The sequence below is a fragment of the Phoca vitulina genome, unplaced genomic scaffold (genome assembly GCF_004348235.1).
Source record: "Phoca vitulina isolate PV1807 unplaced genomic scaffold, GSC_HSeal_1.0 scaffold16, whole genome shotgun sequence".
Lineage (NCBI taxonomy): Eukaryota > Metazoa > Chordata > Mammalia > Carnivora > Phocidae > Phoca > Phoca vitulina.
The window spans coordinates 35,224,202-35,293,241 of NW_022589719.1; the positions used below are offsets into that span (position 1 = coordinate 35,224,202).

General features: G+C 55.4%; 2 protein-coding genes and 1 pseudogene across 5 annotated transcripts in view; 1 reads left to right on the plus strand and 2 right to left on the minus strand.

Moving 5' to 3' along the window:
• Window positions 1-7,386: 7,386 nt before the first annotated feature.
• Window positions 7,387-38,825, plus strand: CTTN (cortactin). 4 transcript variants are annotated; one of them, XM_032414566.1, is made up of 17 exons: window positions 7,387-7,487; window positions 11,492-11,589; window positions 13,540-13,626; window positions 13,733-13,806; window positions 15,551-15,680; window positions 19,099-19,209; window positions 20,164-20,218; window positions 20,975-21,085; window positions 23,658-23,768; window positions 24,270-24,380; window positions 26,565-26,620; window positions 29,049-29,118; window positions 30,983-31,131; window positions 33,509-33,598; window positions 35,608-35,764; window positions 36,513-36,584; window positions 37,670-38,825. In XM_032414566.1, the coding sequence occupies exons 3-17, from the start codon at window positions 13,540-13,542 to the stop codon at window positions 37,804-37,806; spliced, it is 1,521 nt and encodes a 506-aa protein (XP_032270457.1). In that variant the 5' UTR covers window positions 7,387-7,487; window positions 11,492-11,589; the 3' UTR covers window positions 37,807-38,825. The 4 variants fall into 4 exon arrangements, with proteins under 4 accessions (XP_032270457.1, XP_032270459.1, XP_032270460.1 ...); XM_032414568.1 differs by having other exon boundaries at window positions 11,492-11,555; XM_032414569.1 differs by having other exon boundaries at window positions 7,400-7,487; window positions 11,496-11,555.
• Window positions 38,826-46,234: 7,409 nt separating this feature from the next.
• On the minus strand, window positions 46,235-46,713 carry LOC116638113 (annotated as a pseudogene).
• Window positions 46,714-58,194: 11,481 nt separating this feature from the next.
• SHANK2 (SH3 and multiple ankyrin repeat domains 2) overlaps window positions 58,195-69,040 on the minus strand; it is a 477,134-nt gene continuing 466,288 nt past the window's right edge. The window contains 1 exon segment of the mRNA XM_032414570.1: window positions 58,195-61,355. Coding sequence (XP_032270461.1) covers window positions 60,785-61,355 — 571 coding nt within the window. The 3' untranslated portion in view covers window positions 58,195-60,784.

Here is a 69,040-nt window from a genome sequence, read left to right on the forward strand (position 1 = left end):
CCCGGGGAATCCAGGACGGTCTCAAGCTCCCTGGCGCAGTTGCATCTACAAAGTCCCCTTTTCCAAATGAAGCCCCATTCACAGGTTCCCGAGGTCTGGACAGAGAGGTATCTGCCGGGGGGCCGCTGGTCAGCCTGCCTCAGCCCGGACATTTCTTCTGGTGACATCAGGGTGGGGAGGACGGGCCCCACCCTCCCAGGGATCGGGACCCGTCACACAAAGGGCAGGGCGAGCGGAGATTCGGGGAGGGAGTGGCTCAGAGACTGGCCGGGGAGAGAGCGGAGGACTAAGATAATCGAGGGACTTCTGCGTGCGGACAGGTTTACTCGTGGTTGATCTTTGAACCCGAGCGTGCCGAGCACCGCCCCGCCACGAACTGGTGGTGGTGAGCGGGGAGGCTGTCTCTGCTCTATTTAAAAGCAGTTTCAATAACCACCTGGAGGTTGTTGTGGAGGACCTGCTCTGGGCAGCCACTTGGACGTGCAGGGGAGACCCTGACGCCCCCGCTAACGGTCCCGCCCGCTGGTGGGAGGAAGCAGCGCCCGCCGGATGCCGCTGTGCCGGGGTGCGGGAGGCCTGCGTCCCGTAGAGCCCTGCGCACACATGCAGGCACGTGGGGGCCCCCGGACGGGTTTCGGGGCGCACCATGCAGATGCAGCTGTGCGAGGGCGCCCGGACTGCCCCCACGTGGCCGCTGTCCCGAGGCCGGGCCGAGGTGGGGCTCATCTTGAATACTTTAAACGGGTCTCACCGGCCCTGTTCCGAGGCAGCCAACAGAACACGGTTCTCTGCTCGCGATGAGGGGCAGCCACCAGCCGGGGCTTCCTGGCTTCCGCTCCACGGCCCAGAATGCTCTCCTAAAATTAAACAAAAGCAATTTTTATAATGTTTAATTAAGATAAAAGTAATGTAAATTAATTTGAAATTTTTTTAATTAAACAAAAGCAGTGTCACCGAGGAATTGTGACATTACACAACCTATAGGGCTGAAGAGATTTGAGTCCTCAGTTCTCCATCACCCGATTTTCTTTTTAATTTTTAATTTTTATTTTTTTTAAGATTTTAAGCAATCTCTACACCCAACGTGGGGCTTGAATTCACGACCCCCGAGATGGACGAGTCGTGTGCTCCACCGATGGAGCCAGCCAGGTGCCCCTCTTTTTTTAATGTTTTGTTTTTTTTTTTAAGATTTTACTTATTGAGAGAGAGCACAAGCAGGGGGAGCGGCAGGCAGAGGGAGAGGGAGAAGCAGGCTCCCTGCTGAGCAGGGAGCCCGATGCGGGGCTCGATCCCAGGACCCTGGGATCATGACCTGAGCCGAAGGCAGACGCCCAACGACTGAGCCACCCAGGCGCCCCTTTAATGTTTTAAGCAAAGTAACAGCAGGCTCATCATTTCAAGAACAGCAGCGGCCGCTGTCCTTGCTCCCGCTCCTCCCCTCCTGCCTTCCTCCTACGTAACGTGTGCTTAGTGTGGGCTCCTGGCTCATCAGTCTTAGGATTTACCTACTGGCATCTCTTTAAGGGCAATGAGAATTTTAGCATTACTTACTGCCAGCCAAGTGGATTGCTGGGATTACAACACAAAGGGCACGTGGTACCACTGTATTCCCCGGGATTTATGGATGAAATAATACAGTGCCTGGGACTTGCTTTAAAATAATATTGGGGAAGGGGCGCCTGGGTTGATACGTGTGAAGGCAGGATGGGTCCTGGAAGCAGTGATGTGTTAGACTTGGTGGAAAGTGTCCCAGTTATGATGGACCACAGGTCCTTTGTGACAACTCCCATCTGGAGGTGGAGTCTAAGCCCGCCCCTTAAGCCTGGGCCGGCCTCACTGGCGTGGCTGACCATGGGATCGTGCAGAGGTGATGCTCAGGGACCACTGAAGTGAGGCCATCAGAAGCCTTACAGAAACCAGCCCCCAAGTAGGAAGTCCAACCACCCAGAGACCAACCACCCTGCTGTAAGGGAGCCCAAGCGAGCCGCATGGAGGGGCCATGGACGGTGAGACCCCAGAGGTTCCTCCCATCCCGTTGTATGTGCCCGGCTCATAAGTGAGGGAGCCACACTGGACATCCCGGTCCCCGAAGACAGGCCAGGGAGAAAGAGCGAGAATCTCCCCCAACAGTGAGAACCAAGGCCTCAGACATACGGCCAAGCGTCTGAGCCAGCCCGGCCGAGGCTCCACTGGGAACAGAAATGAGCCGCTGCCCTGTGCCCTGTCCAAACTTGCCATCCCCAACGTCCCAGCACGGTACGCTGGTTGGTTTTTCTCGTGAACTTTTGGGGTGCTTTCTTGCATGGCAGCAGATGATTGGAACTCTGTGTCCCACACGCACTGTTACATGTTCTATTCTGCTGCCTTCTATTTTGTATGCTGTCTTTGCCCCCAGAAAATTGATTTCGTAATCCACCGAAAGATCACCATCTGCTGTGGTTTCTTATCTGCTGCGATGTAAAAATCCACCCCAAAACTTCATGGTAAAAAAACAACGATTTATCGTTTCTCTTGACTTGGTGGCTCGCCAACCCGGGTGGACCCTGGGCCGCTCTTTCCCGGACTCCCCCCCCTGCTGCAGGCTGGGGGGGGGGGCGTCCCCACTCACGTGGCTCGCTCACACCCCACCGTCCGCTTCACAGCAGCGCAGCCTCCGGCTCCAGGAGCACAAGATCAGAAACAAAGGGGACCCCAGGGCCAGACCCCTTGACATTGTCCACAGAACTCACACCACGTCATCTCCTGCCACATCATACTGACAAGAACAAGTCACGAGCCCGGCCAGGACGCGAGAGGCTGGAGAGACAGACTCCAACCGTCTCTGGATGGGAAGCACAGCTAGGCTGCCCTTGCGGAGGGTGCGCCTGTGTCGCCCCCAAACTCATATACTGAACCTAATGCGCGATGTGATGGTGTTTGGTGGTGGGACCTTTGGGAGGCACTCAGGTCCTGCAGGGGGGAAACCTCACACCACTGCTCTTGTAAAAGGGACCCCAGAGAGCTCACTTGCCCCTTCTGTCATGGGAGGACCCACCGAAAGGTGGCCGTCTGTGAACGAGGAAGCTGGCTCTCCCGATACCAATTCTGTAGACGCCTTGATCTTGGACTTCCAGCCTCTAGAGCTCTGGGAAGTAAAGCTTCTATTGTTTGTAAGCCACCCCTTCTGCGCTTTTCTGGGACCCAGACACCAGGACAGTCCCCTTGCAAAGAGGGGTGGACACAGGAGCATGGTTCCTGGAGACTTCCCATTTTCCCCATGAGGTTCCTCAAAAAGTTAAAAATAGAACTATCCTATGACCCAGCAATCACACTACTGCGTATTTAACCAAAGGATACAAAAATACAGATTTGAAGGGGCACACGCACCCCAATGTTTATAGCAGCATTATCAACAATCGCCAAACTATGCAGAGAGCCCAAATGTCCACTGACTGATGAATGGATTAAGATGGCATGTATGTACAATGGAATATTACTCAGCCATCAAAAAGAATGAGATTGGGGCGCCTGGGTGGGTCAGGCGGTTAAGTGCCTGCCTTCAGCTCAGGCCATGATCCTGGGAGCCTGGGATTGAGCCCGGGGTCAGGCTCCCTGCTCAGCAGGGTGTCTGCTTCTCCCTCTCCCTCTGCTGCTTCCCTGACTTGTGCTCTCTCTCTCTCAAATAAATAATCTTTTTAAAAAAATGAGATCTTGCCATTTGCAACGACGTGGATGGAACTGGAGGGTATTATGCTGAGCGAAATAAGTCAAACAGAGAAAGACATGTATCATATGACCTCACTGATATGAGGCATTCTTAATCTCAGGAAACAAACTGAGGGTTGCTGGAGTGGGGGCTGGGGTGGGAGGGATGGGGTGACTGGGTGATAGACACTGGGGAGGGTATGTGTTCTGGTAAGCGCTGTGAACTGTGCAAGACTGTTGAATCTCAGATCTGTACCTCTGAAACAAATAATGCAATATATGTTAAGAAAAAAAAAAGCAGGAGGGGAAGAATGAAGGGGGGCAAATCAGAGGGGGAGACGAACCACGACAGACATGGACTCTGAAAAACAAACTGAGGGTTCTAGAGGGGAGGGGGGTGGGAGGATGGGTTAGCCTGGTGATGGGTATTGAGGAGGGCACGTACTGCATGGAGCACTGGGTGTTATGCACAATGAATCATGGAACACTACATCAAAAACTAATGATGTAATGTATGGGGATTAACATAACAATAAAAGATTTAAAAAAAAAAGAGTGGGGCAGCGGGATTTCGGGGACAGACACAGAGGTCACGTGCAGACGGTCGGAGGCAAATGGTGTGATGCAGCCAGGAGGCGGGAAGGCGCAAGAAGGGTTTGTCCTCCAGCGCAGCCAGGAGGGGTGCGGGCGGGTTCACGCCCCGACTTCCCTCGTGGCCGAGACTAAGAGCCAGTCTCCGGGTCCCGGTCCCAGCCCACGCTGAGGGCGCCGCAGCCCCAGCAGGTGCGCGCTGGCTCGGGGCGTCCCGCGCCTCCCAGGGAGGGCCCTCGGCCCCGCTCGGACTCTGGTGGGGACCGGGAGCGTGCGGGCTCGCAGCGCCGCGGGACAAGGACGGCGCACCAGCCAGGGCACAGACGCGAAGCCTCCCAGGCGCCACGCTGCCCGCGTCTGACTCTCACTTCCGGAGGAACGGCACTGCTGGGGCGCTCCCGCATTCCTAGGTGAAGTCCCATTGGGCCGGGTTGGAGCACGTGCCCACGCCCGAGCCAATCAGAGCCAGAGCATTGCGGGGTGCTGATTGGCTGAGGCCTGGGTCGTGGGCGGTTCCCCGGACCTAGGTGAGGAGCCTCCCGCTAGTTGCACGAGAGGAAGGTGCGCGGGAAATGTATAGGAAACCCAGGCGCAGAATCTACGACTTTCCTAGTGAACGAGGGTGCTCTGGATCATTGTCCAGGCCCCGCAGCCGCCCACCTGCTGTGTGGCTTCAGGAGGCGGGGTGCTTGGCCAGCCTCTCGGATCTCCATCTCCTCTGCCTCACCAACTTTCTCCCCCTGTTACTGTCAACTGAGGGCCCACACTTATGGGGCACTCCCTGCATGCCCGGCCTGGGGCCGATAAAATGACCTTCGGTCTCCAGAGTACAACTCCAGGATGCAGGTGCTAGGTGCACAGCTGGGGAGACTGCGGCACGGAAACGCGCAGTGACTGTCCACTGTCATGCAGCTAGTAGGTGGGGAAGCCAGGATTGTAGTCAGGTCCTCAACCTCCACAACCTTTGTGCCAGAGTACCCGTTCTTGTCCTCAGGGAGTAAAATCCTCTATGGAAGACACCACCAAAAGGGAGTCTTCCCTTTAGTCCACGGAGCAACCCACACACCGCTGCACCGTGTGTAGTAATGATGGACGGGAAAACCCTTGAGTTCTTTCTCTCTGACCCCCGCTGTTCCCCGTGCATATCTGGTTCTTTCCCACCTCTGTGCCTCTGCTTGAATTTCTCCCTGTTCCTGGGACCCCTTTCCCACCTTCTTTTACATCCTTCTCCTGCTTACTTTTAAAGCCCCCGCTGAAGAGCCATCTCGCTGACGTCACCTCAACTTGATGGTGCCTCAAATGTACCAAGTCAGGATACTGACTGACCCCTCCAGCTGGGTGCCTCTGTCTTCCCCCTCCTCACCTCCCTCCATTTTCCTTGTCTGAGCATCTATGCAGGGGCTAGGGCCGTCCTTTTGTAAGGAGAGCTTTCAGATTTTGAATGACAAAAGTGATTATTGGATATTCTTTCAACAGAACTCAGAGCCTCTGATAATCATTTGATTCCATGGGCTGTGTGCCTTTGTTTTTGCCTGCGCTATATCATAGTTCGGAAGGAAACAGACAGCAATGCAAATAATTCTTGTCTGTAGATACACAAATTAGCTGAGTGTAGTGAAATACAGTTGACTGTTGCCCTATGGATAGACTGGTTTTTGCAAATTCATTTCAGCAGTCCCTTGGCTTCTCCTTCGATAAGCTGCAACATCTTATTGCTTCGTTCATTATTAGGTTACATAAAATCTTTGACATGCGTTCACTTTACCAGTATATGTGTATGAAAATCACTTTATTTTTTTAAATTATCCTTTGACACCTGACATCTCCTTCCCCACCCCTAATCCATCCTCAGACCTGACGATTTAACTTTCTAAATGTCTCTTGTATCTACTCGCTTCTCTCCGTCTTACCTGCTACCACAGGTTTGCCTGAACTGGCTGTCCTAGGCTCCTACCTGGCTGTCTTCCCATCTATTCCCCACACAGCAGCCAGAGGGATCTCATTATAATTCAAACTTTATGATGTCTCTTCTCTGCTTAACTTCCTCTAAGGACTTCCCATTTATTTTAGAATAAAGATCAAGGTCCTTGCTGTGCCCTGCCAACCTCTACATGACCTGGCCCCATCTTCCCCCACTGCCCTGCTTCATCACCCTACTTCTGCTACCCAACTTTCTTCAGTTCCTCTGCCTCAGGGCCTTTGCACATGCTGTTTTCTCTGCCTGGAGAATTCTTCCCTCCTGACCTCCTTACTCCTACTTGGCCTTCAGATCTTGGTGCAAATTTTAATTGCCCATAGAATCCTTCTCTGGTGAGTTAAGATCCCACATTCTCCCCAGTACAATTTCACAACACTTTTTACTTCTTTACAGCATTCATCTTGTTTCCTAATTACATTATCTGTGTGATTATGCCTGACTTCCCTTCTAGGCTGGAAGGTCCCTGAGAACAAGGTCCATATTTATTTTGCTGACCATCTATTCTTAATACATAGATGGCCTTCTCTGGATGGATAGATGGGTGGATGGATGGATGAGAGATGTCTGCTGGATGGGTAGATGCATGAAGAGCGGATGGATGGATGGAGACGGATGGATGATGCACCGATCGGTGGATGGATGGAGGATGTGGGTGATGGATGAAGGTTGGGCAGATGGATGGATGGATGGATGGATGATGCGTGGATGGGTGGGTGGAAGAATGGAGCGTGGGTGGACGGATGGTCGGATGGGGGGATGATGAAGAGCTAGTCCCCTAGCTGATGACCATTACAGTCACCTCTTGCGAGTGCACCTTGCCTAGCTCACGTTCCCTTTCTCACCCGGGGCAGTTCTAGGAATCCTAGAGCACCCCTGGGAGCATCTGCCCTTGAGCACAGGCCGAGCGGGCGCCCCCCGCACCTAACTCCGTAAGGAGCTGACTTCATCTTCAGGTCGGCTCCGCAGCCCGCACACTGGCGGAGCTCGCGCCTGCGCCACCGGAGGGCGCAGCCCGTGCCACGTGGGCGGTGGGGGCGGCTCCGGCCGGAGGGGCCCGCCGGCCGAGCTCCCAGGGCGCCCGCGGCCAGCCGCCCACCCGGAGGGCCTGGGGCGGGGCCTCGCCGGGACCCGGATGCGGCCCCGCCCCCCGCCGCGGAACCGGAAGTGGAGCCGGGCGCCCGGGAGCAGCGGGCGCGGCGGAGCTAGGGCCGGGCGGGACCGACCCCAGGCTGCGGTGAGCGAGCGCGGCTTCCTCTGGGGGGGGCTGGGAGGGGGGGCGCGCTCCTCTGCCGGCTGCCCTGGGCGCCGCCAGCCCCGGAACGGGAAGGAAGCGGCGGTCGCTGCGGTCTCGCCGCTCTTCCGCTCGCGGTTTAGGGCGCGGGCGGGGGGGGCGCGCGCGGGCCGGTCGCTGGGCTCCGGGAGGAGGGCTCCGGGCCCTGAGGGGGAGAGGCTGGGGCTGCGGGGAGGAAGGGGGACCGGAAGGTCAGACGGGGGTAGGGGTCCTCCGTCTGAGTGCAGGGTGCCTGGGTCCCTAGGGGGGAGCCGGTGAGAGCCGAGGGAGAAAGACCGGGGGTCTGCGCGGGGCGGGGTCGGCTGGGGTCCGAGGGGCCGGGGAAAGGCCGAGGTCGGGCGGGGTGGGGCCGGGGTCCGAGGGGCCGGGGTCTGGCAGGGAGAGGCCTGGGGGCGGGGAAGGGTCAGGGTCGGGCGGGGAGGGGCCGGGAGTCTACGCCTGGGGGGATCCGCCGGTGTCCTAGGGGCCGGGGGTCCGGGGAAGGGCCGGGGTCGGGCGGGGAGGGGCCGGGGGCCGGGGTTTTCCGGTGGCCCGCACCTACCGGGAGCTCCTGCAATCAGGTCAGTTGGAATGCAGCGACACGCGCAACTGCGGCGGGTTGAGAGGCTCTAAATTTGGAGCAGCCCCTCCTCTGGGTGTGTTGGAAGTCACCAGAAAGGTTCTTTTGGGCTGTTTGTTGTGTTTCCATCTCTTGAATATTACGGGAGCTCGATCGCCCTACTGGAGGGTCGGGAGAAGAGGGGACAGGGCTTCCTCGGACTGGAATCTGTGGACGAGTGGGGCCTCTGGGGGAGGAATCCCATTTTCCGCTGACCGCAGCTCTGGAGGCATCCCGAGTGGGCGCTCCCCTCCCTGGGACCGCCCCGCCAGCGCCCCATTTGGGTTGCGTCGACTTGGCCCCGCTGTGCTCTGTCAGGGGTTAACCCCCTGGGTTCTGGCCGCCTGGTCCGGCCCAGCGGGCCCAGGGCTGGCAAGGGCTGTGCGTTGGGCAGGCCCCTGCTGTCCCTGCCCCCCTCTGACCGTGGGGTGAATCACTGCCCCAGTGCGTGGAGGCAGCCCTGTCTCTCAGAAGAGCACTCCCATATCCCCGAGGAGCAGGAAGAGCCCTAAAGGCCACTTTCCGGTTCTCCAGAATAAGAATAAAGAGGGACGGGGTGCAGGGTTGTTTTTGATACTTCGTCTCCCAGTGCGCACCTCTGACTTCTGGGTGGATCATTTTGATGGGCTTATCTTTCAAGCACTTCTAAGTGGTTCTGATTGGTGATTCATCTTTGTTGGGTGCGGGGCAGCCCAGGTAGGTGCTCGGAAAGGGTGTGGTCGAGGGCCTGAGTCATGGGGAGCACCGGGACTGCCTGGTGTGTTCCCCGGGCCCCCGCCCGACATGGCCTCCAGCACTGGCCTGGTCTTTCAGGTTTGCAGGTGCTCTGAGCAGACCCAGGGGAAGCATGCCCAGGCGCCAGGGGGCTTTTCTCAGCGGAAGTGCGGCATGGAGGAGTGGGTCTCCGGGCAGCTGTTTTGGCTCCTCTGGGCCTTGTTCTCTCTGCTTCTCTGCTGCCCTGGCCATTATGACCTTAATGGGAAACTAATTCTGTCCCATCATCTAGAACCTTGTCCTGTAGAGTTTTCCACTCGGTTTATATGGCAGCGTCCAGTGACGTCACACTTGTGCGGTCTTGATGAGTGAGTACGTGTGACGTTTGCAAGGAAGGTCTGTTAATGGTGAGGGGTGTTTTCTGTTAACATTTTATTTGAGATGCAATTCACATACCGTATAATTCACCCATTTAAAGGGTACAATTCAGTCGTTTTGTCGTATAGTCACACAGTTGTGCAATCATCATCACAATCCATTTGATAATTTTATCACCTCAAAAAGGATCCCTGTTACCTCCTTCCAATACTAGGTAACCACAAATCTACTTTTTGTCTCTCTAGATTTGCCAATTCTGGACATTTCATGTAAATGGGACTGTATGATACCTGGGGTTTGGTGTCTGGCTTCTTTCCCTTAGCGTGTTTTCGGGAGTCACTCGTGCTGTAGCGTGCCGTCAGGCCTTCCCTCCTGGGTGTTGCCAAATAACAGTCCTCTGCGTGAAGGGATCACATGTACCTGCTGCCTCATGTGGGCATCTGCGTTGTTTCTGCTTTCTGGCCATAATGAATAATACTGCTGGGAGCGTTCCTGTGTGAGGTTTTGTGCAGACATAAATTTTCCTTTCTCTTGGGTCTGTCTCTGTGGGTGGGGATCGCTGGGCCACGTGGTAACTGTGTTTAACTTTTTGACGACCTGCCACACTGTTACTCATTTTACTTCACACCAGCTCTGTGAGGCGGTTCTGGTTTCTCCACACCCTCCTCAAACTTGTTATTGTCTGATTTTTTATTTTAGCCATCCTAGAATGAGTGTTGTGGTAGCTCACTGTGGTTTTGATTTGCATTCCCTTCATGGTTAATGATACCTAGTATCTTTTTGTGAGCTTAGTAGCCATTTAATCGTCTTTGGGGAAATGTCTGTTCAGATCCTTTCCACCTGGTTTTACAATGTGGTTAATTGTCCGGTGGTTAATTGTCCTGTTTATTGTTGAGTTGTCAGAGTTCTTTCTTTATTTTGGGTATATGATCTGAAAACATTGTTTCTCTCATTCTGGGAATTGTCCCGGGTCTCTTGCCGGTGTCTTTTGAAGCACAATGTTTCAGATTTTGTCCAGTTTATCTGTTATTTCCTCTTCGTGCTTGTGCTTTTGGTGTCACATCTAAGAGCTGTTGCCAAATTGAAGGTGATGAAAATCTGTGCTTATGTTTTCTTGTGAGAGTTTAATAGTTTAAGCTTAGATTTGAGATCTTTGACCTGCTTTGGGGTTAATTTTTGTATATGGTGTGAGGTAGGGAGCCAAAGGCATTATCCTTGGGTCCAAAAACATACCCAAGCTTTTACATTTTCAGTTATCCTTGTGATTTTTTTTTTTAATTTAAAAATTTGAGGGGGTAATAAATTGTTGTAGATTTGAGGCTCTCACTAGCTGCCCTTGGGTAGATTTTTATAGATGCTTGCTGATTACAGTAATAACCTCAGTCCCTAGCATATACTAAGCAGCCTACAGAAGTTAGGGTTTCCAGAGGGGACTGAGGAGAGAGAAGGAGTGAATAGTAGGGTCAGGAACTCAGTAGGAAGCTGAGTGTAGGGAAGGCTAGCAAAGCCCCATCCCTCCAGTTCCTAATGTGTGACAAGGCTGCAGGCTGACACAAGCGGCTCGTGCTTGTGACTGGCTTGTTCCTAGGGAGCGAGGGGACCGGATTCCTCCGCTCTGTAATGTTTAGCAGTACAGTGCCGGTAGAAGTTGTTGTCTCGTCCTCGGGAGAAGGTGGTGCGTTGGTGGCCCAAGGAAGTGGAGTCTTGATCTCTGTGCTGTAACCATATCCGCTCATTAGAAGCACCGCCCATTCTGCACTGCTCCCCGCGTCACCCCGCTTCTCATCCAGGTAGCCGTCACTGTGCGGCTTTTGTCTCCCAGCCACATCGTGATCCCTTCAGAGTTTTCCTTATGTTATTTTTTTAAACTCACAGTAATAGAATTTTATTATTTTTAGCAAAGTCATAATTTAGAATGAGCAAAGAACGGAGACGCGTCAGGATGATAGCCAACAGAAGATGTCTGCTAGTGATTGCAGCAGTAATTTCTGTTTGCACGAAGAAGAAACTTTATACAGCTATAAGCCTTTTGAAACTTGCTCTTTTCTGTATTTTCTCAATGTGTCTGAAAATCGATTGAGCTTTTAGGTTAGTAAGATGCAAATCTTGCCATCCTCCTTTCAGATTTCTTTACAAAGCCTCGTGAACCGTGGGAGGATGTCAGAGTTTCCTGAAAGGACCTGTGCGTACAGGGATTTGCCCAGACTGCTTGTCAGTAGACATCCTTCTGAGCTTTCTACTCTTCATCTTTTTGCAGACAGAATCCACTCCCAAATGCCTGGAAATTCCTCACTGGATCACTGGGCTTTCCACAGAGATTGGTGAGCAGCCTTTCATCTTCAGCCAGAAAGAAAGGTTTGTGCATCGTGAGCATTCTAATCTTCTTTCCCCTCGGACTGTCAGGGTGGATCCCTGAGCAAGGAAAGGGGTGGGTGTTCTCCCTTTGGGTGTGCAGAGATAGGGACAATATTTTTCTGGGAGGAAATTGCGTTGTTTAAAAAGTAAAGTCAAGGGGCGCCTGGCTGGCTCCATCAGAAGAGCATGTGACCCTTGATCGTGGGGTCTTGCGAGCCCCACGTTGGGTGTAGAGATTACTTAGAAGTAAGTAAGTTAAGTAAGTCAGTCAGTCCAGTTTCCAGTGTTGCCTGCGGTTTAGAAATAGCAACGGGTTCCAGAAAACTCTGGAGTGGAGGAACAGGAAACATCTCTGTCTTGGGAGGAGCCATCTGGCATCTTGCACCCGTGCTGTGGAAGGTGGAGGGGCTGCCAGGCAGGATGGTAGGAAGCAGGTGCCAGTGCTCACCTTGCCCTCGAAGGAGGCTGGCTTCCAGAAGGACCACTGGAGATGGGCTCTGCTGTGTTCTCCGGATGAGTCTACAAAAGCAACGGGCAAGACCTCTTTCACCTTTGCCTGAGGGGGAAACGTAGCCTCACGGTCCTCCCCAGAGACCCTGTCCTTCTGTGTGACCGTGTCCTCAGTGGTTGGAACCTCAGTGGCTTGAACTATGGGCAGCTGAAGTCCCACAGTTGGGTGGCCCCTTTCTAGTGTGGTGACATACGGGGCACACTTGACTGAGAGTGGCAGACTGGGCGAATCAACTTTCGGGCAGCTGTCCCTGCATTTGTAAGTGGGCGCACGGGGACGGAGCGTATCTGGTTGCTCCTCCCAGGGCCGAGGGTTTAGTCTGTTTGTTCTCTAAAATCGTGTCAAAAGCAGATTACATCTGGGAAATGCTTGCCGTGCCTGGGACAGCCAGACAGAGGAGAGCAAGGTTTGCGGTGGCCTTGGGGACAGTGTTGATTCTGCCTTACCCAGGATCAGGTGACTGCTCAGGTGACAGCGACAGCAGTCCCATCTGGGAACTTGAGAGCGCTGTGAGGCGCCCCTCACTACCACCTTGAATTTGGACTCGAGGCCCAGCAGAGCTGGGGAGGGGGTGGTGCGGATCTAGATGGGAGGTTTTCGGGCTTGTGAGGGCCTTCTGTCCTGTCTGAGTTCAAGCCACAGAAGCTTTCGGTTGATCGAGTTAAAGTAATCTTCCAGGTGCTTCCTGGCCTAGGTGAAATTTTATTAATACTTCTGGGGAAAAGCAGTCCGTTCTTCTCAGACATCGTTTTCTCTTGAAACTCTTAAAGATTAGATTTTACCTTTGCGGTTAGGAAGAGCCTTGAGCTGGGCAGCTGTGAAGCTGTCGTCCTCTGTGCCAGGTGAAACCGTCCGCTGGCGCGGAAAGGCGACAGGCCGCGCTCGGGGCTGCTCGGTGCGGGGAAGCGTCGCAGTCCACGTCCCGGGTACTTCCCCAGGTAGACAGTGAAGCGACCCTCTCGTTAATCACTTGAAGCATTTGTTCACTTGTCGGAGTCTGAGTTAAGGAAATCACTGTTAAATGTCCAGTAAGTACTAGAAATCAAAATGGGTACTTTTTTTTTTAAACTGTGGTAACGTAGGCTTTACGCTCGCGGTGTGGGGTGCTCTCCTGTTCGGTCAGCGCTGTTGTCACGACTCAGTGCAGGAGGGATGTATTCTTAAGGAAGTAAGCGCACGCGAGACTTTTTTATTTTCCAGAAGGTGTTCTCATTTGAATTGAAACAGTATTTCCGACCGGTGTTTCGGATCCACTGGAGAGCAGTGCTAGAAATGCAGTGTTCTGTTTCTTTCCTTTGTGGTGTTGTGGTCCGCGCGCGGGGCTGGTGGACGCTCCCTCGCCGGCGTGGCTGCGCCTCCCCAAGCCGGGGCGGAGTTGGGGGGCCGGGGGCCTGGAGCCGCCCGCTCGGCCTCCGTGACCCCAAACACTGCTCTTTCAGATGTGGAAGGCTTCGGCGGGCCATGCCGTGTCCATCACCCAGGACGACGGGGGCGCCGACGACTGGGAGACCGACCCTGACTTCGTGGTACGAGTCACCAGCCCACCTTGGCTGTACTTCTCCCGAAAGGGGCTTTCCTCTGCTGTGCCTCTGGGTCGTGTGAAGTCTGCTGATCGTTTCTTCTTCTTTTCAGAACGATGTGAGCGAGAAAGAGCAGAGATGGGGGGCGAAAACCGTGCAGGGCTCTGGGCACCAGGAACACATCAAGTAAGAGACTTTCTTCCTGTTGGCGTGAAAATGGCCCCCTGAAAAGCGGACAGCAGATGGGGCGGGGGCCCTGGCCTCTGTCCCTCACGCGGTCCCTCCGTCCGCTGTGCGAGAAGAGTGAGGACACAGTGACGTACTTCTGCACATGTGTGCAAGTGCACGTGCGTGTGCGCTCACATGCGCAGGGACTTCAAGTTCCCGCTGCGGACGAGTATTGTATTTACTATTCCAGAGTCCACTCTTCCAGTAGCCGAAGCCTGCTCGCAGGATGCGGTCCCCTGCGCTCCCTCTGCAAGTGGCCGGTCTCTAACACGCACCGTGTCTTTGAATGCCTTAGACCTGAAACACCCTCCCCCCGTGATTTTCTTACAACTTCACTACTTTATCACTGGCCTTTGGGTCCTGGGAGCTGGATTCTAGGCACTGTATTCTCGCGAAAAGCCCAAAATAGAACTGATGGTCGCCATTGTAGGAGAACATGGCCTTGTTCCCGACTTGGCCCTGCCTTGACCTGTCACCTCTCTGGGTGGTGTTTCCTTGTCAAGAAGTGTAGATAAAAGCAACTTTTAAAACGCACTCAGACTTTAGTGTAGGCCGCGCTGGCTTCAGAACGTATCCGCCCTTTCCCTGTCGTGAAGGGCCGTCCCTGACCCCGTGACCTGTGGTGGCCATTTGCACCATTTGTCTTACTTGGCCCCACTATCTCTCAGGAAGATGAAGCCGTTCTTGGCTGAGAAAGAGGCGGAAAATCGTCCATAAGAGAGGATGAAGTCTGTAGTGTGGGCGTTTTAGACCGAGTGTCCGTTCCTCCCTGACCTGCTGCGCCCACACCCACCGCAGAAGCCCGTGGAGGGCGTCGAGGGAGGGCCCCGGGCCTGCCTGGAGGCGAGCCGGCACCGTCGTGGGTTAGGCCGCCTCTCGAATGGGTTAAGTCACCCATTTCTCTCCTTGTTTTCTCTGTTCCCGTGGCTTTGAGACGTGTTGGCCTTCATAGGAGCTCCTGGTAGAGCAGCCCCTGGGACGGTTCTGGGTGCCCTGGGGTCCTTCGGGGGTGAGGAGCCGTGTTCTTGCTCCTTCTCCTGAGGGGCTTGGGGTGGGGGGCAGTGTGCCACTTCATGGTCTCCTGATGGTGACAGCTCCCTGACCTGCCAGATGTTGACCACATCCTGTGATCTGTTTGACGATCCCCAGCGTTTCAAGTAAAAAGTGGCTTTGGATGATAAATTCTGAAAGTCTTTCATTTCAGCTTTGGATATTTACAAAGCTGGAGTATTTCAAGTAAAGGGATGCTGTCTAAATGTTCTGTCTCACTGTCTTGGACCAGTGTCCTCAGGGTGTCTGGGGTAAGGGACTGCTGACTTTGTTTCCCCTTCTGCCTTGGGTTGGGGGGCGCTCACAGAACTGGTTCTCCTGGTCCTGTTACCTGATGAAACAGAGAACTTTTCTGCGTTTGAGAAAAAGTCCACGTTTCAGGATAGGTACTCCGGGGGCTTGGGATGCCTCCCTTTAGGTGCCCAGGTTGGTTTCTTTTTCCCCTTAAACTTGACTTGGAGAACTGATGGAGCAGGTGGGCCAGCAAGCAGAGGAGTCAAGAAAGCACAATGAAGGTGGGGATTTGGGGGCCTGGAATCACAGGATCGCAGGTTTGCGAAGATGACATCCCCTGTCCTCGCGTGTCCTCCTCGGAGGTGAGGATGCGCTTCCGTTCTATCAGTTTGTTTTTATTTTCTCTCTTTCCTTCAAGCATACACAAGCTGAGAGAGAATGTTTTTCAAGAACACCAGACCCTCAAGGAGAAGGAGCTTGAAACAGGACCGAAAGCCTCGCACGGTTATGGAGGGAAGTTCGGCGTGGAACAGGACAGGATGGACAAGGTGAGGCGTGGCAGCTGTGTGATGCTTCTCGAGGAGCCCGTGGTCGGCAGAGCGGGGGCTCCGGCCTCCTTGGATTAAATGTTTTGAGTCAGTTTCTGGGAGCTGAGTAGTAGTCCTCTGTTGATTGACCTGACTCGTAAACTGCTGCTGTTGAGAAGCTCTTTTAGGATTCTCGTGGTTGCTGGGTGTGGGTGACATGTAGGGAGGCCCAGGGCTGCTCCGGGCTTTGGGAGGCCCGCCCTGTGACCCGGACAGAAGCCCAGAGGCATCTTGACTGCAGGTGTGGACCACTGCGCGCAGCTCAGCCTGCAGCCGGAATCAAATCCGGGGGCTCCCTCGTTTCCCGCCACAGGTGAGCGTTGGGCCAGCAGGTGTGCTGACGTCCTTCGTGCACGAATGACCTTCACGCGGCAGTCTGGCGCTCCGTGTAACACGGAGTCCCTGCCCACAGGCCAGGAGAGAACGCTCCCTCTGAGAACAGTGGGCGAGCCTCCCCTGAGCCCTCACCGGGCGAGCGTAGGCATCCGGGGACGCAGTGTCAGCGTTGTCGACTGAACATCAGCCTCTGACAGCACTCTGCATCTTCTCTGTCCTGAGAGGGAGCAGAGGAGCTCTGGAGGGCTGATCCTGCAGGAGAAGGCAGAGCAGGGGCCAGCGTATCCCAGGCTTCGCCACTGAGGCAGTTCTTTACGTTCTCCAGACGTCCCTGTAGACGCGAATTTCCCAGTCTGAACACCGTGAGATTGTTCTGACCTGACAGATGTCTGCCTTCATTCTGCGTAGAAGGGAAACCATCAGCTGATAGCGAGTTCTGGTCTGTAATTCCAGACCTGTCTCCCCCACCCTCCCCCCCCCCCCCCCCCCCCCCCCCCCACCGCCGCCGCCGCCGCACGCATGGATCAGATTCAGTGTTGGAGCTGACGTGGAATGACACTGCGGGGTCACGGTGTACCTGTGGGCCCCACACCAGGTCCGAAATTTGCCTAAGCTGGAGTTGGACAAAGTGCGAGCTGCAGGAAAGACACAGGGACGTTTCTTGGTGTGACTGTCATTCCCGGAGATGTCTCAACAGGGAAAGCGGGGAGCAGAATAATCTTTGGATTCTAAAAAAAAGCCTGGTAGCTTTTTGCAGTGCAAACAGACAAAACCTTCATGTGCTTGGGACAGTGAAAGAATCAAGTAGGTGGAAGCTTTTCCCACCCCAAACAAAGCCTGTGAGCATGGGATTATGGGCAGTTAGAAATGCATGATCAATTTGGGCCCCCAGGTCTGGGTTGGAAAAATGACACATTGGGGACAATAAAGTATCAAGGAAGCACTCCATGGCAGGAGCGACACGGTGTTCACTTCTGGCCTCTGCTGCTGGTGGGACTGCCCCTCCTGCCCTCCCAGCACCGGCCTTTCTAGTCAAGAAGCTTCCCTGAGGAGTCCCCCCTCCCGCCAGCCCGCAGCGGCCCTTCCCCTGTGCCTTCTCCCTGTTGTCCTCTGCTCCCCCTCCACGTTGCCACCTTTCCGTGGAGGCTCTTTGGGGCTGAGACCTGTCCTCACCTGGTGCCTGGCCGGGTACCGTGAACGTGCTCAGGGACGTCTTATGAGTGCCCATGCTGCACGTCTCTGGCCGATACGTTAGCGGTCCCCAGACGGCTCAGGGAAACACCCTCGCGCCTCTGGGGCCGGTGGAGTGGGTGGCGCCCCTTAAAGAGGAACCTGGTAGGGATGCTGATGTGGCTCGTGGTTCCTCCCTCCGTGTCTCACTGCACACTTAGGCGAGGCTAGCTTGCAGCTCCTGGGGGCATGATTGGACCGGTTGTCAGAAATAATGAAGATTCCCAAACCAAATAACTCTTACTTGTAACCTGTTCTCCAGAAATTGGAAAAAGCCCTAAGATCTCTGTGTTAAGAGTTGAGGACAGCGCAGTAGAGACTTTCAGAGTAAGACCCATCCCGGGCAGGCACGGATTTGCCAGAGGTGTGTGGTCTGGGCAGGTGAGGCAGCCGCTGGCCCCTGTCTGCGAGGCTTTCAGGCCCCCTGCCCTTCAGTCAGGATCGAGCTGGCCGCGGCCTAGGTGGCAGGCCTCATTCCTGGTCCCAGCCACACCCCGGAGCTGGAGTGTGCATCCAGAGGGTGCCCTGCCCAGGGCTGACCTCTAGTTACAGACATGACTTTGGTCAGTGGCGTAAATCCGTGTTGATAAACCAGTTTAGAATAATTGCCAAGCTGTCACTCTGGCTACATTTTTAGAAAAGTTTTCTTAAAACTTCTTTCCCCTCTTTCTGCTGAGATTGGTGCTGGGGGGCCCCTTTGGCAGGCTGCACCTCGCGGTTGCCCTATCAGCGCCTTCTGGGGGGACTTGAGGCTGCGGGTGGCCGGTGCATCTCGGAGCTCGTCGGTCAGTCCCGACGTTGAGCAGCCTCGGGGCGAGGAGACTGGAATCCAAAGGTTATTCTGCTTCCAGGAAAACTGCACTGCTCCTTCCCCTGGGATACGACAGAACGGACTCCTGAGTTCCCTCGGAGGGTCAGCAATGGGGCTGACCCTGTTTTAGTTCAGCCTGAACCCGGGTATCCTGTGGATCTCCGGAGACAAGCAGCGGGCATTTGAGGGGTGCTTCCCGGGCGGTGTGACTGTCGGAGCTGGAAGGAGGGTTCAGATATGCCGTCCCCGTGCTGTGTCACAGGGCCCCGCCATCCGTGGTCACTGTCCACTCTGGGGGCGGAGCCGGGTGCCGGGAGGCTGGGCAGGGCTGGGGGCTGCTCAGGGTTCGGTAGTAAGTGTGTTCAGCTTTGCGGGCCATGGGGTCTCTGGCAGTTTCCTGAATTTGGTGGCTGAATCTCAGAAGCGGCCTCAGTATGCAAATGAGCAGATGTGGCTGTGCGCCAGAGACTTTATTTACAACGAGCTGGGTGCCTGGTGTGGCCCAGAGGCCGTGGTGATGGGGTCTGCACGGCGGCGGCTGAGTTCGCCTCCTTCGCCGAGGGCCGTGTGGGGACGTGGTGGTGCCCGCTCCTCGCCTGCATGGGGCGCTCGCTCAGTAGACTAGTGGCCGGAAGTGTGTCGTAACGGAAGCACACTGTCCGCAGCTCTGTCCGTTAGCAAGGTATTTCTGGTCCCCGTCCCTGCATCACGCGGTACGAACGTGCTTCGCTTCAGCTGGCAAGTAACTCGGGCCAGCAGTCTCCATGGGCAGGCCGGGTATCGCAGGCCGGGTTCGGGGCCTAATTGACCTCGGGGTCCTTGCCTTGTCCCCATTGCGTCCGAAGGCCCCACCTGGCAGGTGGCCCGTCCGCCGGTGTTCACCCTGTGTGTGTTTCAGGGAGGAGCCCAGCCCAGGCTGCGGGGGGCTGGTGCCGCATGGTCCCTGTGCGGGGGTGGCCGGGCCGCCGGCGGCTAACACCCCCTCTCCGCACCCTGTTGCAGTCAGCTGTCGGCCATGAGTACCAGTCGAAGCTCTCCAAGCACTGCTCCCAGGTGGACTCCGTCCGGGGCTTTGGAGGCAAGTTTGGTGTCCAGGTGGACAGAGTTGACCAGGTGAGTGAGCGTCGTGGGAACCAGCGCCCGGGCGATCGGGGAGTCCGCCGGGACGGTCACGGTAGCACGAGGTGCCTCTGGCTCGGCACTGCGGGGTGGGCGTTCTGACGGCAGGATTCCTAGAAGCAGCCCCCCCCGCCCCCCGCCAGGCTCTGAGATGATTGGCTGGCTGGGCTAAGAATCGAGAACAGGAACGTGTAAGGATCTTTTTTGCTGTTTGCTGTAGAAATCCTCCGTGTTGGTATCTCTTCATCAGATGGACTGGGGACAGCCTTAGATTTGCCTGAGAATGTGTCCCTGGGGACCATTTCTAGCCACCCTTGCTGCATGGACGTCCCTGTGACAGGGCAGTGTTCAGAGCGGATATGGCAGAGGGCCCCCCACCCCCAACACTGTGCCCGTTTCCAGGACTAAGGCCTGGTGTCTGAATCTCTGGCCGAGGACTGTCAACACCTTTGTTTTCTATCGTAGCATCTGAGAGCCTGGACTCTGGAGTTGCAGCTCAGTCTACATTCAGGCTTTGCTCCCTATTAGCCGCGATTCTGTGTTAACTGTACCACGGGGTGATGGTGCCTGTCTCTCCCGGGGCTGTGCGTGCAGATGCCCCCACCGCCCCCGTTCTTGTGCCTGATGTCCGTGTTGCTCTTGGAAGAGCTCACGTGCAAAGCAAGGTCACGTGTGGCAGTGGGTGTTGTCCCAGGTTGACATCGTGGGCCGGAAATCCACGAGTGGAACTTGCTGTGCAGCTTGGCCCGCACAGCCCACAGGGCCGTGGTCCCACAAACGTCAGACAGCAGGGCTTGGGGTGCTGATTAGACTTGCACTTGGCTTAGGAAATCAGAGGTCAAAAAATAACGTGGTTCATGTTTTTTAAAATGTTGTATGTATTGTGGGTTCAGATGAACAGATTTGGAGGCATTTAAAAATGTGTTTCCCTTTTTGTGGTACCTGCAGTCCGCTGTAGGCTTTGAATACCAGGGGAAGACCGAGAAGCACGCCTCACAGAGAGGTAAGCTGTGTTGTGCTTGGGGGGGTGCCCCCGCCACCTTGGGGGCGAGAGCACTGTCGCCCGAGGGGGTTTCCTGGGCAGGGCCGTGCTCCCTAAGCATCTGGGTCGTGTGTCACCCTGGTGCCTCCCAGCCTGCGGCAGAGGCTGCCTTTTCTCCCTCCGAGCGGCGTTGGCCCGGGAGAGTCTGGTCTCGGGCGTGGGTGGCGGAAAGCTCACTGTCCCCCAGCGGTGGAACCGGAGCCCTTAGCTCACTGATGCTTTGCTGTGCGTGTGGTCCTCAGACGGCGCCAGCTGACCTTCAAGTCGTACCGGTCTCGGAAAGCCTTTTTTGGGAACGGGAGCATGTCACTTTCTCAAAGCCTTTTTTGCGCATGGGTTTACTTCTGTGTCTTGCGTGTCATCGGATGGCTCCGGGAGCGGGCGCTCTGTCCGTTTGGCCCCGATGGACCTTCCCAGTCCCTTTGGGAAGGGATGAGCTGCACAGCTTGCTTTATTTGGATGATTCATTTCCCAAGTGGGACTGCAGCTCATGTGTGCCGTTGAGAAAGACACGCCCCTCTCGTGGTTGCTGGGGACCGCGCTGGAGACGGAGTTGGGGGTCACTCGTGGGTGACCCTGGGGGACGTTTTAAACTGGGTGCTGATCTCTTGATGAGTCCTGACTCCGACATGTTTTTGTCTTGCTCGGTCAAAGAGCCGAAGTGACAGTTGAGCCTGTCACTGGGCTTCTTTACCGACTGTTGCCCTGTCTCTGCAGACTACTCAAGCGGCTTCGGCGGCAAGTACGGCGTGCAGGCCGATCGGGTGGACAAGAGCGCCGTGGGCTTCGACTACCAGGGCAGGACGGAGAAGCACCAGTCGCAGAAAGGTCGGGCCAGCGCGGCTCCTGCCTTCCTCCCACTCTGTCCCGCGTGCACAGACGTCCGTCCGCACCGGGAGAATTTCTCCCCCATGCCAGGCGGCTCACGGGACCCTGCGCAGCCTTTTTCACTGCGCGTGTGGGGACGCTCTTGTCCTGTTCAGGTCAGCGTCGGGGCTTTGTCGTACGTCTCCCACTCCGTCCCCGTCATGCGGAGAAGCTGCAGACATGTAACCATTCCTTTTTAGAACGTGGAATTTAGGTCATTTATGATTTTTGAAGCTAAAAACCAGCTACAGTGAATATTCTTGTCCCCGTGTCTCATATACATAAGTGATTATTTAAAAAAGTGAATTTCTAGAAAAGGAATTGCAGGGTCAAAACGACATTGAGTTTATTTTATTTATTTATTTAAAAGATTTTATTTATTTATTTGACAGAGAAACAGACACAGAGCACAAGCAGGGGGAGTGGGAGAGGGAGAAGCAGGCCTCCCGCTGAGCAGGGAGACCAACACGGGGCTCGATCCCAGGACCCTGGGATCATGACCCGAGCTGAAGGCAGACGCCTAATGACTGAGCCCCCCAGGCGCCCCAGGGACATTGAGTTTAAAATTGCAGTGGCTACTGCAGATCGTCCTCACCTGCCGTGCTGACTTTTCCCTCCGTCGCTGGGAATCCTGCCCGGGGAGGGGTGTCTCCATACGGGGTTTACAGGTGCGCTCCCTCCCGCGGAGGCCCTGGATGCTTGGTTCTTCTGCGTTGTTTATTTCGTGTGGCCTGCATACTTAGTTTTTTTTTTTTTTTAAAGTAGTCTGTACACCCAACATGGGGCTCAAACTTACAACCCCAAGATCAAGAGTCACATGCTCCGCCGACTGAGCCAGCCAGACGCCCCGCACATGTAAATTTTATATGTAAAAACAGAGCGCTCACGTCTTCTTTAAAACCCCAGATTTCCGTAAGAGGCAAAAAGAGAAGTCCCCCCTGGAGGCACGGCTGGCTCGGCATTTCCCGGGGACGCGGCCGTGAGGTCTGCGGGGCGGCCGGGCCTCTGCTTTGCTGTGGGCGTCTCTTCCGGTCACACCAGGCCTGCCCGCCTGTCCTGAGACCACGGCCCCGGCATGAAGCGTGCCGCACAGGGTCACTTTCAACTCGGCCTCCTCTGTCCACTTGGGGCAAGCCCGTCCTCCGCTGCCCAGTACGGCACGCAGCCTGCGAGTCAGGGCCTGCCCTCGGATCCGCTCAGGGCTCTCGGACCCTCTCTCCTACGAGCCTGTGAAGAAGAATAAAAGCCACCTCTGGGAAGTCGGGGAGCGGAAGGCAGAGCCCGTGGGGCAGACAGGGTTCCTCTGCAGCCCAGGCCTCCCCCCGAGGGTCTGATCTTGGGTCTGTTCTGGGAGTGGCCCTGGGGGAGCCGTGCTTAAGTGTCAACATACGTATGTCAGTGACGTCACTTTGGGTAGAAGTGGTGTTTCTGGAAGATGCTCCGTGTGTATCTTTTTGCTGGCTTTAGTTGGTGAGGCAGAGGGACCTCGTGAAAGCTGGCCGCTACGGCTCCGGGGCTCATCTCGCTCTCAGACATAACACGCATCTTTCTTTCCTTTTTATTTCTTTTTCTTTTTTAAAATTTAAATTCAGTTAATTGACATACAGTATATTACCGTTTCAGAGGTGGAGTTCAGTGACTCATCCGTTGCGTATCACACCCAGTGCTCATCACATCTCCTGCCCTCCTTGATGCCCATCACCCAGCCCCCCACCCCCATCCAGTCCAGCAGCCCTCAGTGTTTCCTAGAGTGAAGAGTCTCTTATGCTTTGTCTCCCTCTCTGATTTTGTTTTATCTTTCCCTCCCTTCCCCTAGGATCCTCTCTGTTGTTTCTTAAATTCCACATATGAGTGAGATCATATGATTGTTGTCTTTATCTGATTGACTTATTTCACCTAGTGCAATACCCTCTAGTTCCATCCATGTCTTTGTAAATGGCAAGATTTCATTTTTTTGATGGTTGAGTAATATCTCATTGTGTATATGAACCACATCTTCTTTATCCATTCCTCTGTCGGTGGACATCTGGGCTCTTTTCATAGTTTGGCTATTGTGGACGTTGCTGCTATAAACATCGGGGTGCACGTGTCCCTTCGGATCCCTACATTTGTGTCTTTGGGGTAAATACCCAGTAGTTCAATTGCTGGGTCATAGGGTAGCTCTGTTTTCAACTTTTTGAGGAAGTGTTTTCCTGAGTGGCTGCACCAGCTTGCGTTCCCACCAACAGTGTAGGAGGGTTCCCCTTTCTCCACATCCTCGCCAACATCTAACACGCTTATTTCGTGATCTCCTTTGGAATGCAGGGAAGATAAGACAATTGTTAAAATCCGTTATACGGGCTGCTCTTCACATTTCTGTTGTTACATATACAAATGATACTTCCCACTGTCTCCCATATTAGTGATCTTACAGTGTGCCTGAAAGAGTTTTGGTTTGTGTTGTTTTGTTTTTAATTGGGTGATAAGAGTACTTTCTCAAATCAGCTCCCCGATTGTGTTGCTGCTGCATGAACAGTACTTCCCTTGTTTGCAGATTACTCCAAGGGCTTCGGTGGCAAGTATGGCATCGACAAGGACAAGGTGGACAAGAGCGCTGTGGGCTTCGAGTACCAGGGCAGGACGGAGAAGCACGAGTCGCAGAAAGGTGCCTCCACTTTCTCCTCTCCTCTCGCCCGCAGCTGGTAGCATGATGAGTGTTGGCCGGAACAGAAAGGGAAAGTGTCCCCAGGAACCCCTAAAGTAGATGCCTCTTTTTAATTAAATACCGCACATTGAAATATAGCAAATCCATAAGTGCAGCTGTTAAATGAAGAAGCCATATCCTGACACATCTTTGGCCCTGGCACCCCAGCAGTTGCCCGTAATAATGGCCATGTGTCGCACGTCTGTTGTAAACGGGGAGATAGTGGTGACTCGTGGGGGCTGCTTTAGGCTGCGTGCCTTGGAGCTCTGTACGCGGGGTCCTCTTTGTGCTCACGGTGCTGAGAGTATAAATCAGGCTGCTTTCCAGACATTGTCGAGGAGGCCTTCTTCCTGCGGGAAGAGAGAGATGGGTTTAGCAGGTTATGTGTGTCTCACTGTATTAGGAACATGCTGCCCGGGCTCCCCACTAACACTAGATTGTGGCCTTTTCTTGTGTGTGTAGACTATGTGAAAGGGTTTGGAGGAAAATTCGGTGTACAGACAGACAGACAAGACAAATGTGCTCTTGGCTGGGATCACCAGGAGAAATTGCAACTGCACGAATCCCAAAAAGGTACATTTATTAGCCTACTCCTCCCGAGATCATTCCAGAAGTTTGTTTCCGTCCACAGGTCCATCAATGTGCTGTGTTTTTGCTACATTTCTGTCGTGTGTTGTTTTTCTCTCCACCATTTGGGGTTGTCCTGTGCTTGCCACATTTTTGAAACGCTCCCCAGCTAGCGTAGCAATGAGCCCCCCCGCCCCCGGGAGCTGCTGATAAGGGGGCATCGTGCCCGCCTTGCTCGCTGAGCATCCTGGGAACGCTGCTTTCTGCCCGCGTGTGCGTTCCCGTTGATAAAGTGTGCCCCGGGGCGCTGCCTCCGCTTGGAAGCGTGTTCTCGTCAGAACGAACACCGTCCCTGGGACCTAGGCTGCAGGGCGGGGGGGCCCCGTCACGCATGCCCCGGCCTCGCACCCACCCTTGCAGCCAGCACCCTGGGAAGTGGGGCCGACCCGCGGGGCCCTGTGATACTTGCGTACAACGTGTCTCTCTCTCCACACGCACAGAGATGCACTCTCGTGTCTGCAGCGCGGGTAGGACCCTAGAAGGAAACCTCAAAGCATGGAGTGCTTTTTCTGAATTATTTCAGATGCAGTTCCTAACCTATTTTCAGATCTTGGCTGAAGTGTTTCGAGTTTCAGTGTGTCCTGTAACCTCGGAGCCGACGTGGGCCTCTTCGTGAGCCCGGGAGCTGGCTCCAAGCCCTGCACTCCGCAGAGTCCTGCTTTCTAAACGATGTGTTTGCTGCTTGCACTTGCTAGAACATTCTAACCAAACTGTGTTTCCTCTCTCGGTTTTCTCCACTGTTGCTGGTGGATTTTCAGATTATAAGGCTGGTTTCGGAGGCAGATTTGGTGTTCAGTCCGAGAGGCAGGACTCCTGTGCTGTGGGGTTTGATTACAAGGAGAGACTGGCCAAGCACGAGTCCCAGCAAGGCATAGTTGCTCACCAGCCCCGCCCCCGCCTCCCCTTCCGGTGCAGCCCCCTCTAGCACAGACTTCAGGGGCTCAGCCTTCCGAGTTAGCCGCTGTCCCTTGCCAGGGGCACGTGGGTGTTTTCAACCCGGTTTTACGCTGGAGTGATTCTGACTTGCACCCCTTTCTGCCTCTCTGTTCCTTAGAGCTTTGTGTTTGGTAAGATGAGTAGTTTGCAGGGTAATGTCCTGCTAACCCCGTAACATGACTAGGGTGGGGTGGGGTGCCCAGCAGCCTTCTCCAGGAGCTCTGGCTGCTGACGTGACCGCTGGGAGTCACCCAGTGAGCTGTTTGCTTCTGCCTGGTCCTGAGCCTTCAACCAGAGGGAAGGTGGCAGCGAGGGGCCCGGGGCCGGCGTGTTCTGTGTGGTTTCTGTGTTTTCCTTGTGGTGGTGTCTTCGGCTGGGGTGGGGATGTTTTGTTTGTTTTTGTTTTTTGGGTGACACCATCTACGTATAAGTTCTTCACACAGAGCCGATAGTATGTGCCCAAAACTGAAAAGAAACGGGGAAGTTTTAGATGTAGATATTGGGACTCTGGCCAGTGCATTTGTCCTTTAATTACCGTCCAAACTTGGCCTGAGTTCCGGGGGCAGAGTTCAGGCGTCCGGTGCCAGGGTCCCGGCAGGGCAGGAGCGTGCACTCGGGTCCATCCGGCAGACGGCCCGGGGACGGCCTTGGCTCTCTCCGTGGCACCAGGGCTGCATGACGGCGTGATGGACACGTAGATCTGTGTTGCGGGACATAAGTATTCGGCCGGTAGAATTTCCCTGGGGAATTGTTTTTCTTTTAAAAAGCAAGAGAAGCCTGCGGTTGAGCCCCCTTGTAGCGCTCAGTGGAGCAGGACGCAGGAAGGGATGCGGCCGGTCAGCCGTTGCCGGGCGGAAGACTGTGCTCTTGAAGCGGTGCATTCCCCGGCCCGTGCTGTGGCCTCCTCGCTCTCATTGCCTCCAGCCCTTGCCCGGCACCCTTTCTGTCCCTCGGGAGAATGCGGGAAAGCATGCACACGCCTCTTTCTGCCTCGCGCCTGCCTGCCTCCTGAATACCATTGGTAGAAACAAAACTCAGCCTTGCAAGTAAAGACTCATTGTTTCGCGGTTCTCGTTTCTTTGCGCACTGGGTGCATTTTCGTGGGCTGGTTCTGGATCTGTCTGCATGCCTCTGCGTGCGGCTCTGTGCTGGTCCTCGACCGCAGAGTGAGTGTTGTCTTGTGCCACGTTTCAGACTACTCCAAAGGATTCGGCGGAAAATACGGGGTGCAGAAGGATCGGATGGATAAGGTGAGTATTTCCAATCCAGGGCCAAGTGTTTTCTGTGGATGGGTTTGGGTACACATGGAGCTCTTGCTGTGTGCTGCTCCGGGATGGTCTCCGGTGGGTGTCGGCTCACGTGTTCAGAAGGACAGACCCTGGAGTGGTGCTTCCCGTGCGCCAGGCCTCGCCTCGCATGCCAGGGGTGTCCTGTCCTGGGCCGTGCACGGCCGCGCCGTGAGGCAGATACTGTCCCTGCCTGTTCCATAGTCGGGCATGTGGCCGGGCCCCCGTTGGAACCCGGGCATTAGACTCTAGGCCAACGTGACAGCCCAAGAGCGTGTGGCTCTCTGAATTCAGCTTAGTGGTGAACCAAATTGGAAATTGGGTTCCTTGGTCACATGGGCCACGGAAGAAGAGCTCCTGGCCACGCGTGAGTGCTGGCTCCACGTTGGAGCACACAGCCCCGGAACGTCGGCCTCCTGCGGAAGGCCCACGGCACAGTGTGTGTCTAGGGTCAGAGCCTGGACGCTGGGCCGCCTCCTACCGTGTTCCCCTGGAGATACCCCGTTCCTCTTGCCGGGGACTTTGTCCCTCCCGACGGCTTCAGAGCCTTGGCGGCTCGGTCTTATGCACGTGTCGGATGGCCTTTCTAGCTTGCAGCCCAGCCTCGTCAGCGTGGTGGGCTTACGAGCTCCACGCTGGGGCCTGGGAGCGGCTCCGTCCCCTCAGTTCAGCTGAACAAAGTCAAGCCGTCCCGCCCAGTCCTGGGCCTGGCCCCTGGTCACTGGTGACAGGGCCGGTCCTTCTGCAGTCCTGCTCCATGGGGCTCACAGCTGGCCACACACACATCGTCACCCGGGGGACCCCGCCACGTGACCGTGTGTGGGCCCTGGGAGTGAGTGGCCGGGCACAGGCTTGGAACGGGGTGGGGACTACCTGGGTTCCCGTAAATGTGCGCAAGGGGTTCAGAGCCAGGCGGTGACGTGAGGTTGTCCCTAGAGAGGTGGGTCCCTGGGACTTGGGTCTGCAGTAGTCCCTGGGGTGATGGAAATGGGTGAGAGGTGTCCTGCAGGCTGGACCAGGGGACAGGGAGCAAAGTCCGTGTTGAGGAGTAGCAGCAGAGGGAGAGGGTTCTGGTCAGGAAGGAGGAGGGAGGACGGGGTGTTGGGGAGACAGCACAGCTGGGACAGAAGCCCCCAGGGTGGTGGCAGAGATGACCTCAAGCAGCGTAGCGCGCTGGAGAACTGGCTGGACGAGGCCGTCACCCCTTGGAGCGGCGGGGAGCAATCCAGAGGGTGCAGACACCCTCTTCGCTCAAGGCTGCGGGGCTGGGTGGGGGGGGCGTCCGAGACTGTTCTGGAAAGAGGCGTGGCAGACACGGGCAGTTTGGGCGGGTGTCTGGGAAGGGGCAGAGGGTTTGTTGAGGGCAGCCCAGCAGCTGCACTTGGAGGTGAGGCAGGGATGGTTCAGTGACCCCTGGGTGTGCAGGCGCCGGGACTGGGTGCCGCTGGGTTGGAAGGGCAGGTGGGGGGCGGGGGGAGCGGGCTGGGTCGCATCCCCTGTGCTGCCTGTGCTGCACCCCTCAGAGCAGCTGCTCACCCTCAGCTTCACGTGGCCAGTGAGCTTCAACTGCTCGCCTCCTTCGGGCCCCCTTCCTCCTTGTTCTGTGTGGCAGAAAAGCAGCTGTGTCCTGAGCCCCAAACATGTTTCTCTAGGAGGTGTTTACTCACGGGGAAACTGAGGATGGCTGGAGGGCCTGTGAGCCTGTCTGTGTGCGTCTGAGTCTGCCTCTGGGTGGACGGTCATCACTGTCCCTTTGCTGTGACAGAGTTGGGTCCTCTACAGAACGGGAAGCGGGGATCTCGCGCATCAGGCCCCGTGAGGCTCCAGCGTGACCCAGGGTGTTGTCCCTGGCAGAGCAGAGGCACCGGGGTCCCTGCAAACACGCAAGCCTCTCTCGGTGGCCGGGGGGGGCGGGGCTTGAGCGCATCGTCGGGTTATGATTGCACGAATGCCGATACGTATTTTGGGGGGGAGGGGTCAGAGCAGTTTTAGCAAATACGGGACAAAGCAATGGGTTTCCCATACACCCCTGCTTTCCCTCGTGCACAGCCCCCCCGGGGGATGCGCTGGTTACAGCCCAGGAGCCTGTGCGGACATGGGTTCATCGCGCAGTGTCCTTAGGTGACGTCAGGCTTCGCTCTTGGTGTCGTACGTTGCATGGGTCTGGGCAGATGCGTGACGACACGTCCCCTCTGGTGCGGCGTCACGCGGGGTAGTCTTACCGCCCTGATGCCCTCGTGCGTGGCCAGAGAGGCGGAGGTGAGACCTCTGGGCGCTCTTGGCTCTTTTGGAAGCTGCAGGGCAGGCTCCCACGTTCGGGTGAGGTAGGAGCCCTCGCAGGCTGAGGAGGAAGGAAGGCGCTCCCCTGATTCTCCCGCTTCTGTCTTGGTAGAACGCTTCCACATTCGAGGACGTTGCCCAGGTGGCCCCTGCTTATCAGAAGACCGTCCCCGTCGAGGCGGGTAAGTCGTGGCCGACCCCAGTGCCGCGGTTTTCCCAGGACGAACTTCCGCGCCGTGGGTGTTCCCGTCGTGGGCACAGCGTGGGCTGGGAGCGACGGAGAGCGCCCTTGTTCTGCTCACTCGGGGAGGGGGTTTTGCCGTGCCTTGACGGAAGGCCTGCGTGTCCCCGCGGATGCTCGGAGGCTCCTTTCGGACGCAGCGTGTTGCAGTGCTCTGCCAGTGGGGGTCTGTGTGTGGGGGGGTGCCTCCCAAAGCAGAGCTGGGCCAGCCACCCATCTGCAGGGCCCCCCTCACTGCCAGGGACCAGGTTCTGGGAGGTTCTAGTGTGTGCAGATGTCTCCGGCTGGCCAGTCGGCCGCAGCCGTGATGTGAGGAGCGTGTTGCTCGCTTGTGCAGAAGCCGAAGTAGACGCTCTCGCCTTTTCTCTCTCTATGGTCCCTGCGCCAGGCTGCTCCCAGCCTGTCTTCAGAGCTGGCTGCCACCAGAGAAGGTGTCTCCTCCCGCCTCAGCCGCATGGCCACACCCTGAGGAGCACTGCTGAGTTGGGGGAAATGTATAGAAAGTGGTAAATGGACGGTAGGAGGCAGAGCGTCCCCATTGTTTCCTGTGGACGCCCCGGGTCAGCGGTTCCCAGACTTGGGGGTCTCAGGACATCTGACACTCGTAGGGATCCTTTGTGAGGCTTGTGTCTCTTGATCTTTGATGTAGTGGGATTAAAACACGAGAATTTAAGATTTTACTAATTCACTTGAAAACAAGGAAACATCACATGTTAACATCGTAATACTGTTTATGGAAAAAATAACCACATTTTTGAAACAAAACTCGCACAGAAGCGTGGCATTGCTTTGCGTGTCTGTAAATCTTCCTCGAAGACCTTTATTCTTAAGCTGCTTCTGCATTCGATCTGTTGTGGTAAAGGATGTTTAGGAAGGAGCTCTGCACTCCCCCAGGTACGCTGTCGGAAAAGAGAAGGGTGTTACCCTAGCTGCGGATGCTCCTTCGTGACCCTGCACTGGGACGGGCAGTGGTTTCCTGGCGCTCCCAGCGGGTCCTCTCCCTCACAGGCTGCCGCATGGTTCTGGAACACGCATTGGACGTTTGCAGAGTACTAGACCATTGAGTTAGCCGAACTTCCAAATGTTTTGTTTTTCATTCTGTAGTCCCCCCAGTGACATTCATTCACATTATCGTCAGTCTTACCAGAGTCCTTAGTGGACCTGGGAAGTTGTCGTGCTCGGAGCAGATGGAGGTTTTTCACAATTCTGATTTCTCTTGAAAGCTTGAATTTTCCCGTTGACGATAGATACTGCCGTTTTTCTTGACATGATAGACTGAGTTTATTCATTTTAGAGAGAATGTCTGCCAGATACCAAAGATGCACACCCGTACTTTGTCAGTTATCTCAGGGCAAAATGATGTTCCAGGAAGAATCAGTGCAACTTGCAGCTCAGCGCACAAATCGTTTTCCTCGAGACGGCTGCAGAATTTGCTTCTGTGGCCCCCTCCCACACGCCACAGGGGATTGGCAGATGTACACCCCGGGCTTGAGATTGATACAGCATCAGTGCTTTGTACGGCGTCATCGAGGGCATCGTTAGGGAAAATGTATATCTTCCCTCCTGAGTGTGTGCTGGGGAAGAATCCAGGGCCGTTGGGAATGTGAAATACTCCAGATACCAGGCTCCAGCGTCTGGCAGTCCTCCGGAACGTGCGGGAGATGAAGGCGCCGAGGCCGGTCTGGGATGGGCAGGCTGAGCGGGCCGCTGGCTCCCGTGGGGCGGGCCACCCTGGCGCGGGGCTGTGGTCGGGGGGACACACTGCCCCTCTGACTCCCAGCGTGCATCTCTCCTCCCCTCTGTAGTGAACAGCAGAACAAGCAACATTAGAGCGAACTTTGAAAACCTGGCAAAGGAGAAGGAGCAGGAGGACAGGCGGAAGGCGGAAGCCGAGAAGGCCCAGAGGCTGGCGAAGGAGAGACAGGAACAGGAGGAGGCCCGGAGGCAGCTGCATGTGAGTGTGGGGCCCGTGGTCCAGAAGGTTCTCCGTGGAAAACGTTTGGAACCCTAGTTCGAGGCTTGCTCTTAGGAACTGTAACTCCTAGCCACACACATGGTGGGGCCTTTGACCGCCAGGTACTAGCCGGTCAGCCGTGCTGCTCCCGTGCCCGCCCGCCTCTGAAATCCTCCCTCCGCGGAGCCCTGGGCCCCACATGTGCCTGGCGGTCTCCGTTCTGACCTGTGGCTCTCTGGAAGCCCCTTCCTCCTGGGGAGAAGGCCAAGAATACAGAGGGAACTCCCCGTGAGGGAGCAGAGCCGCTTTCTGCTTTCTTTTTCGACTCTCGCGTCTTTCTGCACCTGCATCTGTCGTGTGCATGCGTCTTTGTCCTGCTGTCCGCCAGAGGAGGCAGGAACGGGGGCTGCGGGAGGAGAGCGGGAGCGCCTGGGCGTGTTCCTCGGCCTTCTCCCCAGGCCTGGATGTCCGTGGCTCTGGTCCCCACGTTGCCACCTGCTGAGCAGGCCGCCTGTGTCCGGGGCTCCCCGTGCTGCGGCTTTGCCTTCTCCTGTGGACCGGGGACGGAAGAACTCACTGCTGCGCTCCCGGGTAGTCGTGGAGCGGAATGAGAGATAAAGCCCATGAAGTTCTTTTGTAAACCAGAAAGCTTTGTTCCATTCCATAGACGTCTCCCCCGCAAAATCAGTAGTTAGGGCTCCGAGAACCCCCATCGAGAGGGAACGGGGGGCCGAGGAAATGAACGTGCCGTGGGCACCAGAGACATGAACTAATAAATACGCCCCGAAGGTGGTTCCATCGCATGCAGAATAAGAGCCAGTTTGTGTAATTACGTCTTGTTAATTCCGTGATTGCTAGAAACTTTCCAAGTAAGGAGCTCATGAGTTAGGTTTTCTGGGTTGTTTAGCATATGGATATACAGACTACAAGGCGTTTTTTCTAACATCTCGGTCTCATCAAATAATCATTGCCTTCCTCTCTTTCTGCCTGCACGTCGTGACGTCTAGTCCCGTCAGCATCTGGACGGCGCAGGATGAGCGGGTGGCTTGCAGACGGCTGTCACTGTGGTTCTGTCTGGCGCCTTTGCTTTCCCTTGTCTTGCTGTCCCTTCTGCCGTGTTGTCCTCCGCTTCCAGCCCCTACCCCTCGCCTCTGCTGGCCCCTGGGAGCCCTCCCCGCTCAGTCCTCACTCCAGAGTCCTCTGAGCCGTGGGCGCTCCCGGCGGTGGGCGGGCAGGACTTCAGCACAAATGCACACGTGCTTGACTCTCGGGTCCTGCTGGCTCGCCGTGAGAAGTTATTCTCTGCGGCCAGCAGCTGTGAGAGGGGCCGTCCCAGACCCTCATACGGCAGCTCAGGTGCGAGCGGCAGCCCAGGTCTCAGGCCATGCGTGCGGAGCCAGCCCGGACGGGACCCCTGCACGGGAACACGCCCGGGCCTGGGTGTTTGAGCTGGGGCCGGCTCCAGGCAGCCTGTGAACCTGACTGTCCCACTGGCAGCCCGGCAGGATGGAGGCCGGGGAAGGTTCAGGTCCTGCTTCCGCCGCATCCTGGTGCAGGCCCCTCGCGGTCCTGTCTTCCTCTGTGATGCCAGGCTGTCCGCACGGGTTTCCTGGGGCTGCCATCCCACGCGATCCCGGACTCTGCCTCAGAGCAACACACGTGGACCCTCTCACAGCTCTGGAGGCTCCAGAGGAGACCTGTTTCCTGGCCTTTTCCAGCTTCTAGAGGCACCCGCGTTCCTGGGCTTGGGGCCCCTTCCAGCCTCTGTCTCCGTGGTGATCTCTTCTGATGGGTCACTCACATGCCTGCCTCCTTCTAGAACCATCCCTGTGGTTACGTTGGGCCCACCTGGGAAAGCCGGGATTGTCCCCCACCTCCCGTCCGTAACTGCTTCCATCCTCAGTCCCTTTGGCCCTTCGAGGTCACCGCCTCCCGGGATCTGGGGGCTGGGGTGTCCGTGTCTTTGAGATGCCATTTTTCTGTCCACTACAGCCCACGCTCTGACCCCCAAAGATTCCTATATGTCCTACGTGCAGAACACACCCCATTTTTAGGTCCCCAGAAATCTCAGTCCCAACAGCAGCAGCTCGGAACCTCAAGGTCCTCGTCTGGTCACCTATGCGAGGTCTGGGCCAGGTACAGGGTGGCAGCCTGCCCCCTGTAGTTTGCATGGTGACAGCAGGAGGACTGGGGGTCCCTGACGTCCTGGGTGTTGATGATGCGTGACCTTCACTTCACCTTGTCCTTACAGTTGTGGGTGCTGAGTCTCCATGCTTCGTACTCCCCACGCTCTGCTCTGGCAGTGAGCGCGGTCCCGTAAGCCTGGGTGGACCTTTTTCTGGTAGCCTTCTGACCGGCGCTTGCCTTTCAATTACAGGAGCAAGCCCGAGCCCAGAAGCCAACGCCCCCAGGCTCCCCGACTCCTCAGCCGGCTCAGGAGAGGCCACCCCCAAGCCCCGTCTACGAGGTTGGTGTTTTCGTTCAGTGTGCAAATGAGTCTGACCCCCTGAACACATCCTTCGCAGGTCCATGCCACTGTGCATGGAGGGGTCCCCTACCCCACTCTGCTTGGTGCCCCAGCCGAGGGGACGGCCTGGGGAGGAGCCCTCGTGAGTGCTGGGGGCACGCGCCGCACGTCCAGCCTCTCTGTGTGTGCGGCCGCCCCCGCTGGCCTTCCTGGCCGAGCCTGCTGCCTCCCGGGCGGGTCTCCTGATGCTGCGTAGACGATTTCTAGTTCATCTCGACTGCTCTCTGCAGCACTTGACACTGACCCCACTCCCTTCTGGAAACCCATTTCCCGGCACCCAGCTGCTGTCCTTCCACATGAGCCGCCCTCCCCAGCTCTCCTTCCCTCAGTCCCTCTCGACCGTTGTGTTCCCCGGCAACTGTCCTTGGTCTGTAATCCTCATTCCCGTCATCGGTGCCTTGTGACTGCCCGCTCGCGTCCCTCGCACCTGTCTTCTCTCCTGGGCTCCGAGTTACTGGTCTGCCCGCCTCACCGTCCCCCGTTCCATCGCGGGTCTCTGCCCGGCCTCTCAGGAGCTCCTCTGCTGCTGCCTCGGGGGCCACACCTGGCTGAGCCCTGTGTCCCGTCCCCTCTGCCCCGGCCACTGCCCTGGGTCCCCTGCCCACCTCTCTCACCGGGACATCCTCAGAGGCCTGGGTTGTGAGGAACAGAAGCTGCCTCAGCCCTGCTGATACTTGCAGGGGTGAGGCGTCCGGTAGCTCGTGAACCGGACAGCTCTGGGCAGCGAGCCTGGGTCTCGGTGGCGTAGGCACAGTGTCACCAGGGCCCTCTGTGAGCTGCTGCCCCCTCGTGGTGGCTGTGTCCTCCTGGACTCGTAGGCATTGTGGCGTGGCCTTGGGGCTCGTAACCCAGTGGCAAGAGGGGCCTTGAGTCATCTCCCCTTGTCCTGTTCCACTGCTGGGCCGGTCACTGAGGAGTCGGTCCTTGGAGAAGGCGGCGTGACTTGCTGTCCCTAGTGGGAGGGCAGGTGGGTCCCGTGACTGGCAGCCCGGCCAGAACCACGTGACACGCTGGGGACAGCGGTGCTGATGCCAGAAGATAGGGAGTGGGGTGCAGCCGGGCAGCCCAGGATGGGATCCCCCACACCCCCGACCTGCTCAGGATGTGCGGGGCAGCCAGCACGGTGCCCCCACACCAAGACCCGGCCTCGAACCCTCAGGGTGTCCCCTGCACATCCAGGGCAGACTTGCCCAAAGAAGGCTCTGGGCCTGTCGCGCTCTTGCGGTTAGTCCCCTGAGTGGCTCGGTGCCTGGCCTGGATGCGGAGTCCCCTCTCTGTGGCCTCCCTAGTGGCTCTCATGGGCTGCCCGAGCCATGAGGCCCTTTGCCGGCGAAAGCAGTGCCTGACCCCGCTGGTTCTCACTGGGGCATTTCTGTGTGTCCCTTGCTCTCCCTGAGCCCCCGACGGTGCCTTCAGATGGGCCCTGGTCGGAAAAACGAACGAAAGCCACTTGCTTCCATTAGAGTCAGAAGTCACGCGACTGAACAGCCGGGCGTTGGTTTCCTCTGGGTGTCTGCGCTTGCCCGTGGCCCGCCGGCCCCCCTTCCCTTCCACTGGAGGATTTGGGCAGACCCGACCCGCCGGCTGGGGTGGGGCTGCGAAGCGGCGCGCGGAAGCCCGGCAGGCCTGGCGGGTCCTTGGGCGCCCCGGGCCCCGGGCTTCAGCTGCAGGCACGGCTTGGGGCGGTGCTGTTCCCCACAGGCCGCGTGGTTTCGTCACTGCAGGACTCGGGGTGTCGGGGCTGTGACGGTGGGGCTGCTCAGCAAGAAGTGGCATGTGGCCCTCTTAAGGGTGCTGCGCCACGGTGAGGACCCGAGCGTTCCCAGAACGTGAGCGGACGGCGCCTCCTCACCGCGGCCCGTGCTGCGCCCCCTGGGACTAACGGAGCCCCGTGTCGGGGACCCAGCATGGGCTACAGGAAGTGTTTCCTTGACCCTCCCCTTCCCCAGGACGCGGCTTCATTCAAGGCCGAGCCCGAGCCCGAGCCCGAGCCCGGGTACAGCATGGAGGCGGCCGACTTCCAAGACGCCGGCAGCCAGCAGGGCCTGGCCTACGCCTCGGACCCCATCTATGAGGCCGCAGAGGCCCCCGGGCACTATCCAGCAGGTACAGGGGGAGGGGCGCCCCGCCAAATCCCCGTCTGTCTCTGCTCGCCTGTGAAAGTGGTGTCCGTCTCCCCGAGGCCTGACCTGCCTCACCTGGCCTGTGCTGGCGGGGTCCTCGTCTCCCCCGCTGGGAGGGCACCAGGCCCCCCTCCCCCGGGGCTCGGCGTGGCCTCCTATGGGGGTTACAGGAAGGCCGCGGCTGCTGCGGGGTGGTGGGTGGGGAGGAGTGTGAAGGGAGCGGTCTCTGCTGCTCTCCCTTCACGGTAGCAGCTCGGGCAGAGCCTGGCTCCAGGAAGACAGAGCGTCTTGAGGTCCTTCAAGGTGATTTCTATAAAATCAGAAAATTTTATATATGTTTCAGTGGGATGAACGCGCAAGTCGGTCTCTCATCTTTAAAGATGAGGTTGCCTTCCGTATATTTGGGCAGATTGAGCCTGAACCCATCCAAGAACATAGCTCAGGACAGAGCCTTGGCTTTTCCCCGAGTGCGACGGGAGGCATTGGGCAGCGCGGGGCCCCTCCTTAGAGTACCAAATACATACAGTTTAACAGCCCATCCTCTGAAAGTTTCCTCAGTGCCCACCCAGATCGTCACACGCCCCGGCTGGCGTCCGCGTTGGGAAGGGGTGGGTTTGCTCCGTAAACCCGGACTCCTTCCTCTTGCTGATCGGCGCCCCAGGCAGGGCTGGCTGAGAAAGGCGAGGAGGCACTTTGGTTAACCCTCAGCTCTTGTCTCGGTTTATTTTTAGAGGAAAACACCTACGACGAATATGAAAATGACCTTGGGATCACGGCCGTCGCCCTGTATGACTACCAGGCTGGTGAGGGACCCACGTTCCTACCTGCTGCTTGTTCTCCGCTGATGCTGCTCTTAGGAGTTTGACTCCCAGAGCGTTATTACGATTTTTAAGAAGTAACTTGTTTTGAAGTAATCTCAAAGTTACAGAAACTCCATTTTCCCCGCCATTTCTATGCCTCTTCAGACCTTCGGTTACTCTTAGCCACAGGGGTGCCCCAGGCCCCCCAGAGGCCCCAGTGTGAACTCCCCGGAACCGAGGACACTGCCCACCCCAAAGCATACTCCATCCAAGTGGGAGGGTCAGCCCTGAGACACCGTGACGTCTGCTGCGGGTCCCGTTTTTACCAGCTGTCCCAGCCACCTCTTGTCCCCTTTGCGCTGGTTGTCTCTGATCCGCCCCATGGCCTCATCCTGGGGTGACCCGCAGCCCGCCCGAGGCCGTGCCCTGAGGACTGGGCGGCCCTGGGAGAGCTTCCTGCTCTTCACTGTGACGGGCCCCTCCATCTGTCCCGCACTGCGGTGTCCCCACCACCCGCGGTCCAGTGTGCGGGCCAGCATTTCTCCTGCTGCTGCTGAGGGCTGTTGTGTGGTCCTCCCAAGACGCTGGGCGTCCTCAGGCTGCCGGCCATCGCTGCAGGCGCACCGCCAGCCCCCGGTGCGGTGTGCCCGCGTCCCCTCCCTGCCGGTGCCGCCTCCATCCTGCCCGAGGAAGAGCACGTGCCCCTCCTGTTTGCTTATATCTGTTTCCACGCACCTGTCGGCACGGGTGTGGATTTTGTGAAATTGGGCATCTGTAATTTTTACACCGTGGTACATTTACCCTTGTACCTGCCGCCCCAGCTGCCACCTCGGGCTCCTTCCTAGGCTCCCCTTGGCGCCTTGTAAGCACGCTCTCCAGTGGGAGAATGGGAGAAGTCTGGCGCCGGGGGCTCGCGTGCTCGGGGCTGCTGTGTGAGGCGGAGGGCAGGGCAGCGGAAGGAAGGCCGAGCTCTGGGGGAAGGCTTGCTGTGCCGTCCGGCCGGGGGCCCGGAGCGCGCCCCTTCCAGCAGACCGGGCCGGGCTCAGTGTCAGAGTGTCACCCTGCTGTCTCTCTCCCCTCTCCCTTAGCGGGCGACGACGAAATCTCCTTCGACCCCGACGACATCATCACCAACATAGAGATGATCGATGACGGCTGGTGGCGCGGGCTGTGCAAGGGCAGGTACGGGCTCTTCCCGGCCAACTACGTGGAGCTGCGGCCGTAGGTGCCCGGCGGGAGGCCGGCGCCCGGACCGGAGGCCGCTGTACAAACCGCTTTTATACGTGATCCTTCCGCTGACGCTTTTGGAAATGCTCATGCCACAGAATTCGCTAATACATTGTAATCACACACCTTAGGAGGACTCGGGTAATCGATTTTATGCATTTAAGGCATTTTTGTTTCTGCCAAATTGACTGTCACGTGGAGCCACTTCGGGACCCTCGGCTGTCCTGAGTGCATGCTGTCCTCGCCCCACCGGCGGCGGTCGGGACCCCTGACACGCTGCCTGTGCTCAGACCGGCCGCGCGCTGTTGGACGGGAGTCACTGTTCCCGGCAGAGGGGGGACTGACAGGAGGCTGGGACTGAGAGCAGGGGTGCAGCGGGCGGCGGCTTTAGCTCTGGGTGGGAGCGCCTTCGCATTTCCCCAGACCCGCGCTCTCCCCCTCCCTCCCTTGTCCCTCCCCTGACACCTGCTGCCAGGAGGGCTGCTCCTGCCGCGGCTCCTGCCCCCGAAGCAGCGTCACCCAGTGCTGGCGCACACCGCCCCCCCGGGCGGCCCCGGACGGCCCCCCGCCGCGGGAAGGCAGGCGCCTTCACTGTCGTACCCTGCCAGAAACATTTTTCCCATCAAGGCACTCGTGTTCGTTGTGCCAAAATACCACGTCACGTGACAGGCAAATGCGATCGATTGACTTGGCTAAAGAGTGAAGCGGCGAGTGCGTTCTCCCACCCAGGACGCTCCCCGTGGATGCTGCCTGGGGGCACATCGCCCTCCTGATAGCCGGGGAGGCCAGGTCAGCGCTGGCAACGGTCCGGGGCAGTCTTTCCGGAAGATTCTGTCGCGGTGTCTCGGGTGTTGGGGACATGAGCGTCTACTTCCTAAAGTGCGTTTCTGCATAATCCTTGCTTTACCACAATTAGGTCGGGTTTTATATGCAATTATTGTATCTAAGTTCCTGTAGCACACATCATAGGTATGATTTTTTTTTAATTAAATATTCAAAATAAACTTTTTTTGATCCACTTGCTTGCTGATGTCCCTCTGGTATTGGTCACTTTGTTCCACCTAGAAGTTGGCTTCCTGACCCTTGACCTTTAATTTATCAGCTTTAGACAAACTAAAGTTTCCCTTTTTAAGAAGCGTGCTCCTTAAAGGGCACTTTTTATGAGGGGAAATGTGTTTACACCCTGATATTATTTAGACAGGAATTCCAAGCAAAATAGAAAACCCCATCTATTTAAAAATCATTAGGAATTAACAGTTCTCACAGTAAATCCCGAGGTGGTTATAGTGGGGCTGAAGGCACTGTTCTCCTTTGGGGTGCAGTACCTTGAGGTTCGAAGCAGCTGCTGAACGTGGGGCGTGTGGAGGCTGGCGTGGGTCTCACGGGACGGACAGACTCCGTGAGCAGGTCTGGACTGCCCAGCTCGGTGGTCGTCCACTCCCGGTCACGGGGGTTCTACGTTGGGGTCCCCCCAGCATGGCGGTGGAGGGGCTGTGTGCACAGACCAGGCTCCCCAGGTGCCGTGGGGTAGGCGGGCCTCTCCTTGTGGACGTCTGTGTGGCAGGACAGGGCGTGGAGACTTCTGGACGCGCCGCCCTCACCGTCCCTGGAAGAAGCGGAGGACAGCGCAGATCCCGGACAGTCCAGAGTCGTGCCGTCCTCCATTTACGGGAGCTGGGGGTCGCTCACCGCCGCCACAGGTCTGCTGGGACCCCCTGTGGGTGGAACCCTGCAGGAACTGTCGTTTGGTGGCTGGCCTGTGTCACTCAGCATCACGTCCTCCAGGTCCATCCCTGCTGTGGCAGGTGTCCGCGCGTCCTTCCAGGTTACGGCTGTGACAGTCCATCGTGCAGATGGGCCCCGCCTTACCCATCTGTCGATGCAGTCGGCTGCCTCCACCACCCGGTGGCCGTGTCTCCCACCTCCCACCCACTCCGTCCAGCTGCCCACCCCCACCGCCCCAGTGCCGCCCCCTCAGGGACCACAGTGGACCGGAGCTGTCCTCATTGCTGTCTTCACGCCCCCTACCCTTCTGCCACACGTGTCCTGGGAACATCCTCCGCAGCCGCTCCTGGACCCCTGCTCTCCGGTGCCTTCGTGGTCCTGATGCTTTCTCCTGACCCCTGAATGTCAGGGTGCCCCAGGCCTTTGTCCCCGAGCACGTTCCTGGTGTATCGGCACCCACACCTGGGGATGGCCGTGCAGACCAGGCCTCCCCCAGGATGTCAAACTGGCTTCTTGGCTGGGCTCCTGCAGGCTGGACTCCAGTCTCGCCCCAGGCCGGCGCCTCCCGCAGACCCTCACCTCAGCGCAAAGGCGGCTGCATCCTTCCCTCGCGGATGCCCACAGCCTTGGAGTCGCCGGACTCCTTCCTTCTCCCCTCTGTCCCATCTGCCAGCAAGTCCTGTCGGCTGTGTCCTGAAGCATGGCCCACCTTCCTGCTATCGTCACCCCGTGGAAGTACCTCACCCCTTGCCTGGGTTATTGGGATAGCTCCCACCCAGGTTTCCGACCTCCTCTGCCCTCTAAAGATGTTCCCTCCTGGGCTGTGACTCTGGAGCAGCTCCCGCGTCCCCGGGAGTCAGGCCGCGGTCCTCCCGCTCCCTTCTGATGAGCCAGCACCTGTCCCTGCCTCAGGGTCTTTGCACTGAGGCTTCCTTCTGCCCAGAACCCCACAGGCTTACTCCTTCCCCTCCAGCCGGTGCACTCTCAAGGGCTACCCTGACCCCTCCTTAAAACTGCGGGTCTGAACCTCAGCGGGGCCCAGGTCGCCATCTCAGAAGCAGCGTTCTGGAGAGTGGCTCGATTTCCAGACCGACTCACTGAGTCCTGTTTAATTCATTGTTCAATACAAACACCATACACCTTTCATCCAAAATATTTGTTAAATCTTTCTAGCTCCCCCCACCCCCCAAATCAATTCAGAAATCACCTTTATCTTGAGTATTGTTGCCTGAGACGGGGGCTCCTGTAGACCGGGGGTGGAAGGACGGGGAGGTGGAGGGTCCTGGGAGGACTGCACGCGAATGCTGGCCCCTTTTTGTATTTATTTGACCGTTGCTGTGTTTGGCTTACATGTTTTACATTATGAGTTCACGTCGAAAACAACGCATATAGCGCCAACAAGGTCTGGCGTGAAAAAGGAAACCTCTTTCCCCTCTGTCCTCTCCCTTACTCCCTGACGGGGATTTTGTCAATGACTTACGGGATTTTTAGGGACAAATTTCTCTATATACAAGCACATGCATTTATAACAAGTAAACTTTTTAAAAAGATTTTATTTATTTATTTGACAGAGAGAGAGCGCACACACACAGGCAGGGGGAGCAGCAGAGGGAGAAGCAGACTCCTCGCTGAGCAGGGAGCCCGACGTGGGACTCGATCCCAGGACCCCGGGATCGTGACCTGAGCCAAAGGCAGACGCTTAACGACTGAGCCACCCAGGCGCCCCTATAACAAGTAAATTATTTTTTTATACACAGGTTCGCACTGTGCTTTGCTTTCTGCAACTTGCTTTTTTAACAAAAGATGGATTTTGTCCATCTTGATCACATCCTTTTTTGTATCCTCTGTGTAGAATTTCACTTAGGAATGTGACAATTAGTTGAGCCCCACGGATAGACACTGTGCCGTCGCAGACGGCACCTCTCTGTCTCACTGCACATTGGGTACAAGTATGTGGAGGAGGAACATTGAGAAGCGGGCTGGCAGGGTGCAGCAGAGACTGGTCACCTCTCCCCACATCCCTCTTAGTTACTGACCTCCGTTGTATTCAGAGTTGCAGCCCAGTTGAAAGACGTATTTTTCCATCCCTTGCAATTAGATGTGGTTGTGTGACTGGCTTGGAAGTGAAACTTTGTTGTGGAGGATTGCTGGGAATGGTCCTTACGAAGAGGACTGACAGCGGGAGTATCTTTTGACTTCTTCCCTCCCTCCATTTCTCCTTTCTATTGTCTGGAATATAGGTGTGATGGCTGGAGCTCTGCCAGCTCTTTTGGAGTATGAGGCACTTTGAAGGTACCTTCTGAGGATAGTGGAACAGAAAGACAGAAAGGGCCTGGGTTTCTGACAACATCAGGGAGCTGCCACACTAGTCTTGCATGCTTCAGTTTCTTTTCTTTTTTTAAATGAGGCAGAGACAAACTTTTATTCTATCTAAGCCATAATTATTTCCAGTATCTGCTACAAGTGCAAACAGTTTCCAACTGATTCGCTAGGTCAATGAGTATGAAATTTCCCTCTTGAAAGGTTTGCACACGAGAGCATGTTTCTTCTTACTTTCACCAAATTCAAGTATTATAAAAATTTCAGGTCTCTGACCATCTTCTAAATGAAAATGCATATTCTTGTTGCTTGTGTTTCATTTTACTTCCAGGGAATGGCCCCCTTTCTTTCGTTCCCTCTCCCTTTATCATCTGCTTGCTTCCTTTCTTACACACGCACAAGCGACTCAGGACAGGCTCATGGTGACCATTCAAACAAGGACTTTCAATTCTGGAAATACCTGGAACTGGACATTATGATAGCCTTCTTGCCATAAAATGCCAAAAACATTAGATAAATGGTAACCAACATCTTTTAAATGTAGAGCTGAGGTGGTAGGAAGGTTAAGAATATCCTCCGGAGCCAAACAGAAAGCTCGGCCTCAAGTCCTGATGAGCACAAGGTCATCAGTGTGCGGCAGGTGGAGGAGCCTGGAGCGGAGGGGTTTGCCTGCACACGGGCGGGAGGCATGGCTTGAGGCCCAGCGGGGTGCACCGCTGGGACAGAGGACCCCAACAAAGCTGGGGCCCTTAACGGGACATTGCCTCAAGGAAAGGGTAGCAGGGTAAGCCTGTGCCCGTCGGCAGCGCCAGAGATCCCAGTAACTTGTCTGTCTAGCCTGCAGGTCCGGGTAGGGAAAAAGAGGTGGTGTGATGTTTGGTCGAGATTTTGTTCAAAGGAGATGAACTGAAGCTGATGAAGTGGAAAAGGCGAGCTTGGCAGAACCCCCTGAGTGGGGCAGAAAGAATGGAGGAGGACGTTAGGGCAGACGTTTTCCCAAACTAGCTGCTGGGGGTGACCTTAACTCAGGACAGCTTGGTTGCCCTCTCACTGAGCAAATAGCGATTTCCTACTATATCCCTGCCTCTTTGCTTAAGAATTGGGGATGCAGAGGGCTCCTGGGTGGCTCAGTTGGTTAAGCGTCTGCCTTCGGCTCGGGTCATGATCCCGGGGTCCTGGGATCGAGTCCCGCATCGGGCTCCCTGCTCAGGGGGGAGCCTGCTTCTCCCTCTGCCCCTTTCCCCCAACTCATGCTCAGTCGCTCTCTCTCAAATGAATGAATAAATAAATAATCTTAAAAAAAAAAAAAAGAATTGGGGATGCAGAGATAAAGAGACAGTCTCTGGACAGGGGAGGCAGGGAGTGACTGCTGGTGGCTCTGAGGTTTCCTTTTGGGGTCATGATGTTCTGGCACTAGACATAGGAGGTGGTCACACAACATCGTGAATGCATGAAATGTCATCGAGTTGTACACTAAAATGGTAAATGGTTTAAAGAAAAGGAGAGAGACAGTCCCAATCCTGTAGTTTGTAGGTATAGGGACAGACAGAAAATCTTGATACCATATGAAAGGCAGGGGTGCCACGGGCATCAGAGGAGGGCAGCTGGGCAGAGTCAGGGACAGCTTCTGGGAGGAGGTCAGGCTTGAGCTGGGTCTTGGGTTGGGGGGGAAGCAGGGTGGTCTGAGCAGAAGGACAGTGTGTGAGCAGGGCCTTGATATTGCTGAACTCTCAGGCACGGGTGGGTATGGAGAAACACCAGAGCTAGCGATCAGGTCATACAGGGCTTTATCAGCCAGTTACAGGGATTGGGCTTTATTCTGAGTGCACACAGGAGTTATTGAAGACTTTCAAGCCCTGAAGTGATCCCATCTGAGATGTCAGCGTGATACTTAACTTCTTAGCACCAAAGTCCTTAAAGATGAATGTCATAAATAAAACTAAAGTGTTAGAATTTAACCCTTAGTATTTCAAGCGTTATTATTACCTTTTGCCCTGTGTACTTGCGAAGGGAAAAAATAAAAAAGCCTCATTTCATTTACTGAAAACAAAGAAAACACAGTATTACTTGGAATTGATCCTGGGTTCTCTACTCTGTTCTGTTAACCTATTTATCTTTCCACCAGTGCCACACAGTCTTGGTTACTGTGGCTCTACAGTGAGCCTTGAAATTGGGTGGACTGATTTCTCTCACTTTATTCTCCTTTTCAAAATTGTCTTAGCTATTATAGGTCTTTGCTTTTCCATATACATTTAGAATAATCTTGTTTATATCTATGAAAAATCTTGCTGGGATTTTTTTTTTTTAAAGATTTTATTTATTTATTTGACAGAGAGAGACACAGCGAGAGAGGGAACACAAGCAGGGGGAGTGGGAGAGGGAGAAGCAGGCTCTCTGCTGAACAGGGAGCCCGATGCGGGGCTCAATCCCAGGACCCTGGGATCATGACCTGAGCCAAAGGCAGACGCTTAACAACTGAGCCACCCAGGCGCCCCTTGCTGGGATTTTGATAGGAATTACACTACACTTAGATATCGTCTTCACCATGTAGAGAGCCTTCAATATAGAAATATGGTATTTCCCTCCATTTATTTACGTCTTCTTTCATTTATTGCATCAACATTTTGTAGTTTTTAGTATCTAAGTCTTATATGTATTTTATCAGATCTACATCTAAGTATTTCATTTATTTTTGGCAGTTATGAACTCTATTTCTGTTTTCAGTGTTCACACATGCATTGCTTTTCTGTAGAAGAAATACAATTGATTTTCTTATGTTTATCTTATATCTTGTAACCTTGCTGTGCTTCCTTATAAATTCTAGAAAGTTTTTTTTGTTGTTGTAGATGCCTTGGGATTTTCTATGCAGACAATCACATCACCTGCAAAATGAGACCGTTTTCTCTCTTCCTTTCCAATCTATATGCCTTTTCTTGCCATATTGCCTTGGCTAGAATGTCTAGCATTATGTCGGGAGTGCTGACAGCAGACGTCCTTGTTCCCAGTCTTTGGAGGAAAGCGCTCAATCTTTCCCCATTAAGTGGAGTGTTACCTGTAGGTTTCTGGTAGATGCTGTATTTACCCCTTTGTAACAGTATTGACTAGATGCGTCTTCCGGTCCTACCTTCATCCATAAACCGCAATGACGCTGTCACCGCTGGCCTCCAGGACGACCCCAGTGCTCCTGGGATCGTGCCCCAGGGCAGCCCCTCGCCATAGAAGAGGGCAACCTGCGTAACGATAGGATGCTGGGAAAATGGCAGGGTGTCACCTCCAAATGTGAGTCATCGGAGACACTGCAGTTTCGGCCTTGCTCTCTTAGATCAGGGGCTCTCAGAGAAACTGGCCCTCCATCATGAGGAAGCTCAGACAGCCCTCAAGGAGCTGAGGCCTCCTGCCAACAGCCATGTGAGTGTGTCACCTTGGAAACAAACCCTCTGTCCCCAGAAAGTCTCGGTCAACACGTCAGCCGACGCCTCACAAGAGGGGCTGAGCCACAACCACCTCGCTAAGCGGCTCCCAAATTCCTGGCCTACGCAAACAGTATGAGATAATCAATGTTTACTGCTGCTTCAGGCCACTCAATTTTGGGGTAACTTATAAGGCAGCAACGTGTAACTAGGGAGATGTTTGAGTTTCTTATTTGAATCCGGCAAAGAATGGGCATGGGCTCCCTCATAGAAAACGATGCTCTGCTCGGGCATACCCCGGTACCCTTTGTGAGGGGGCGGCTGTCAGGCCCTGCAAGGACTTATGAAAATGTATAGAACGCCCTTCACCCCCCCAGTTCTACATCTAAGGATTTATCCTGGTTGTACGTGCACCTGTGCATAAGGGAGACGCCCCCCATGCCCGTCTGCAGGGCCCGTGAGAGTGTGGAACATCTGTGCCGAGGGGCTGGGCAGCCGAGAAAGGGCAGCCCCCCCGGGGAACCATCACCAAGATGCGTGGGAGCTGACACAGGCGAGTGGTCTTGGGGGCAGTGGTTTGGTGATTTCTGGGAGCTCGGAGATGCCGAGATCCAGTCCCCAGGGAGCACCCGAGAGATGCTCTCACACACGCGGACTTGGGTATATTCACAGCAGCACTGCTTGGTTTGGTTTGTTTTTTATTATTTTTAAAAAATATTTATTTGGGGAGGGGGAGGCGCAGAGGGAGAGGGAGAGGGAGTCTTTGAAGCAGACTCCCTGCTGAGTGTGGAGCCCCACACAGGGCTCGACCTCACCACCCCGAGATCACGACCCAAGCTGAAACCAAGAGTTGGGCACTTGGCTGCCTGCACCATCCAGGCACCCTTTGGTTTTTTAATTAATTAATTAATTTTTATTTTTAATGTCCAGCATTTATAATATGAGGGCCAGAGTTTTCTTCCCAACTCAAGTTTATACATTTTCGATTGGCTTGTGAGGCCAATAGGGATACTTCTTGTCTAATTTGGTTTCTGGGAAGACTTCATTCGGGTCCTCAATGGTTATCTGATCAAATGGAATTATGTTCCTCATCTTCTCCAGCTCTTGTTCATATTCCTCAATCCTGGCCTTTGAGGGAGACTAAAACTCAGCACAGCTTTTCATCGGCTTTTTCTTCAGCATCCACCTGAACAGTGTATCTGTCCTCGGGCATGGGAACCTTCAGGGCATTAAACTGCTCCAAGTCATCTACCATGCCCAGCCTTTGCCACATTGCCCTTGTCGTAAGCCCCGTCGATAGCAGGTGGATTCTCGGGGGGAGTAGCCAACCTGGAGGTAAGCGTCTCCTTCCAGGATTTCAGGGAGTTAGCAATGGTCTTCTGGTTTTGGGGTATGATCTCCCCAGAAGCTACCCAGTCAATGGCTTTTAGAGCAAGTTTTCACCCAGCCATCATGAGATCCTTCACCGACCCCAGCAGTCCACGGTCCCCAGCAACAAGGAACAGAATGGGGTTTTCCTTGGTTTGTTTTTTAAATAAACTTTTAATTTTAGAATACTTTTAGATTTTTAGAAAGGTTGTAAATTTAATACAGGGAAATTCTTAAAATACTACCTGCCAGGGGCGCCTGGGTGGCTCAGTTGGTTAAGCGACTGCCTTCGGCTCAGGTCATGATCCTGGAGTCCCTGGATCGAGTCCCGCATCGGGCTCCCTGCTCAGCAGGGAGTCTGCTTCGCCCTCTGACCCTGTCCCCTCTCATGTGTTCTCTCTCTCTCATTCTCTCTCTCTCAAATAAAAAAATAAAAATCTTTAAAAAAAAAAAAAAAAATACTACCTGCCATTTTCCCTTATGATTAACTTCTTGCTCAACCACCGTCCATCCACTTATTCAAACTAAGAAATTAACATTGGTATAACACCGTTAACGGACAGACTTTATTTGGATTTAAATTGTTTCCATGAATGTCCATTTTCTGTTCCAAGATCCAGGATCCCACATTCCATTTAGAAAACATTTTTTTTTTTTCTTAAAAAGGAGATGTATTGAGACATAATTTGCTTACCATATAATTCACCTAGCTAGTGTACAGTTTAACAGCTTTTAGCGTATTTGCAGAGTTACGGAAATACCACCATTGTCTAATTCCAGAACATTTTCATCACCCAAAAAGCAACCCATGCTGGGCCGTGGTTACTCCCCGTCCCCTCCCCCCATGCCTGGCTCCCACTCATCTGCTGTCCGTGTCTGTGGATCTCCCTGTTCCAGACATTGCATGGAAATGGAATTTCATGATATGTGGTAATTTGGGACAGGCTTCTTTCACTTAGCACAATGTTGAAAAGCTTTGTTTTTATAGCAAAAAAAAAAAAAAAATCTAAAGGTCAACAGATGAATGGATAAATCAATTTTGATATATTCATATAGTGAAGTGTATTCCACTGTGAACATGAATGATTTAGAGCTACAACTGTCCTCTTTGATGAGTTTCAAAAGTAATATTGAAATAAATAAGCCAGCTGCAGGATTCATGATTGCCAATAATTGTAATATCGATGATGATGGCGGCCACCACTTAACTGAGTGGCAACTAAGTGCCCGGCACTCTTCTCTTTGAGGATTGCTAATTGATCATGCATGAAGTAGAGATCATTTCTATAAGGTTTTAAAATGTGCATAATAGGAGTGCCTGGGTGGTGCAGTTGGTGAAGCGTCTGCCTTCGGCTCGGGTCATGACCTCAGGGTCCTGGGATCGAGTCCCGCATCAGGCTCCCTGCTCAGCGGGGAGCCTACTTCTCCCTCTGCCTCTGCCCCTCCCCCTACTCATGTGCGTGCGTGCCCTCTCTCTCTCTGTCAAATAAATAAATAAAATCTTTAAAAAAAATAATGAAATTACATAACAGGGGCACCTGGATGGTGCAGTCGGTTGAGTGTCTGATTCTTGGTTTCAGCTTGGGTCGTGATCTTGGGGTCGTGGAATCAAGCCCCAAGTCAGGCTCTGCTCACGGTGTGGAGTCTGCTTGGGATGCTCTCTCTCCTTCTCCCTCTGCCCCTCCTGTTCATGCTTGCTCTCTCTCTCTCTCTCTCTCAAATAAATCTTAAGAAAATGAAAATAAAATGTGCATACTACTACGTGTTGTTTATGGACACGTATATAAGCAGTCAATGTACCAACCTGCACAGAGATGATAAACACCACGTTCAGGGCAGTGGCTTCCTCTGCGGTGGAAGGAAGGAGGTGGAATCAGGAGGGGACGCAAGGGGCTTCGAGCGTCCCTGTGATGTCTGATGTCGTCAAGCCAGGTGGTGCACATGGGTGTTCGTTTCAGCGCCCTTTCAGTGTGCCCGGCATGCTTAATAATTTTAAAAAGAGCAAGACTAGTACAGAGCAGTGTGTAGAGTGAGCTATATTTGGGTTTTAAAAATTATTCATACACATATGGTTGCAGATGTATGTGCAAGGCCAGGAAAGAATCACAAGGAATCCATAATAGGTACAAGCTCTGTGTGTGTGTGGGGGGGTGCGCCCTGGGGTCTGGGGAAGCCAGTGGGGAAGGGAGAGACTCTTTCTCCTGATCATTTTGGATTTCATACCATATGTATTTTTACCACTTGATTAAAAAGATTACCCAACCTGTCTTTGTTTATTCCCTTTGGCATGGGCAAGCCATTTCCCCTGTAAGACCTCATTTGTCCTCACAAGTTCCTGGGGCCACCGGGATCATCAGTCCATATTTCAGATGAGGACAGTGAGGGGCCCAGAGGTTGCACAACTCAGGGACTGGTGGCTGGTTCCCAGGTGAGGTCCCACCTTGGACAGTGAAGCTTGGTGGGTGGATCATCCAGGGCAAGTCTGCTGGCTCCTTGGCACAGGACGGAAGCGGCCTCAGGCCCATGGTGCCCTCCCTCTGGGCATTCGGCATGGCCCGGTGGGCTGTTCTCCGAGGTGTCCCCTTGCAGGGTGGAGTGCTGCACGCTCAGCACTACACAGCCACATGGGACATGGTGGAGCTTCAGCTGTCCCCTGACGCTGCATCGCTGGAGGGCTCGGGGAAGGTTTATTTTGCAGGGGTTGCTTTAGAGAAGAGCTTCTCCAACTGTAGCAGGCATGGAGGTCACCCAGAAGGCTTATTAACCCAGGTTGCTGGGCCCTGCCCCAGAGCTTCTGATTCTGCAGATGCGGAAGGGGCAAGAATCTGCATTTCTAACCAGGTCCCCGGTGACCCTGCTGCAGCTGGCCCAGGGACCGGATGGTGAGGACCCCTGCTTCAGAGCCTCCTCTCTGTACGTGGTAGACTGATGGAGCCACAGGGGACAGTCCAGGGACAATCCCAGAGAGCGGAGGTACAAGCTGCCCACCCTCCAAAGGTCGCCTGTGCGCCAGGCTGGACTCCCACGAGCTGCAGCGCCAGCACCACGGTCTGCCACCCACTCCTCACCCACTCCAGCCGGATGTGATGGTGGATGCAAGGCGCTGTTTCTCTAACTTCCCTTAAGACCCACCCAGGAGGGTGTCAACCACACAGATTCAGGGCTTCCTCTGGTCTAAAATAAAATAAAAAGGTCCTGAGCAGACCGAACCAGTTCACCTCATGTGAGCAAAACTTAACCGAGCTCATCTCGTGAACAAGAAAGCAGGTTATTTATTTATTTAAAAGATTTTTATTTATTTATTCGACAGAGAGATAGAGAGCACAAGTAGGCAGAGCGGCACGCAGAGGGAGAGGGAGAAGCAGGCTCTCCGCCGAGCAGGGAGCCCAATGTGGGGCTTGATCCCAGGACCCCGGGATCATGACCTGAGCCGAAGGCAGACGCTTAACTGACTGAGCCACCCAGGTGCCCCGAAAGCAGGTTATCGTGAATGCCTCTGATCATCATAAATGAAACCCACATTGTCTCCCCCAAATGGTGTAAGATACTCCTATTTACCCAATTCCCTGCCATCTGGAAACCCCCAACCTAGTAACCATTCTTGCTTTATAAGCCATCCTGTAATGCCACGCCCCTGAGCTTCCTACCACTTTCAAATCTGAAATCTCCCTGTTTGAGAACAGTTTGTTTCTCCCTCAGTAAAGTATTCATAGAGTAAAGCTCTCAGAATTTTGACACTTCCTACTGAAACTGGATGCTGGGGAGGAGGCCTGGTAATCTGCTCACGGACACTCCCTGGGAGCCGCAGGGAGGTGAAGTGAGCAGTTCCAGACCAGTCTCCCCAGCAGTGCCTGGGGCTTGCTGGAAAGGTAGAGTCTTTGTGCCCCAACCTGTTCCGGGGGCCTGGGCTGTACCTGGAAGCCTGAGATGGAGCTCAGCCCCCCAAAGAATTGCAGCCTCCAGAAACGGGGCCTCAAAAGTCTCCAGGGAGAAGCTCTCACCCACTGCTGGTGGGAATGTAAAAGGTCGGCCTTTGCAGGAAACAGTCGGTGGTTCCTCGACAGATTCAACATGGAGTGACCACATGACCCAGCAACTCCACTCCCGGGATGTACGCCCCAGAGATCTGAAAATAGGGACTCAAACACATGTACACGTGTGTTCACAGCAGTACTATTCACAACAGCCAGAAGATGGAGACAACCCACATGTCCATCAACCGACAAAGGGAAAAATGAAGCGTGGTTTACCCCTCCGATGGAATATTCTTCAGCCACAAAAGGTGTCACATGCTACACCATGCATGACCCTTGAAAAAGATCATGTGCAGCGGGAGAAACCAGACCCAGACCACATATGGTGTGATTCCATTTACATGGAACAGGCAAATCCACAGAGACAGAAGATTCCTGGTTGCCTGGGGCCCCGGACAGTGGGGGAGAGGGGATGACGGGCAGAAGGCTTCTCTTTGGCAGGATGGAAATGGACAGTGCTGACGGCCGTACGGCGTTGTGAATGTGTTTAATGTCACTGGACTGTGTACTTTCTTCCCTTTTCTTTTTTTTTTTTTAAAGTAGGCTCCATGCCCAGCGTGGAGCCCAACTCAGGGCTTGAACTCACGACCCTGAGATCAAGACCTGAGCTGAGATCAAGAGTCCGACGCTTAATCTACTGAGCCACCCAGGTGCCCCTGGATTGTGTACTTTCAAATGCTCAGTGAGGAAAATCTACCTGGACACTCTTGTGACCCCATATGCTCTCCATTCACGTTCTGCCTTTTAACACAGCCACAACTTTCTTCCTGGCAGTGCTGTGCCAAGCTGACTGCTCCCCTTCCCGGTGCGCCTTGCTTCTAGGGATGGCTTTAGAAACCACCGTGGCTCATGACATGTTGGTAGACACTTCTGGGAAAGCATCGGCTTCCCTGGTAAAGCGAAGCAGACACAGCGGTCATGGTCTTCCCCTCTTCTTCCTGACTTGGAACAGAATGTGATGTGTAGAGAGGCAGCAGCCTTTTGTTGCTGTGAGGCTGAGACGTTGGAGGGAGAGGCTGAATCTCAGACGTGACCATGTTGAGCTGTTGGACCAAAGCCGGGGGCCACCAAGGAGTGCCGGGCGCTTCATCCATGTCTCCAACACACCCTTATTGGGAACCTCCCGTGGTAGGCGCAGGGCGGCGAACTAGGTGGATAAAATTCCTGCCCTCGTGGAGCTTACGTTTTTGTGTCCTATGGAAAAAATAAAGCACTTTTGGTTTAAGCCACTTTTAATGCGAGTTTCCATTATTTGCAGCCAAACGCTGTTTTTTATTAATACCGATCTGTTTCCAGGGATGGGGTGAAGATGCTCCCAGCTGTGCGAGGCGGCCCCGTCCACGCGGCTAGCAAGCCCGGAGCCTCCGCCACAGGTGTCTCACTCGCCCCCACCAGCTGCACCCAGTTCCCCCCCCACAGTGGGCGGGGCGCCTCAGCCACAGCCCGCCTCCTGGCTCCGGGGATTGGCCAAAAGCCGCCCCTCCTCCAGCTGGCCAATCACGAGTCCCCTCCTTTGCCAGTCGTGATTGGTCCTCGCGGGGCACGTGCTCAGCGGTCCCTCTGCCAGTCTTGATTGGTCCATGCCTGGCATGTGACGGGGGCGGGGGGTGGGGGGCACGTGACTGACAGGCGCAGCGTCCTTTGCGGCCGAAGCGGCGCGCCGCGGCGGTGGCGGGAAGTGGTGCCGGTGTTTTCCCTTGTCCCGGGGGCGAGGGACGTGCGGGCGTGAGACCCCCTCGTGCCCCGTCCGTACCCTCGTCCCGCCAGAGCTGTGGCGGAGGCGCTCGGGGTCCACGCGGCTGCCGCCTCCAGAAGCCAGGCCTGAGGTAGGCGCCCCCCACCCTGTCCTCCAGAGCTTGGTAGGCCCGCGGCTGGGCGCCCTCTCCCCGCCCGGCCACCCACCGCCCCCTCCGCCTGGGCAGGGCTCCCACTGCTGCTCCCGTAGCGTCCCTGAGAGCTGGGTGGCTCTAGAGGGAGCAGGGGCCTGTGTCACGGGGCGGGGGCAGGGGGCGTGGATGGGCGGGCCACGGGCAGGAGTCCCAGGAAGCTTCCCTGGACAGGGAGGGTCCGCAGAGCGGCGGGCGGAGCCCTGCGTCCTTAGCAGGTGCGGGAGGACCGTGTCAGAGCTGCAGGCACGGGCTCGGTGGCGGAAAGGGTGCAGCTGCGGGCGGGCTGAGGCTGGGAGGGCAGGGGAATAGCAGTGCACGAGCTGGGGCGGGATGGGCGGCACGCTCCTGGGGCATCTCTTCCAGAGCGGGGTGGGTCGGGGGCGGGGGTTCAATAAGCACATTAATAGGCCAGTTTGAGGTAGTCATAACGGCTGGGAGAAAGGAAGGTGGGGAGATGAGAGTGTGGGGTTGGGACGAGCTCTTCGCTGAATCTGGTGGTCCAGCAAGCGGTGTAGACACAGGGGAAGAATATTCCAGATACCAGGGGGAGCCGGCAGAGAGGGGGCCCTGCTGTGGGAGTGTGGCTGGAGCAAGGTGAGCAAGGAGCCGCGTGGACAGGCGGGCAGGGGTCAGGGGCCCCGGACGATGTGGGCCCGGGACTGGAGGGCAGAGCTGGGGTCCAGGCGGCTGTTCCTGTGTTGTTGCTGTGAAGACATCACGGCCTGCCCTTCATGCTGTGTGCAGCCCTCTCTCTCACGGTCCCCCTCCCTCCCAACCAGAAGGAGGCGTCACACTCTCCGCCTCCCCCCCCTCGCCCCCGCTGCTGCCTGGGAAGCTGGCCACCGGGGCGTGTGTGGGAGGTGGGGCTGGGCTTTCCTGGCCGCCCCGCCGGTGCTGAAGGTCTCAGGCCATGCAGTCCCCCCAGAGCCTTGATGTCTTTATTGGGACCTTTGTAGTCACATTTATAAACCGTTGCTTCAGAACGGAGCCTTTATTTTTAGCTTGCCCAGATGGCAGGCTCCACGACCAAGGGAGGAGCTGCTGCGCCCTTGGCTTTCCGTTACGCTCCAAAGCCGTGTGGGCCTTCAGACTCGTGTTCAAGCTCGTTCTGTAGCCCTGTGCCTGACTCCTTACTGCTCGTGCGCTTGGCCTTTCTCCTCTGCCGTTGAGGGTGATTGGGGAGGGGCAGGAAGGGGCTGCCCCATTCTGACTGGCGCAAGGAGGCCGTGGGGTGTGGGAGAGAACACGCTAGCATCGGGGTGCGGAGCTGTGTGTGCGAGCAGTCGTGGTTGCAAGCGACAGAAGCAGGCTCTGGCGGACTTAGGCCACAAAGGAACACGTTGGGAGGATGCTGGGTGGCTCAGGGCCGTGGGAGGAAGAGTTGAGCGGGAGGGCCTGGGAAAGACGGGGCTTGGTGAGGCCCGTCAGTCTTCGGGATGAATTGTCCCCGCTGCCTGTAGACCGTGGCTGAGAGCATCCTTTCCTTACCAGTAAAGGAGATGGTTCATCTTTTCCACACTGGCCTCGTGGATTCTTGAGAGAATTAAAGCAGATGCCACATGTCACACATCTCTAAGCTGTGGGCCTTTTACAAATATCAAGTCTTTGAGAAAGCCTGTGATCCCGAGGTCCTGGCTTCCCTGATCCCGGTCGAGGGCAGTGGGGTAAGCAGGTTGCCTCTGAATTCAGTCTCCTCTTTCCACACTCCTGCGGTGATTCAGCTGGGAGAAAGCCCCACCTTGCCCAGCCTCCTGGGCCCCTGGCCCTGCACAAATGACTTTGGAGGGTCAGAGTGGGGATGTGTCCTTGTTATCAGTGGTAGACCCTGACCCCACCAGCAGTTCTCGGGGTGCCTGATGGGGGTTCTCTTTCCTACTGATGGACTTAGCCATGGAGGTTCTATAGCAAATCCTGGTTCTGCTGTAACCATGGACCGTGGCAAGACTTCGCTTCCTGTAAAATGGGGCTGTTTCTACCGCAGGGCTGTTGGACACTCAGTGGGTGCAGTGCTCTGGATGGTTCCCCGGCGCAGAGTGCGCCCAGGAGATGTAGTGTTGTTTCCAGCCTGTGCTACCTGTTGGGACCAAGCATGGAAATAAACTGATCTCTGCCTTGTGCTGTGGTCGCTTCCCTGGCAGTTCAAAGGCTGTGTTCTCCTCCTGCTCTCTGGGCCCTGGGGTTTGAAGAACACATTTATAAGTCCTTGTAAGCTCCTTGGCAAGACAGACTATGAGCGGGCGGGCAGTGGCAGGAAAGCTGGATGGCTAGGAGCACAGGACAGGTGTGCCGCCACCAGATGCAGCCGAGATCAGCCGTCTTCACGCTCAGACCCGCTCACCTGGCTGCCCTGAAGGCCAACCTGCGATTTCTCTGATCCTCATCTCCCGCGGGGCCCAGGGCTTGCCTGCCCATCCTCCTTGCCTGGTGGCTGTGGTTGGCGCTGGGGCACACCCCTTTGACTCGGGACCCTTACACGCTTCCAGCCGAGGCAGCAGCAGCGTGTGGAATGGGGACCCCCAAGAAGCCCCACCATCTCTCCCAAACCACCTCTTTCACACTCTCGGATTATCGGCTACACTTGTGGCCTGAAATGAGTAAGTTTGGGTCTCCAATTGACTTTGGCCTGGTACACAGCAGCATCGATGCTGGTCTCGTGAGATAAACAGGCACAGCCTGCGGAGGTCCTTGCTCCCTTGAGACACGTGTTTGGCAGAGAGCCCAAAGACGTGGCGGTGGGCACGGCGCACGGCGTGTACCTGCCTCTCGACGGGCTGAGCCGTCTCCCACCGCCGCTCGGCCGTGATGGCTGTGGCCCCGCAGGCCGGGCAGCGGCTCCTGAGGCGCCGTCTGCACCCCGGACAGCTTCTAAGATGACAAAGGCCCTCGCATAACTTGCAGCACAGGGAGTGTAGCGCCACTGGGCCAGAATTCGGGGACTTCCTACGTCCTTTTACTTTTCAAAGAGAAACGGACTATGTGCTGGCACTTCTTTCACTTGTAAACATTGGAAATAGTTCTGTGATGAGAGGCCTCAGTCACTATCGACAAATATTTTGTTAACTTTTAACAAAAGCTGAAAACAACACTGCTTACTTCGAGAAGCCGCCAACAAAGTGCCGCCAGGGAGGCAGGCGTTGGCCAGGACTCCCGTCAGGACGCCTTTCTCTTCCGTGGGGACTCTCACGCACACCGTGTGTGTTAAGTGAAAGTGATAGAGCAGAGAGCACTTTTGATGGAAAATTAACTGATAACACACTCTTATTTCAATTTTCTTTTTATTTTTTAATTTAAATGACTGTGTATATTCCACAGTCTTAGGATGAAGGCTCCAGAATCATGTCTACGTCTTCTCAACATTTCAGTTCTCGAATTGGTTTTTACTTTACGTTGTGCATTGATATGGGCTTCTCAGTTCAGAAAACAAGGCACTAGAACTATTTTATCAGCTACATTAATACAGTGAAGATATATGTATCCTTTCATTAAATATACAGCATTTGAATACAATATGGTTTTATGCAGATCAGGTTCAAAACACCCAAGGCACACACTTTATTTTTTTCCTTTTTTTTTTCATTTCTGTATTTATTTGAAGGCTCATATTAAAGTTTCAGAATTGCTATAAACAGAGAGTTCCAGAGTAGAAGCAATGGACAGTGATTGTTGTAATTTTAAACACAGAACGGTAAAGACTGAAATGCAGAGACGTTACAGGAACAGTAAAGAAAGAAAATCACGGATACAGCGCGGATTGGAAACTGAAGTGGTCAGGCCTGCTGGCGTCGGAGGGACCGATTTGGAAATGACCGAGTCCCCACGGAGCGCGGCTGCCCCCAGTGTAGCCGCGCTGTGCTCCCCCAGCACCGTGGGATTTCCACCTGCTTGGTGTGTACATGGAGAGCTACGAGTACAGACAGACGCTCCAGTGCCCTGGTTGGTAAAATGCCTCAAATAAAGTACAAGTCAAAGAAAAAGTCTTCCATTTTTTTCCTTAAGACAAACTGATACATGTACCCAGAAGAGGTCTAGGAGAAACCATTGGAGGTGATGGGGGTGGTTAAGGGCTGGGAGAAACCACCGGACAGTGAGGCGGGAGGCTTTAGGGAGGGTGAACTACGCAAGATAGGAGGATTCGAATTTTTCATGAACATAGAAACACAGTGGCTGCTGTTCGAATGGAGAATGTGCCAACATAGAGGAAACTGTCCAGGAACTAAAGACATCAGGTATTCATTGATGAGACCAGAGATGAGGTTCAGTGTTTAAAACATACTTCCTTACAGACAAAGGGATAGCCCATGTCTTCCTGGCTCAGTTCTTCGCCAAAAGACACGAATTCTCTTGCCCCAAGCCTCAGGGCCTGCTTGCTGACCCAAACATGGCTGGCTGCACATGAACCAGAGCAGCCCGGTTCTGCCACCCCAGGGCCTGGCGGGAAGATGAGCAGGTGGGAGCGTGGGGGGCCCCCTCAGCGCCACCCCCACTTCCGTCCCAAACCAAAGGAAGGACAGGCCTCAGCTGGACTCTTACAGTAGAGCTCACAGACGTGCACCCGAAACGCACACGGCTCTGAAGTCGCGCGTGTCTCTGCCCTGTGAAGGGTGGGAGCCCGGGCAGGTGAGCTCCGCGAAGGGAGGGCGCTTACTCTGAAGAAACGCGGTACCTGGTCAACCTCATGGAGGTACGGTGGTGGTCGTGTTCGAAGAGCCTACGTTGGACTGCACGTCGGCAGCTCCTGGTCCACCCAGACGGCTTTCACCGCGTGCAATCAGAGCCTCCAGCCTTAGTGCAATCGCATGTTTATTTCTCTTACAGGGGTTTTGGTTGCCATACAAGAGATTGAAGGATCGGGAGGAAGTGCAAATTACAGGAGCTTGTTTTTTTGTTTTGTTTTGTTTTTTTTCAAAATAAAGTTTTAAAAGGAATAAAAGCACAAAAGTAACAGCAACACAGATAATGCGAACACAAGTTACACAAACCATAGTGTGAAACATATTAGTTTCTAAAAAAACAAAAAAAAATTCGTTAATGGGAAAAAAAAATCAATATTTGTGGCCCACACACACAAAGTCATTGCCAGATCACCTGGGTAATGCTTGCTTGTTCAGTAACTCAGAAAAAAAAAAAATCACCATTTTACTAACTAAAGTACCACAAATAATCCACTTTGTGATATGTAAAGTTCAGCAAATCAACAGTCACATTGAGTCATTTTATATTATATGAATTAACTTAAAATGTGCACAGACACCCTGGAGAAGGTGTCTTGGCAGGTATACATAATTTACATCTTGCGAGATTTTGGTTTTGTATACACAATGTTACAGAGACTAGGCATGTAAATGCAATTTATTTAAATTACAGTAGATAACAAAAGTTGATCTTAAAACCCGGAGTAGTATTAACATGATCTTTATATGAGCAGTTTGACTTGGGTCCCACCATTGAGGAGGTCGTGGAATAGGGCCTGGTCCTAATGTGTCCAAGGGGGGCGGGGAGGGAGAACAGTGGGCGGCGATCTCAGTGAGGAACTATTGCTTTCTGTAGCAACACCATCGAATAGGGCTAGAGATGGGTTCATCTTGGCAACATGGGTTACTCTGTTGGTCAGTGCAGGTTCTGCGGGGTCCTGTGACTTTTCTAGAATAAGACAAGGCAAAAATAAGTGACTGCCCAGCTTTTTTTTTCTGTCTTGCACTCTGCTTGCTTCTGGTTAGTTGCCCGTGGCTTGGCGTCTCTCTAAGAAAGGGAGTGGCAGCCAAAGTCCAGTGAACCTAAAGCCACCAGATGGCAACCTAGCAGCGCCTTCCCTTCCTGTCCTCTCTTGTTCTGGCGTGTCGCCTGGCACTGAGCGTGGAGGTAATGCTGAACAGTAGACAGAGGAGGGAAGAACCAGGGTGAGCGGTGCACTGACTGAATTTTGCTCTATCACCAAATGGAAGACAAATAATGGCCCAACCACCACCTTTTCGTTTTCTGAACACTCGCAGGTGGCCTCAGCAGGCCACCCGTGGCGTCCCCAGCACACCCCACGACCAAGAGACGGAAGGTGCGCGGGACAGAAGCGCCTTCGTGTTCAAATGATTTCACGTTGGATCGGGGCATTCAAATACAGGTTGCCCTGCAGAAGGGTTTGGAACAGAGAAAGGTCCAAAACTCAGTTTCCAATTCAGGGGCATGTGGCTGGAAAAACCGTGAATGTGTGTGTGTGCGCGCGCGCGCGTGTGTGGTGCATGTTTGTTTTTGGAGAAACTGCTGCATTGTGAATTGTAACCACTTTTGAAGAAATAATTGTCCTTCGATGACGAAGTTCTAGCAAAGATAGAAAATATAACACAGCTCTGCTGGTTCAGATGCATCCAAATAAGGTTGATTTAAAAAGGTCATACTTTTATAATTCCACAGAAATAGTGTTATTAAATCACAAAAGTTTTTTTTTTCTTTAACTTTCTAGCACTGAAGTGGCACAAAGGCTGCCTAGTAGACCAGCCACTTTTTTTTCTTAAAATATTGTGCTTATAAACTATCTGTACAACTATTTAAACTTGCAGTAAAGAAAGAAATTTTAAATTGCTAAATTTTATGTGTTCATTCTAGAGCTGTTCCAGACCTAATCAGACACTTGATTGTGAGCGTAAAGAAAAGAAAGGAAAAAAAAATCATGTTTTTATAATTAGAGATGGGCTAGGCTAGTTCTGAAATCATAATAAAAGCCAAAACCTGCTGTTTAAGTTTCTTCCAAGTGTGGGAGAATGTGCTGAAGGCCTGGCTGGATGTCCGGTGGCTCCCCGTGCAGGTGGCAACCTCCCTTGGAAACCGGAGGTATTGTTACAGGGGAGGGGACTCCAGGGAGGAGAACGGGCACGGCTCAGGAAAGCCTCACGAGAGGGGCCCGGCGCAGCCCGGGAAACCTCCCTGGCTTTCCTTCCTTCGTTTGTCTGCCTGCACCCTCAGCCTGTAGCCCACCGTGTGTTCTCAGCCTGGGGTCCGGTCTAGACGCCGTACCCACTGGGTGCTCAAGAAGCCTGTTGTAAGACAAATTGGGGGGCTGCGTGGACAGTCGGAGACAGAGGGGGAGAGCCCCCAAGTACCATCTTCCCTGGCCTCAGAGAGCAGAGAGGCTGTCTCGGCAGAGATGCTCACCCTGGGCCGGGCTCGGACCTGACGTCATGGCGCCCCACCCGGCTCCAGGGAAGATGCGGTCTCCCCCACCGCAGCACGCACCCACCGTTCACCTCGTGTCCCACCCTCGTGTTAAAGTGGACGCTCACCTGCTCTGATTTTGCAGAATGCAACACACTTTCAGTTTAAAAAAAAATTGTGAAAGGCAGAGAATCCCCTTCTCACCGTCCTGGAGACACTCCTGGCAGATGACTGACCGCTCTTCCCCTGGAGGGGACTTGGGACCCAGGCAGCCGCACACTGGCTGCTTCCCATGGCCAGGTCTCCCCTCCTCCTTGGAATCGTGACTTTGTGCTTTGACTAACTCCGTGTGACATCTGTTTGGCCACCTTGGAATTATGCTAATAGATTTGCAGAAATAAAGAAAGCTAAGCAAAGCCGGGCACGATCCCATTCAGACTCCCCACCATGACCAAAAACTTCATGGCCAAAGAACCACGGATGCACATTGCAGGAGGAGATGGGGTAAAGAATCCAGAGGAAAAAAAGATTCTCTACCTTTCGGGCCTAAGAAGGGGCACCGGACAGACAGGTCTGGGGTGTCTTACCGCAAGCAAAGTAGAGGAAAGAAAGGAGCAAGTGAGCTTTGAGTGCCCTCCCGGAGGCCACAGACTGAGGCGGGCCTGGGGTGGTGAGAGCTGCCCGGAAAGCAGAGGAGGGAGGTCTCAGGAGGTATCTAGAGGACACTGGTGTCTGCCTGCAAGAGCAAGGGTCCCGTGCTAAATCGACGGGGGCGTCCCTGGGACCGGGCAAAGTGAGGTCATCTGCATGCTGGGAGGCAAGCTGTGCCTCTTTCCGTGGTGGCAGAACTCCCTCCCCGTGTCCCCTGCTGCACGGAAAGAGCCCGTGAAGCCCACGTGGAGAGTGGGGGCGTTTCAAGGCCTTCGCTCAGCCACACCTGGACACACTCGGCATTTCTTTGGGTACCAGGAGACAAACCCATGGAATGGGGTTGGTGCTCACAGACTGTGCTTGGCCGCCCAAATATTTCAGTAGAAGCCCATCTCTACTTATAACAAGAAGTCTGTAAAGGTAAAGAGCAGCCACCCTTATCTGTCCAGCAGCTGTTTCAAAGCCCTTTCTATGTTCATCCGGTGCCCGACCCGAGTCACCCCAAGATCTATTAGATCTTCCTTCTGAAGGTTTGGTAGGTGACTGCCGTCAATCTCATTGTCCATGAAGGTCTCTTTATGCTCACCCAAGTTTAGACTTTCCAGCCAATCCGCCACGTCTGGTTTAGTCCACAGGTGCACAGGCTTAGTCGTAAAAGGCTTATTTGAGATTGGCTGTTGCAGTATCGAGGGGGATGGTGACCTGCTGCGTCCCGCTGGGTTCAAGCCAAACAGGTCCCCGGATGGGGGCTGGCTTGGAAGGCTAAAGACCTCTGAGAGAGTGGGAGAAGGAGTGGCAGCAGCGGCGGAGAGGGGGGCAGGCAGGATCTCTTTACTCAGCTCTGTTGGTGACACCACAGGGCTCGGGGCACGTCTTGTTCCTGAGGTCCTACTCTCAAAGTCTGCAGGCCGGCTCTGCAGAGTGATGGGCTGCGAGGTCCCCGGGCGAACCGTGAAGGTCACCGTCGTGCTCCGTGTACCTGAGACGGTGCTCATGACCTCTGGACTTCTGAAACAGCAACAGAGACAAATATCACAAGCCACGTCACGACGTGGGTCAGCGGGATGCAGACCGCCAAGGTCAGGGGCGTGGCTGGGGGGGAGACACTCTAGGGGCAGCCTCGCTGGCAGTGAGCAGACGACTTGCCATGCCAGGACCGGGGCAGGGCAGAAGGGGGCAGGAGGCAGAGTTCTGAGAAGAAGCCACAGCACACCAAGGCGGCCCACTCACCTGGCCCCTCGAGGGGGCGGCTGCCGGGTGGGGGCGCCTGCACCGTGTGAGCAGGGAGGGCCAGACCGGGGCGGCCAGGGAGGCACATGAGGACGGGACCTGCACAAGGTCCTGCTCCCTGGGTGAGACGTGTCTGGTGATGTCACCAGTACATCACCAGTATGAGCAAAGGACAGCTTTTGCCTCCGTTTCGGCACATAGAAGGAAGAGCACACTTGGGGAGAGACCCTCCCTCTTGACTGCCTGCCAGGCCTTGGGCTTTTCGGCTTGAAAGGACAAGTGCAGGGAAGGGTCCCTTGCAGGCTGGTCCTGTTGCAGTGAGTGGGAAGCCCCACACCGACTTGGGGGCACTCAGGGTTTGAAGAAACCATCCACGGACCCTGAGAACAAGGAGTAATTTGCCAGAGTGCAGTCCGTACTGACCCGGAGGGCTAAACCCAGAACTGCTGCGACTTTGGGTCCAGTGTCGGCGGGGCCATTTGATTGCGGAATGGAGTGGGTGCGCTAATGTCTTCTCTCCCCACATGAAGGCAGTGTGGGAAGCTCAGTGTCGGTAGGTAACGATCCTCACCAAAAAGCAGAAATCTGAAAGGAACCCCCTTCTCCCAAGTGGCCAGGGGAGTCCTTGGGAGTCCCCCATGTCCTTCCTGCTCTGGCCAGGCAGGTGAAGCCCGAGGGGTTGGAGTGGGGTACACTCGCGCCTCTGAGGCTCGGCGTTTATTGGCCTCAAGGAGACGCTGGATGACCTGAGGGGAGAAGACTGCATCTCAGTGCCAGGGAAGTGTCTGGTCTTTGTGCTCACCTGCGCAGGGCCCCCTCCCTGGGTCTGGCCAAGGCCCGCGGGAGGCTTTCCAGCCACATACAGAGAACAGCCACGCCTCTGGGCTCTGGTTCATGCTCTTCTCTGCTGTCCCCAAACGGAAGGCGTATCCATGCTACCAGCCCAACAAAGCCACAGCCAACAGGGGAAGTGGCAAGAGTAGGTGTGTATTTCTTGTCTTTTGGGCTCATTCATGTGAATGTGGACCGACCACCCATCCCCTTCCGGAAGGATCCCTCCTACTATGGGTTCCTCCTCAGGATTTGGACTTGAGATGTATGAAGCCTGGCTCCACCTAACACCAGCATAGGCACATTTTAGCCTGTGAGTCTCCATGTCTTCATACGTATGGGCTCCTCTCCCTCCCAAGTGGGGAGTCAGGGTAGGGTGTGTTCGGGAGTGTGTGAGGAGCCGCACAGGTGTTGCCATGGCGGGTGATGAAAACGGACAAGGACAGGGATGGGGGGTGTACACGAAGGGGTGAGCTGGGCACGAGGCCCAGTCAGCCCGTCCTCTCCCTAGCTTTTCTTTGCTGCGGTGTGTTTTCTCTGCCACTGGTATGTGGGTACAAGCACCCCCATGTCAGCTACCTGGGTGTCTCCAAGCTTGTGACACTTAGGCACCGGATGGCAGTCTCGGCTGCTTCAAGGATGGGATGTGGAAGCAGCAGATGTAGAGGAGCCTGGGCGGACTCGCACTTCGATCCTGACACAAGCACTCCCAGGGGCAGGTGGATGCGACTGGGCCAGGGACAGCCACCCCCAGAGTGTCCCCATGCAGCTTCCTGGAGGGCCGGGTGCCCCAGGTGGGATCTGGTACAAACAGGAGACCTCCGTCAAGAACCTCCGGGGCCGTGGGTGCTGGTTCCTGGTGTACTGGTTATACTGGCCGGTAAAGGCAGCCCATCCACCACCGCCAGGCTCAGTTACTCCAAATCCAGAAGTAGGAGCCCCGATGGTGCGAGCTGTAGGGACGGGGAGCCAGCACCTCTGGGACCTAGATCAGGTTCTTGAGAGAGGGGTGGAGCAGCAAGGGTTTAAGGAGAAAGCTGCACGTTCTGCTGCTCGAGTAGGATCGGAAGACCCACTCCACTTCTGGCTTGGGCCGAAGCGCGCGCTGGCAGGGAGTGCTGTGGAGTGTCCTTCAAGGTGGCCTGTGCCCTCCCTGTGCCTGCTCCACGGCGCTGGGGCACCTCTGTTTTGGGAAGACTCATTGGTTCTGCTTTGATACAACAGTTAAGCTAAGGTGGTCGAGTAGGCGCAAAGCCGCTCCATCCAGAGGTGATTGGAGTTGTTCATTAGGGCCTAGAACCTTTGGGGAAGAGATGAGGTTTTTGTAAAGTGGGTAAATCTACAAGAGCACCTCTGCTCAGGTGTTGCTTTGTCGTAACAGTCCCGATGTGCTTTTTCTAGAGGTGACACGGCATGGTGACAGTGTCCATGTCCCTGACTCTGGTTGGACCCACCAGGGCAGCACAGTCGGGGAGGGGTCCCCCAAACCCGGGCCACACTGAACAGCGGGCACCTCCAAGCCAGAGGGTGGCTGTCCGACCGTTTCTAGGTAGCTGGGATGGGGTTTTTTTTTTTTTTTAAAGGAAAGCCTTGCAGGCAGCTTGTGTTTGTTGTTGGGAAAAAAGGAGCAGCCCCCCCAAACACCCTGGTGGGGGGGGGGGGGGGGGGGGAACAGCACACACCAGAAATCAAGGCAGTTTTGCGAGTGGCACTTACTTCTGTTCAGCATGACCCTCTTCTGTGAACACCCATCACGAAAGCACATGAAAATGACAGAATGGAATGGCTTGAGACAACACTGCAAAATTAATTAAAATTAAAAAAGAAGGTTTTTTTCGATGGATGAAATGAAAGTGGGGGTACAGATGTCGGCTGAGAATCTCCTGAGGCTCGTTCCTCTTTGGCCGAGGAGGCAGGCAGAGTGGGCAGTCCGCCTCGCTGGCCAGGACAGAAGATGAATACGGGCCTCACTTTCATGTTTAGAATGGGAAACTCACGACCCTGCCTTCTCTGGCTTGGGATAACGTGAACATAAAGAAGAAAATTATCCAGGGAAAACCTGGTGAGAAAGCGAGGACCACAGCATCGGAATGACATGAGCCTCTGCCTGAAGTCCTCAGAGGACCAGCTCGTTGCTAAGACCCTGACGAGGGCTCCCAAGCCGTGTGTCCTTTGTCTTTTGCAGCTTGGCAAGCCTAAATCGACATTCCTGGTGGGGGAAGGCGCCCCGTGGGTACCTGTGCTTTGCTTCAAGTCTCCACCGTGAGCCGAGAGCCTGGCAACTGATAATGGGGGGATGCCGGATCTGACCACGAGCTTGGGGCCGGCGGAAAGTCGCCATGGAAAAGAGTAACCAGAGAGCCTGAGAAGCAGAGCAAAGGCCCTCCCCGGGCTGGCCCATCCTGCCCTCTTTCTCAGTAGCTTGATTACTCTCGGTTCATCACGCTGACATTATTCACTGGATCCTCCTGGCTGCAGAGATCGGTACGTTGCTAAGCAACCACTGGGTTCCCGGGTGGAACACGCAGGAATCTGTCGCCCTGATTTAGAACACAGACACGTGCACACGCACACACCCTCTCTTGGATCAGCGCTCTCTAGGCTGCCTTTTTAAATCAAATCCATATGGAAACCGAATTAAAACAAGAATTGAGAGCTGACACTCTCAGAGACGTGTCGTTATTTCATTAGCCAGAACCAGTTAACTGGGGTGGGGGAAGGCAGATTCAAGTGGCTTTTTCAGTGTGTTTACAGATTCCATCTGGCTTTTGAACAGCCACTGAATGTGGGCCAGAGGCCGCTTGGTGATGCCGGCGAGGTGTATCTGTTGTCCCGCACGCGAGCTGGGGCAGCGGCTCTGAACCTGTTTGGCACCAGACTGTCCCAGTGTGACCGGTCCCACCTCTGCGTTTTAGTTACCAGGGCCTTCTCGTGAGGAACCCGTCTCGTGTGGACATGGCCCTTATTGCCAAAGCGCTCTTATGAAGTGGCCCTGGGACAGGGGAGGTGGGGAGGGCAACCGAGTCATTCCCACACCTGCCTAAGGCCCGAGCACTCCGTGTGTCTCCCTGGCTCCAAGCCTGGGGCATGTTGGTGCCTCTGACACCTCGTCCTCACGGCTGCCACGAGCCCTGAGCACCACCAGGGGCCGCGGCCCACAGTCGGTGTGCGGGTCATTGTTGCCTGAATGGTGGGTGGATACTGTTTAGCTTGTGGCCCGACTGGGAGTGTGGGTGGGCGCCTTGGGTCCGTCAGGAGCCGGGGTCCTCCTGCCAGAACGTTCGCATCCAAGCAGGTCAAAAAGGCACCCCGTTTTCAGGGAGCAGCATTCACCCCCTGACGTGCTCCTGCTGACCGATCCTAACATCCGGACGGGAAAGTGAGAACCTAAGAACCACACCTGTGATCATGGGGAAAGGCTGTAACCGGACTGGAATAACCTTCCTCGAATACGGTCTACAAGAAAACACACCAAGAGCAAATTTCACGATCCCCTGTGCATAGTGCTCACCCAATTATCTACCCTTCCATTCACTGACATCTCCTTCCTGTTTCAGTTGGTGGCTGTGAAACGGTAAAACCCCTGTGACCCGTGACGGTGTCGAGGTTAAGGGAATGCCGTTCGGCAGCTTCTGTTGAGTTGGCTTTGAAGTCCATGCTCTGGGACCAGCTGGGCGGAGATAATTTTTTAACAACCCAGACTGATTTATTTTAAAGCCAGGAGGCTCTCAGGATAATACTGCAGAGCCAGGGAGGCGCTGGAGGCACCGGCCGGCGAGGGCGGATGCAGGGGGCCAGCCGTGCGGGGCCTCGGGAGGATGGCTCTCCTCCTCCGAGCCCATTTGTGCCCCCGGGAGGTGGAGGCCAGGCCAAGAAGAGCTGGGTGACCTAGAGGGGCCTTAGGATCCAGCTGATGCCATGCCCTCTGGACGGAAGCTGTAGGGGGACCCCCACAAGCGTACGTCCACTGCTTGCTCCCCCCGGCACACACAGGGTGAAAACAAGACTGACTCCGCGGCCGTGGACTTGCTGGATACCGCAGCGCATCTGTCTTGCTCCGGAAGGGATGTCTGCATTGTCTGGGCTGCCAAAGAGCGGAAGTCAGGCAAACAGAGCTGCCGTTCTGGGTACCTGAGGCCGTTGGCCTTCGAATCTGCCCCTTGGTCTGCAGAGCGCAGGCCCCCTGGCCTCGTACACGGACCCCGCCGCAGCTGGCGGAGGGCACCTGTTCCACCATGAGAGCTGCTGCACTGGACGGCTGCCGGTAACCGTGACACGGAGGTCCGGTCACGCGAAGCCTGGGACGGCCGCCCTCTTGCAGGCGCACATAGTCCCGCTTTCCCTCCCCACCCCGAGGCCCACCAGCCCTCCCTTGGCACGGAAAGCATTTTCTGGCCTCTGGGCTTCGTGCACGTTGTGCCTGTGCCCGGGATGCTCCACTCCTGATTTTCTGCACGTCTGGCTTCTTCTTTTATCTCTGGTCATTCAGAGGTCACTTCCTTAAGGACTGTCACCTCCTTCCTGCCCATGTTGACTTGGACTTGTGAAAGTGTCCCTGTTCCTTTGTAGCACTTGGTGCGCTTTGGGTTTGTTCATTACTACTTGTCCATTTTCCCCTTGAGAGTACAGCTCCCCAACGGAGGAGACACCTGGAATGTGTTCCAGTTTGGGGATGAGTCCCGGGGCTCAGCACAGCTCCCGGCACAGGAGAGGTCATCGACAGCTCTGCGTCTGCTGCCCAGCTTCCAAGGGCCCAGGCCTCTGCAGGTGTGTATCCCTCCTGCTACTCTCCACCCTCAGGCCTGGCCCTGGGCTCCTACAAAACAGCAGCTCAGGGACTCCCGGCCAGTGGACTCAGGAGGCCCTGGGCCGGGCTGGGCTTCCAGGCTCAAGGATGGAGTGTGTCCCATCAGCTTCCCATCTGTGCCCTGGAGCTTGTGGGGGGCACACTGGGCCATGTGACTTCAAGCAAAACACCAAGTGCTTCACAATGGGGAGAAAACCACTCCTGCAGAGCCCTCCAACGCCACAAAATCCTCAGGGGTCGTCTGTCACCAAAGGGCTTTGGAGAGGAAAAAGCCTACGCATGGGAAGGACATCCTTGCAGCCGTGGACAGCGCCTTCACCGCGCTGTCCTAAGGGCAGTGCGGCTGGCCGTCTGCCTGACCCTGAGCTTCCCGGGAAGGGCTGGGGCTCCGCAGACTCCTCGCAGACGCCCTCAAACCACAGCTTGCTTTGCTGTGACCCAGGCTGACACTCTCTTCAAAGATGAGGTCGCTTCTTGGAAAAACCAGGCTTTCCCCAGAGCTGCCTCGCGGCTCCTTCCTTAGTGGGGTGTGTTCAGACAGGGCCGAGGAGGCGCCTCCAACGTTGGTACTCAGGAAAGCTACTTGATCATGTTCTCGCCCCTGTATTTGTAATCAAGACATCTCCAGATCCCGAGTCTTCTCTGGTTTTGGGGAACAGACCGGAGCTGCGGGGCTCAGGTCAAATTTCATGTCCTCAGGTGAGCGAGGGTCTCTTCCCACCCTGGGCTCTAGCGAGAAGTGAAGAGTCTCACCTCAGTTGCTAAGAAGCACCCAAGGGGGCAGGTAACCCCAAAGGGGTGAGCTCCAAAACTTGAGCTCTCTTGGGCGACTGAAACAGTTTCTGTGGAGAGAGGATTTATGCATGTGTCACTTTTCATTCTCCCTAGAGAAACGCCTTTGCTTCTCCCCAGGAGGATGCCCTGCGTTCAGGTCCACGCCTCACGCTGCCCAGGGCCACTCCCAGCCCGAGCTCCGGGATGCATTTAAAAGTAGCGGGGAGCCACCCTGGCAGGTGATCTCCAAATGGGCAAATACCCGGGCTTGTCAACCGAGGCAAGACCCAGCAAAGGAGAGGCTTGCCCCCGGGGAAGATGCGCGTGCGAGGGGGCAGCTCAGCCCCACCTCGGGTTGCTGCTCAGCAGCTGTCACCCACCTCACCCTTGTCAGCAGCCTCACGGCCACAGCTGACATCCGCTTCGGGCTTTGCCCGGTGAGGCTGTGAAATCAGCAAAGCCACAGTAGCTGGTGGAGTGCCCAGTGTGGCGCCTGAAGGCAATGACTTTTCTCTTTGCCCTGGGGCTCAGGGCCATCGGATGCCCAGGCCAACTCAGTGCCACCCTTGGCCGAGAGCCGAGAATAGGACGCCACCTCTGGGTGCTCAGCAGTGCCAGAGGCTGCCTGGTGACTGACCTGGCCTACCGTCAGCCACCGGGTCACCAAAGAGAAGGGCTCCGGCATGCAGCTGGGCTCAGGTGAGCCGCAAAGGCCTGGGGACGGCCCGCCCTCGGCGATCTCAGCCCTGCAGACAGCTTGGGCAGCCGCCCCTTCCTCCCGGGCTGATCCCTGGCTCCTGCAACAGCTCGGGAGTGGAACCCTGAGATGCTCCCTGGGTCGGAAGTCGGGTCTTGGCCTTCCGGTGGGGTACTCCTGGCCGCATGTCCACCTCTCTGACCTTCAGTCTGGTCATCGGCACACGGGAAATAATGGCAGGCCCTGCGTCAGCAGTGCCCGTGGGGCGTGGTGCCCAGTGTTTGGGGAGGCCTCGAGAGATGTCGGCTGATGTTCTCATTGTAAGTGAACTGGGTTATAAATAACAGAACAGAC

Excerpts from the sequence above, each read along its gene's own strand:
- CTTN (XM_032414566.1), top strand. The coding sequence starts at position 13,540 with ATGTGGAAGGCTTCGGCGGGCCATGCCGTGTCCATCACCCAGGACGAC. Across the intron at positions 31,132-33,508 it reads AGGCCCGGAGGCAGCTGCAT|GAGCAAGCCCGAGCCCAGAA; the intron begins GTGAGTGTGGGG and ends TTTCAATTACAG. Across the intron at positions 36,585-37,669 it reads CCTGTATGACTACCAGGCTG|CGGGCGACGACGAAATCTCC; the intron begins GTGAGGGACCCA and ends CCTCTCCCTTAG.